Source organism: Nestor notabilis, unplaced genomic scaffold (assembly GCF_000696875.1).
Source record: "Nestor notabilis isolate BGI_N333 unplaced genomic scaffold, ASM69687v1 scaffold6107, whole genome shotgun sequence".
Lineage (NCBI taxonomy): Eukaryota > Metazoa > Chordata > Aves > Psittaciformes > Psittacidae > Nestor > Nestor notabilis.
This window is the reverse complement of record NW_009937693.1, coordinates 1-60,959: the sequence shown is the minus strand read 5'-3', so window position 1 is coordinate 60,959 and position 60,959 is coordinate 1. Positions and strand designations below refer to the sequence as shown.

At 48.6% G+C, this 60,959-nt stretch overlaps 4 protein-coding genes across 4 annotated transcripts; 2 read left to right on the top strand and 2 right to left on the bottom strand.

Annotated features, from left to right (window-relative positions):
- Positions 1-8,754: 8,754 nt before the first annotated feature.
- Positions 8,755-19,533, top strand: IL2RB (interleukin 2 receptor, beta). Its single transcript, XM_010018948.1, has 9 exons — positions 8,755-8,836; positions 9,169-9,295; positions 10,329-10,437; positions 11,384-11,492; positions 12,435-12,583; positions 13,014-13,185; positions 15,382-15,478; positions 17,283-17,367; positions 18,709-19,533. The coding sequence occupies exons 1-9, from the start codon at positions 8,755-8,757 to the stop codon at positions 19,531-19,533; spliced, it is 1,755 nt and encodes a 584-aa protein (XP_010017250.1).
- A 6,036-nt stretch (positions 19,534-25,569) lies between these two features.
- Positions 25,570-42,494, top strand: TMPRSS6 (transmembrane protease, serine 6). The gene is made up of 17 exons (XM_010018947.1): positions 25,570-25,726; positions 25,896-26,038; positions 26,233-26,300; positions 27,482-27,666; positions 30,403-30,444; positions 31,396-31,600; positions 31,943-32,079; positions 32,653-32,765; positions 33,239-33,348; positions 34,388-34,533; positions 35,381-35,479; positions 37,475-37,588; positions 37,871-37,987; positions 38,718-38,886; positions 40,309-40,580; positions 41,700-41,836; positions 42,336-42,494. The coding sequence occupies exons 1-17, from the start codon at positions 25,570-25,572 to the stop codon at positions 42,492-42,494; spliced, it is 2,373 nt and encodes a 790-aa protein (XP_010017249.1).
- A 3,391-nt stretch (positions 42,495-45,885) lies between these two features.
- KCTD17 (potassium channel tetramerization domain containing 17) lies at positions 45,886-50,493 on the bottom strand. The gene is made up of 6 exons (XM_010018951.1): positions 50,287-50,493; positions 49,547-49,655; positions 48,248-48,339; positions 47,203-47,298; positions 46,737-46,862; positions 45,886-46,002 (listed from the first exon to the last, which is right to left on the bottom strand). The coding sequence occupies exons 1-6, from the start codon at positions 50,491-50,493 to the stop codon at positions 45,886-45,888; spliced, it is 747 nt and encodes a 248-aa protein (XP_010017253.1).
- Positions 50,494-58,784: 8,291 nt separating this feature from the next.
- Positions 58,785-60,527, bottom strand: MPST (mercaptopyruvate sulfurtransferase). The gene is made up of 2 exons (XM_010018946.1): positions 59,878-60,527; positions 58,785-59,274 (listed from the first exon to the last, which is right to left on the bottom strand). The coding sequence occupies exons 1-2, from the start codon at positions 60,470-60,472 to the stop codon at positions 58,976-58,978; spliced, it is 894 nt and encodes a 297-aa protein (XP_010017248.1). The 5' UTR covers positions 60,473-60,527; the 3' UTR covers positions 58,785-58,975.
- Between the last annotated feature and the right edge of the window lie 432 nt (positions 60,528-60,959).

Here is a 60,959-nt window from a genome sequence, read left to right as displayed (position 1 = left end):
TTCCCCCCCCCTCGCGGGGGCTGAGGCAGGGGAGGGGGGAAGGAGGGAGAGATGCTGCACCAGGCTGCCAGCATCATTTCCAAGACCGAAATGGGAAAAATAACCCCAAGCAATCCTTTACAGCAGGCACTGGACACTGAGCATCTCTGATGAAGGAACCTGCTGCCTGCAAAATGGGTAGGGAGAGCAGGAAGAAAGAGGGGATCCTTTCTCTTGGGGAAATGTACTGACACTCTCATCCTTAAAACACGAAAACAACAGCACAAGTTTCCCCTTAGAATTAAGGTCTCACCTGGGGAGACCATGGCTGAGGGAAGGGACCCCGGTACCTGCAGACGTGCATTGTCCTTGGGCTGGTTCCAGGGTAAGCATTCAAATGGAGCCAAGTGCTTGGTCCCCTCCGTGTTACCCCACTGCGTACGTGCATGTTTGTGTTTGTGCTCAGGGATGTGTACACAGGTGCAGGCAGAGGCCATGCCCCTTCCACCACAGCCTGCTCCCAACCATGGGGCACAGCACCCTGCCCAAGAGAGCCCTTTTTAGCCCCACACTGGCTGCGAGGGCTGCAATTGCTCCTTTGAGCTGCAAGGAGAGGGAGGATGAAACGATGAACTGCTTCAGTGCTCTGTGCCTTTCCCTGCTTCTTACGTGGGAGGTACTGGAGCAACAGGAAATGGTGATATTCTAAAGGGCATTCCCCTCTTGTCCATGCCTGCCACTCTCAGGAACAGAAGAGGAGGACAGTGATGTGCTGTTCTTGTCTTCCTCTCAAGGAATCAAATCCTATTTCCCCTGAGATCTCCTCATGCCGTGTCCCAAATACAGGCACAGTCAGTGGGTGACAAGATGTGGTGAGATGTGGCTTGGGCTTTGTGCTACAGCAACGAAACTGGAATGTATCACATGGAAAGGGCTCTGTACCACATCTCTCAAGGAGCACCTTTAGGGTCCTCAGAGACCATAAATGGGGAAAACAGTAATTTCCACACTGCTTGTTTTTTCTCCCAGTGGTGGCCTTGCAGTGTTCACCAGGATCTGGATCTCCACTAACAAACACCCTTTCCTGTTCCAGCCCTGCATCCAGAAAACTGGCTTTTCAATTCCATGCAGCCATACCCAAAAGCCTCATCAGGCTGCAGAGCCACTCTGCTACAGGTAGTTCATCTCGGAGAAAGGGTCCTTAGGAAGAAAAGTGCTCAGAGGAGCATGCCCACAGCTGAAACCCTGAGGGATGAGGAGCCCTTTGGGCTGACCTATTTCACAAGGCAGCACATCAGCTTGGGCAATGAAGTGCCCTCAAGCCCTTGTGTCAGGTTGTGGACCTGGACTTCACCATTCTCTTCCATTCCTTCTATACAGGCACACTGATTGTGGCCATTTCTCATCATACCTTCTGCCTCCCAAGGTGGGGAACAGAGAATAAAGGGATCATGAGCAGCAATATCAGAGGGGCAAATGGGAAGCCTAGACCTGGGAAACCACAGAGGAGGGGAAAGAATAGCTTTCCTGACTGAGCCTGAGCACCAAGCTGTGGGGAGACAGGCAGCTACCTCCAAAAAAGTCATTTCTGTTCAGGCATTTTAATGATGTGAAAGGTAATAACTGCCATAGTCACAAATCAGTGACCCCAGAAGGGCTTAAGGAAGAGGAGGGGGCTGGCCTTTGGATAAGCATGACATCATTTTAGACCAAAATCAACCATCTAATTAACTCCCTTTCTAGACACTGCTGAGGTACAGAGATGAAGAAAATGGAGGAGCAAGGAGAGCTCTGAGCAGATGGGCATGATTCTTGTAATGACTTTTTCCTTTAGAGAAGAAAGGGAAATGTGATTAAATTGGGAGCAAGCCTCACTAATCAAAGCACTGGAGGGTTTATTCTCAAGAATCTCCTTGCAGTATCATGCCTTACCTTCAAGCAATTTTCAGTGTACAATAAATCTCTGAATTCTTCTCAATTTATTAGGTCTGGAAGCCATCATTGCTTCATATTAGGCTTGTCAAGCAGTTGCACACAAGCCCCTCTAGCTTTAAACAGAGAAAGATATAACACATTGGCAGGCTGCAAGACAGAGCAGGGCTGTATCTTTCCAAGACCGCCCAGGTACAGGGTAATGATTTCCCTCAAGGACAAGAGCAGTCACTGGTGCTGAACAGCAAATTGGCCAGCATGCAGCTCATTATCTTGCTCAGGCACAGTTTCGGTGTAGGGCTGGTCTCTGAATCAATGCTGCCCTCCTGTAGATCATATATCTTGCACAGGCACTCCATCTTCAATACAGGTCCACGACCTGTAGGCGCTCTGGCCATGCATCTTCAGCATTCAATGCCAGGGAACCCTCAGGGACTTGCATAGTCATGGTTTAATACTAGAAGTCAATAATGATCCCACAGACCTGCACAGTGGACACCCGTATTTGATGAAGGATCTGGTGCCTGGTCTGCAGATCTCAGTTCTTGAAGAAGATGGGAAGATGCTCATTACACCCCTTCCTCTGTGTGGAGATTGAGACACAGAGAGGATGTGAGAGCTCTACAAACACATCAATAGTCCCATGGGTACACCACTTTCCTTCCAGTTCACACTGGTGAGTTTTCCATCGCAGGTGCACCAGGCTAAGACCACCTGCATACACAGATGCCAGGTTAGATTCAGCTGACAGAGATCACTTGCCACACTGCTGTGGCTCAAATGCTTGCTGTGCCCTACACACTATGTGCACAAGATCAAACAAGGGCATAGGTAGTGGCCTTCCTTCATGTTGCTGAGCCCAAGGGTACTGAGGAACACAGAGTGTCAGGGTGACAGCCCAGGTCTCCCGTGAGTATTTCTACGGAGGGACTCCAGGTCTGAGCAGCCCTTCTGGCACCACAAGCACACATTAGGGAGGCAGGCAACTACACTGAGGAGCAATCTTAAACTTTGAATCCACTGCATGGGCTCCAGCCCTTCAGACCAAAGTCCTGGCACTATGTAATTCAACCCAAACATAATGAGGAGCCAGGGCTCAGGTCCTGAGTGGGGGCACCTTGTGACTGTCCTGTGCTCATGCTCATGAGTTCATAGCTGCATGTTCACAGCCAGGCAGGCTAAGAGTGAAACTGCTCGAAAGCAGCATGCTTTCCCTCCCACCTTTGTTTCCCCACTCCTCTGGGCCTGTGACCATCACTGTCAGGGAGTGAAAGTGAACACCTCCTCCATCCCCTCCCACCTGTGGCCCCAGACTTGCTGCGAGTGATGGTGCCTGCAAATGCCTCAGCTTCCTACCACTTCTATCTATCTGTGCTGTTCTGCAGCCTGCAAGGCTAGGAAATCCCTACTTTTGAACATTTTGTGTATTCATGTGTATATTTGATGTCTCCTGCTTTTACCAGGTAGATCTATCAGGACACTCTCTGAGGGACACAAGTTGGAAGGGAAGGAACGGGAATGCTGTGTAGGTGGACTTAACACTTGCTGCCCGGCATGGTTATTCCATTGTGGTACCTGATCCCAGAACTTAAACTCCATTGCTTAATGCCTCTCCACTTTAACATGGTGATGGAGATAAACCCAAGAGCAACATTTAGCCTGTAGCAGGAATATCCCTAGGGATGATCAAGCAGGAAGAAAAAAATCCTCTCTAATGTTGGCCCAAGGTTGCCATTTTGATACAAGGCAAAGCCTCTTTTAGACTGGTAATGTGAACAAATTCAGTGAAGAGCTCACTGATACACTAACCAGTGGTTTCCCGCAGGGCCATTTTTACAGACTTTTTTCGGAGCAGAACCACAATTTAAGGGGAAAATAAGTGCAGATGTAGAGCGATGTAGTTTTGAGAAGCGCAAGTATATGAATGGCAGGAAACTCAATGTAAAGGTTATAGTTAAAACAACATTATTTGGAAAGTACCTCACCTACAGAGCGTCTAGAGGTCTTCACAGTCTATCCTGTCAGGAAGCAAACCTTGGTGGCTATTTGGGCATCTCTGCCCTCATCCCCTCACCTTCTGCTCCCTCTGCACCCTTCCCACTGCTTCACTCCAGAGCGCCATGGGGTCCGGACACTAAGATGGATCTATTGAGTCTCCCACCACACCAAGCTCAACCCTGCTGAGCTGGGTGGTTTGTAAACCACAGGCAAGGCATCCCAGTTAGCCTGGGACTCCAGTCCCAGCTGAGAGCCAGCAAAGGGAAGGGATGTGCCCAGCCTGATGACACCTGATGAGTGGAGGAAGCATGGGGTAGTTTGACACAACGCAACGCTTTTGCACTTCACACTTCTTAGCTCTTTTTGTTCTCCCATTCAACTCTGCAATTCTGCAGAGACTCTCAGTGGACACAACTGGAAATTGAGAAGCTTCAGCAGTGCTGAATGGAAGCAGAATGAAAGGAAAAAGATGAGCCTGTGCATAAACACCTGCCCTAGCCTGAAGGATCTTTAAAACTTACATTGCCTCTGAAACACCAATCTGGCCCAAACAACACCTTTAACCAAACCTCCAACGGCGCACTTTTACCTGCCTGCTTTCACACCAAACAACAGAAGGACACAGAGCTGTTGGAGCAAGTCCAGACGAGGGCCACGAGGACGATAAAGGCGCTGGAGCACCTCCCATATGAAGACAGGCTGAGAAAGTTGGGGCTGTTCAGCCTGGAGAAGAGAAGGCTGCACGGAAACCCCATAGCAGCTTTCCAATATCTGAAGGGGGCCTATAAGAATGCTGGGGAGGGACTCTTCATCAGGGACTGTAGCAATAGGACAAGGGGTAATAGGTTCAAACTGAAACAGGGGGATTTTAGGTTAGATATAATGAAGAAGTTCTTTACAGTGAGGTTGGTGAGGCATTGGAATGGGTTGCCCAAGGAAGTTGTGAATGCTCCAACCCTGGCAGTGTTCAAGGCCAGGTTGGATAGAGTCTTCGGTGACATGATTTAGTGCAAGGTGTCCCTGGCCATGGCAGGGAGGTTGGAACTAGATCATCTTAAAGTCCTTTCCAACCCAAACCATTCTATGATTCTATGCTGACTAGTGAGTTCACCCATCTCAGTCACCATTATGGGGACAGGAAGGTAATGACAAGAACATCTCGCATGTGTTTCTGACAATGTGGTTTTGTTTGGCTTCTCTTGTTACAAATGGCACCATTCCTAACAATGTTGGTGTAAAGGAGATATAAAGTGCCAAATTCTCAGCAGCACAACATCCTGGGTAATCAAGTCCGAAAACTGTGCTGACAGCAAGTGTATATCCCTGTATAAGATGGAGCCTGGACACAGTCGTGGTATAATGCCTGGGTATGAAACCCTTTCCTAAGAGATCCAGATCTAGAAAAAGCAGTCTCCAGGGAATTGGGTGACCAGATAAATCCTTGTTTTCAACTGTAGCGGACACTCATCTTCTCTAGGGACCAACTAACCATTCTATGATTCTATGATTCTTAAATGAACAATAAAAAATGGGTGCTTTATGCTCTTGCTTTCCCAAAGTGATCCGTGGTCCAAAGGAAAGTGCTGATTTCTCAGTCTGAAGGACAAATGGGGAAAATGATGGTTAACATGAATACTCATTCCATTGCAGCTGCAAAGCTGGTGATACCAAGAATTTACTTACAGAACATTTCATTGCTTCAGCTGAGGACTTCTGCACCAGAGCAAGCTGCATCCATTTTAAGTGTTCCTGGGAAAGGTGGTCTGCATCCTGATGATACATGCCATTACAGCTCCACCATAGTGGGAACCTCCAAGGTGCAACCACCAGTCAGCGCTTACCACTGCAGGAGAGCACCAGCCCATCCTCTCCCCTGTGCCTCTTCAACAGAGGCTGGCTGGTCAGATTCCCTGGTTGCCCTCACAAAGAGTGGCCATAACAGGAGTCTTCAGATGACTAGCAAGAGCATCCAAGCGGCACTCTCAGACTCCTGGTCCATGTTACACATGGTAAGGAAAGTGGTGTTGCAGTCCTGACTGCTGACTAAGTGAGTGCTCAGTGCTGGATTAACTGCAGTGCTCTCCCAGAAATGGCCATGAAGATCCACTATTGCAGCCTTCATGTCACTGTTTTGCTCTAACACTATTTCTTTTTGAGGTATAATATCTTCTGAGATCCAGTGTCTGGGTTGGGTTGCCTGTGACTAAAGAGTCATCCACCTCCTATACCCTTTTTCCACTGCCTGAAACCAAGATCCCTTTGTAGTTAAAGGAGGTCCCATCCTCCAGGTTTATAGAGTCTTCAAAAAGGAACTGCCTGGAGACTTGAGATTAACCTCTGGCAACTTTTGGTCAGCAAAACCTGCTTGCTGGACCTTAGCTCAGGCCTTGAGCTGCTCTAAGAGAGAAAGGTGAGGAGTGTGGTTACCACTGTGTGTATAAAAGGACATTCTCATCATCTGGCCCCACACGAGCAGCCATCTTTGTGGAGCCCAGACCAGACAGGAAACGTGATGTGTTGCACTTCAGAGAATTGTATTTGTGTATGGAAAAAGAGAGGTGTGCAGGAACACGTATGCATGTGCATGCCTATCTGTGAACAGGGCAACCATCGGGCTGTGGGTTTGCATTTGTGCATCTGTCTTGGCTTGTGATGTGAAGGCAAAGTGTGCTGAGGAAGATGTCTGCCTGTGGGGAAAGTCTTCTAAAACCAACTTGCAGGGCCTGTGAGAGGTTATCTGTCTGGGAAGGTGGGGGCACACGAGGCTTTGGAAGAAGGTGGACATATTTTGTGCGTCCCTGACTGTCCTGTTGAATGGACAAGCCACTCCAAACAGGCACTGCCGCTACTGTGGGGAGGTGTTGCCTGCCTGGACTAGCTGCAAGGCTCAGGTCAGAGGCGGTAATTCTTCCTTCTGTGGAATGAGCAGGGTGCTCAGCTGGGTAGAGAGGCCGCGGGGTAGGTGTTCCTGTGGTGTCACACCATCTGCAAGAGTGAAGGTTGTGCCTCAAGCTTGTTCACACTCAGCACTGCCCTCATTCCACTCCTGCTCTGACCCATGATGGATCGTCTGAAACTGGGGCACTGATGTGGAGGCTGGTTTCATTATGGTGTTGGTTAGGTCAGTGTCTTGAGTTATTCTTCACAAAGTGGTCCATGGTATTTCTATGACAGACAGACTCCTATCCCCGATTTCAAAGTGATCTGCTTGGGTATATGAAAAAGGAAGCTATGGGTCTCTTGCCAGTGTCCCAAGAGAACAGGTCCTGCTTTCTCTCTCTTTGGCTTCCCAGCAATAGTTACAAATTGGTCCCAGTATATCTGAGCACTGCAAACCAACACCTGATCCCTCCACCCTTGTTTCTGCACCTATTGCTTTAGCAGCAGGAAGTAGGACGTGGTTTGGGGCTTTTTATTCTCGGCCTCACTAGCCTTTTCGATACTTCGGGGCCTCGTCTCATTCTGACAAGGCAAGCAAGTGGCAGCTTCCTGTACAAAGGTGAGAGGGAGAAGACAGATAGAGACCATGCGTGTATGAGAGGAACAGCTCTGCAGAAGAACTGCCAGGCTGGAGGCAACTCTTGTGCCAGCAGCACTGGTTGACGCCTGGACATGCACTGAGCTGTGATATCCACCTCCAACCCTCTCTGCTCCCCTCTCCCCATTCCCCTCACTGTTTGATGTCCAGCGCCTGCATCCACCTAACCGTACGACCTGATCCCTGGGGACGCCCTTCATCAGGACCTCTCGGTGCCCGCAGCTGGAAGGTAAAGGGGGTGATGCCAGCTCTCTCCCACATGGGGGTGGCTGATCTGAAAAGCATCTTGGAAGGAGTTTCAGTCTGACAAACTGAGTATCGCTGTTGGGGAGGGCTGAGCACCTATTTATCTCTCTGTCTCTCCACAGTCCTCTCAAATCATACTCTGCATCTCACAACCTCACCGCCTGCTTTCTTTCACTCTCTCTCCCCTTTGTCTGTTAATGCATTGTCGTCATGTTTTTCTTCCTCTGAACCTAATCTTTTATCATGAGGGGAATCAATATTATGCCTCATGCCAGCCCTTTATAAACCCTCTCTTCCGACTCCCCTGGTAGTCCCAGTAGGGTCCAGCGGGACTCTGTCTTGTTCAGCTCAGCTCTGCCTAGGCTCCAAGCTTAATGAGAGAGGAGCACAGCAAGAAAGCAAAGCTCCTTCCAAGGCAGTGCAGGGTCTGCTTGGCGAGGATGGTGTATGGTTTGTACGTGACTATGTAGTATTTTGTGGTATGGTAAAGCCTTGACGTTCCAGAACCCGGTAAACTCCTTCTCCTAGATTTCCCGCCCTGTCCAAAACAAGCTATTCAGTATCTACCTCATATGCCATGAGCTGCACCACTAACTTTTGTCAGTTGCAGCCAGAGCCCCCACTTACTCAGCAAGCACCTAGTTATTTCAGCTCTGGGGCTTACCAAAAAAAGATCCTCTTCAAAGCACAAGCTATGTGCAACCGAAGCAGGACTCTCTACCTGAGTCAGCAAGCAGCCTGAAACAACACATGCAGACTGCTGTGCACTCACACACACATTTCCAGGAGGCATTACTCCTGCAAACAACCTCTCTGTGCTGCACTGCAAATTGTTTCAGTGCTGAGCAAAGCACCCAAGGCAGGAAAACAATGAAGTGCTGAGAGGAGAGCACAGACTCCGGAGTGGAAGGCGTATGAGTTCCTGAGCCTGGAATATTGCCACTGGCTTTGAGCCCTGCCCTAGGACAGTGGATGCCTCCTGTGAGGTGACAACTTCCTAATTTGCATTGCTGAGCCATGCTGGGGGGCATCTTCTCTCTTTCAGTATGACACCAGTACAGATGAAGCCGTCTTTGCTGCTTCTGTGTCACTTCTGGCTGTTCAGCCTCACACCTTTTTCATGGGCATCAGACTCAGCACAAGGTAAGAAATGATTCTCTTCACCCATGCCAGCTGGGCGAGCAGGGAGGGGGGACAGACAGAGCAGTGTGCGTGTCACAGTGTGTTGCTGTGCAATGGCCCTGTTGTAACATACAGCCAGAGGAGGCTGTAGTAGCTACAGGTCTCCTATAAGCACATCAACCTCCAAGGGCACGGAGGAGCAAGTGGCTCTGCCTTTCTTACCTGGGGACAGTTATCCAGCAGAGGAGTCAGTCTCTAGTTTGGGATGGGGCAGGATTGTCTGGTGTGATGGTTAATGCTAAACATCATTGCTAATTCAGCTGTGTTACTGTCCGTGTCTTCTCTGCTGGCAGGCACCTCCAGCCTCACTTGTTGGTATGATTCACGGGCAGCTCTCTTCTGTGACTGGACCCCAGACAGGGACCTGGCTGAAGCACCATGCCAGCTGGAGATTTTATCCAAGTTAGCATTCTGTGACAGGTGGGTGACTGGAGAGCAAGAGAAAAGCCAATGCTTTGAATGGAAAGTGTCCTGGGAAGTTGAGCACTTAACAACAGTGCAGGCTCTCCCTCCCCAGGCCAGGTGTAGTGGAGTCATAGAGCCAAGGGGCTTTGCCTTGAATTCCGTCTCTAACCTCATGTGGGCTGAGACGCTGGTCACTGCTCAGTGTTCGTCATCTAACAGTCCCACACTGTCCAGCACAGCCCATCTTCTAGCTCCATAACTGTGTCTGTGCTTCATTTCCCAAAAAATCCCTCTTCCTTGGTAGCCACTCTCTGGACTGAAAGGAATTTTCAGTGGAAAATGAGGATGTACAGAGATGGGACTGGAGCAGGGTGGAATTAAAGTTATACAGAGGCCCATCGCCAGGACAAGCTGGGATGTTGCACCCTGAGTAATAATAAATGAAGGAAAACATTTTTCCCCTTATCTGCCCTGGCCCCTTCATCATTCTCAGTTCAGGCTGTTTTCCTCTCCCACACGTCTCCAGCAGAGGGGTAGGTGTGTGACCAGTACCATAGTGGCGGCTGGCTGAGACTCTGTGCTCTCCAAGTATGACATCTCCAGCCAAGAGACTCACCAGTCTACCCCAGGGCTTCCCCGGGTGCCTGCTGTAAGGGAAGGCTCAGTGTGATTCTGGCAGTGGGTGGGTTGCTCGTGACTGTCACAGAGACACCTCCAATTGGGTGAGATGGGCAAATGTATGCCAGGGCCCAGTGCATGCACCTAGAAAGCCAAAACATTTGTGTTGCTCCTTGGGTGTGAATCACAGAGACTGGGGCTGGAGTCTGGAGTGAATTTGGAACTGTGCTATTGCTTGACCCACAGGGCTCTAGGACACCACCTTTCCCCAACATCAGCAAGTCCAGGCTTGATCTGACCTTACAGCTGGAGCAGACAGCTCAGTCCGATACCCCCTCAGCTGTAACCTCACAGATACTTTCCCAACCCGTCACCCCCTATGCCACGCGAAACAGCTTTCCAGTTCACTGGAGTTCTTCTTAAATCCCAGGTTATCATCTCCCTTATCTGAAAATATCAAGGAGCACTGTGAGCTACCCAAGGCAGAACATGCAACAGGACTGAGGAGATGCATCAAGACCTTCAGCAAAAACAGTAATGTGAGTAATTAATTTGGGATGTCCTGGCTAATGACAAGGTGGAAGGGACTTTCATGTGAATTTTGGTGTACAAACAGTGTGACACCCAGGAGCAGTATAAAAAGCCCAAACCTAACCCCTGACTCCAGTTCTGGAAGTGGGTTCAGTGTTGTATGTTAATATATGTCACCCCTGCAGGTTGCCCTGCAGGTTGCCCTGCAGGAGGGATTGGCCTCATTGTGAGCTGGGCCATGCTGAACACACCACATTCAGTGTCCCATCTCTCAATTACTTGAGTTTGGCCCTAATTCTTCTTCTGAGGAGGGATGGACATCACCACCAGCTCTGAAGTTGCCTCTTGACCTCGTTTTCCTTGAAGAGTTTAGTACCATTTTCCAGATAATTAATTGTGATAAACTCACAACCAGGTCTAATGACAGACAATCTTTCTTACATTTGTACATTATATGCAAAGACAAATTGCATGGTCGGTAAGCAGCTCCAAAATCCCTTCTTTCTAATCAAGCCAATTTCCTATTGCTTATTTAATACTGCATGATGTATGTGGGCCTTTAGTATCATTGTTTTTCAAGAGTAATATTTAATACTAATGTCATCTCAGTCTTACCAATGAAGACAAAATGTTTTAGTAAAAATGTTTTTTTCTCAACAAATGTCACTCACAGAACGTAACTTTTCCTGCTTAGTCAGCACATACAGCAACCCTGGCAAACTGGCATATCGCAGTATTTTGTGCTGTTCTAGCCAATGAACAACAAAGTCCAACCACATGAAGTATAAGTCTTTGATTCTTCACTCACCACTGAGGCTTACGCCTTTCAGCCACAGATATTGGCCGTATTTATCATCAAGTGCTTCCTAAACCTCTTACATACAGGCAATGCTTAGAAATATGAATGCTTATTGATGAGCCATCAGTGTCACTAATGCTAAATTTTCCTTGCAGGCTCAATGCTTCACCACTGCGGACCGTCTTACCATGTCAGTCCATTGCCAGATTGGAGAGAACAGGTCTATACCTGTGCGAATAGAAGATTTCAGTCCACTTGCAAATAGTGAGTACTCATCTGTCTTGCAGTTCCTGAAGCTTCCACACGAAATGATAATTTCTCTTCCCCATCTGTCCCTGTGCTGGATGATGGGAAATCACCATAGCTGATTTTCAACATGTGTCTTTTCCTCATCCCTTGCTACAACTAACACAGATGAACCAAGTTGACTCCTGCCACTTGCACCTGTTACATGCAGCATCATGCCACCACTTCCTATCCCGTCCTGTATCTGGGACAGTGTTAAATAAGAGTGTTTTTTGCTAGGAGTTCTGGCTTCAGTGTCAGCTCAGCTGACGTACTGAAAAGGCATGGTGCAGGAAGGAGGGAAGGAAAATCTTCCTGCTCATCCCCTGCCCCTCCTACCGAATATGTGGTTCCACCCTCCTTTAAGCCAGCTTTGGCATGCACCAGTCTTTGCTGAAAGGGTTCGACTCACTAATCCGGCAGAAAAACATCTGCCTGGGTCATTTTTTTGTTGGATGTGTGAGCCTACCTTGCTCAAGGAGACATCCAATAGGGCTGCTGCAAGGTGGGGCATAAGAAAGCATGGCTAGAGTCAGGGATTGGGAAGGATCAGCCTGGACAGTCTGTGTAACTCCATCCCCTGTGGCTGTAGCTCTCTGTCCATACAGTTGCTTTGTGGATCACCCGCACAAGATAGGCTGCATAATGATGTGGAATTGATCACACTGACTGCAGGGGCCACTCTCACAGGCTCACAGGAGGAGCTGCCTTTAGCATAGCCCAGAAACAAAAGGCCTTTTGCTGTCAGTGACAGTGGGGAAGAAGGAGAAACAGAGGGAGAGAACTCACAAACTGTTTCCCATGTCTGGCTGGAGTCTGTGAGCACAGCTGAGACACCATCCCTGCTGCAGTGGGTTTGCGGTGCAGCCCTATTATGGACCGAGTGCGGAGGTATCAGCCCTTCTCCTTTTCTCTTTCCAGTAAAGCTGAGGCCTCCAGGCAATCTTCAGCTGGTTCGCAAAACTGAAAACACCTACAACTTAACATGGAGCCTGAATATTTCCTCTCACTATTTGGATGGGGAGCGGGAATACCAAGTGCGGTACCGAAACACGACTGAGTCCTGGCAGGTGAGTATAGAGAGGGGTACTGGGACCTGTCAGCATACAGAGGACCTGCTCCTGGGCCTCCCCCCGGGATGAAACCAATTTTAGTGAAGCTGACCCTTTCATCTGTGTCACCCGCTGCCAGTGTTTGTTTGTTGATGACATGGAGGCAGAAGGGAATCCTGTTTTACTCAGTGAATCCTGTTTTACTCAGTGCTGTCTGGAGGCAGAAGGGAATCCTGTTTTACTCAGTGCTGTCACAAAGAAATCCAGACAGCTCTAGGACAGACCTGAAAGGGGTGAAAAAAGCAAAGTGAAGAAGAATTTTCCTCCAGGGTGAACAAGCAGTGCATGAGGTGTAGGGATCTGAGACAGGTCCTCTCTCGGAAGAGATGGTTACATGAGACTGTAAGCCAGGGTTGTTGACGATGCTCTGATTTTACCCTACTCCCAGGAGGCCAGGAACTCCACCATTATGCAGGACCAGATGTGGATGGTGTTTGAGAGCCTTTCACCCAACTTGAAATACGAGGCAGCTGTCCGTGCAAGGCCAAGTGCCTCAAGTATCTGCAAAGGCGTGTGGAGCGACTGGAGCGAGACGATACTGTGGAGGACACATGCTGACCGTAAGGATCAGTGTTAGGCAGTCTGACATGGAGGGGAAAACAGGTACTCAGGGAAAACAAGGGAAAAGGACCAAAGCAGGCTGAGAAGCTGGAGGAAGATGGGTAGGGAGGATTGTGTTGACCAATAGAAAGGTTGAAAAACATATGTCCCTCCTAATCTGTTAGGTCGGGCTGGCTCAACAGAGCTCGAGGTCAAAGACTCCCTGACCTAATAGAGCCCCTCTGACTTCAGAAGCCAGGCAGAATCCACGAGATGTGGACTGCTTCCCCAGAAGCAGTAAGGCCAGATGTCTGACCTGCAGAAGCAGTGGCCAGGACTGGCATTTTCCCAGATGCTAACGTGACCTAGCAACAGAAATCCACCTTTCTACAATGGCCCAGTTCATTGGAGTCATTGATGAGTGAAATGCAGTGAAACAGAGCACTCAGTTCCTGAATCAAAGGACACCTGAGCCTGGGAAGCAAAATCTCACAGAGAATGGAAGAGACGTACACATATAGAATCATAGGATCATAGAATAGTTAGGGTTGGAAAGGACCGTAAGATCACCTAGATCCAACCCAAAGACATGGGCAGGGATGCCTCACCCTAGACCATGTCACCCAAGGCTCTGTCCAACCTGGCTTTGAACAATACCAGGGATTTTACCACTTCTTTTGGCAACCTGTGCCAGTGCCTCACCACCCTCACAGTGAAGAACTTCTTCCTTATATCTAACCTGAACTTCCCCTGTTTAAGTCCGAACCCATTACCCCTTGTCAGTCCCTGATGAACAGTCCCTCTCTGGTACCCTTGTAGGCCCCCTTCAGATACTGGAAGGCTGCTCTGAGTTCTCCACGCAGCCTTCTCTTCTCCAGGCTGAACAGGTCTGCTGAGACTTACATCGGTCATTACTGTGAACCACAGCATGGAGGACACCTCCAGTCTTGAAAGACAGTGCTCTGAGCTTCAGTGAGTGACTGGCTGTGGTCTCTGTCATTTCTTTTCCAAAAAATAAGCAGATGAAGGTTATTCCTTCTCGTCACCCCCACTCTGCCCCTGCTCAGCCCCTCCCTGTTGTGCCGCCTGGTGCTGGTATAAACAGAGGAGTTATGTTTAGAAAGGGCACTGTGTTGCTGTGGCGATCAAATTTTGACAGTGTGTGATGTCAGTGAATAGGATACAGCCGCAAACAGTTGTCATAGCAACCAAGACCCAAGGATAACCAGGGTACCAGAGGCAGAGGAGACAAAGTGATCTGAGTAGCATCTCAAGGACAAGCAAAGAAAAAACGTCCTAAAAATGTCTCCTCCTTCTTTTACTTTTCTCTGCTTCCTCACAACTACTCCAGAGATGCTCTGCAGGCCCAGACCAAAGGACAAGAGGGATGGAGGGAGATGAGGGGGCAGGCAGAGGAGGCAAGCACCCGAATAGCAAGACCAAGAAAAGGTGCACTGGGAAGATGTGTGTGAAAGAGACAGATTAAGAAAAGTTTGAGATGATACCACACAAGCCTGAGGAGGGCTGGCAGCACTGTCAATGTCGGAATTCAGTCTCTTTCTCCTAAATTTACAATCCAAGTACTAAAATATGGTGGAAAGCTGTACCCTTCCTAGTCTCCTAAAGCTTTCCTACACATCTCCAAAGAAAGAAGCTAGCCCCTTGACCGTTAACCTTCTCCATCCTTGGTCCTCCTGCCTTCTCAAAGACCCATGAACTTCATGACTCTGTCTCCTCCACTGACTCCTAATTCTGTTTCAAGTCTCCAGTCCCACTTCAGCTGATTTTAGGATTCCCTGCTTTCCTTTGCAAACAGACAGACATGTTGATGGACACTTCAACCAGTAAACTGTGGCACTTCATCTGTGGCAACCCCCAGCTGTGGTGCTGTTATAAACAGAGAGTTCAAGCTGTTTAGCACAAATTATCTATTAAGCAGACTCTGAAACCCATATCAGCTAAAAGGCATCCTATACAACACAGCAGAAATTAGTTCAATTTACCTGACCTGTATATTATAATTGTATACGTTATTATGTAAAATTATAATAAAGGCCATGTATATTATAATTATATGTAACTTTGTACTATTATATAAAATTATGATACAGGCCCATTTTGATCACCTTGAACAGCCACGGAAGGGCTGCAGCTCCTACCTGCAGAATCCTGGCTAAATTTTTACAGCAAACCCCATGTTTAATCTCATCTTGCAGGAACATCCCAGCCAGTCCTGCCAGCTCTTATAGTGAGCACTTGCATCTTTGTGGCCGTTGGAACTGCCTTCCTTATTAACTTACGGACCCTGAAATGGTAAGAGAGAATCATTTTCCTCTCTGTTCCTCTCCTGTATTTTATGTGTCTTAAACCCCAGCCTATTTTTCACTTGGTGTGATTCAGGATAGAGAGTGACTTAAAAATATAGTTCATAGCCCAACCCTTTGAGGGTGACATTTGTCTGGGGAGATATATCACCACCCAAGATGATGTGGTTTCACATCATTGCATTGTGCTGCGCTCCTGCGACCTGGTGCCGTGCCCTCACTGAATTAAAAACAGCTGCCTTAGAACTTCTGTTGTGCAGGGATTAGAGTGGTGGGCAGGGATGCACCAAACTTGCCTCTTAAAGAGCAGGCCACTGGCTTGAGCACTCCCTCAGCAGAGAGGACCAAGCAAGCCTAGGTACCATTACCTTCTCAATTTCAACACTCCAGCAAGGGCTAAGGCAGGACATGGTGACATTTGGTCTGTAGGCAAAGCTCCTGAGTGAGGAGTACAATTCTTCCTCTCCGTTGTCTGTGCAGTCCTGAAGTGTCTCATCACATGCTGGTAAACATCCACCTGATGCTTTAAAGATCTCTTTGCCAGCGTTTCTCCCCAGATGTTCTTTTATTCAGAACTGAAAGTGTCTCGCAAGGTTACCCCATGCAGTAAGACAGAGAGTGACCTGTCAGCATGGTGAGGTTAGAAAAAGGCCACAGATTTCCTCACCTTAGGGCAGGGCCAAAGAAGCAGGGTGCTGATGTTCATGGCAGGGAGCAGGGAGAAATACTCTCAGGGATGAAGCAGCAAAGCCTGGATGACTTCTCTGTAAGGATAGAAGGAGAAGCGTGCTGACGGAAGATGGATTCTGAGAAAGTCACTGGTCACTGTGTTTTACCTTGAGTCATAACACAAAAGTGAGGAAGTGCTAGCTATATGTCACAGAGAGATAAAAAGCCTCCTTTCTTCACGAAGTACAATTAACCTGGGGGAATTGGACGAAGGATAATGCTGAGGTAAGATCCAAGGAAGGATTAGACATGCATGAATAATAATAGCATCTGCAGTGATGTAAGGTAGTTTATATGCAAGAACTAGCGAATTCTGATGCTTCAGAGAGTACACTGATTGCCTCCAGAGGTCAGGAGGGTCTTTCCTTAAAGCATCCCAAAACAAAGCTTCAGAAAGGGGCTGACAAGATCAGCCAACCTCTCTGAGAGACTGAGAAATAGATTAGATCACTTCATGATGCCTTGGGATGACAACGGACTTAGTTTCAGTACAGTAGAGGCCTCTGGACAGCTGAAAGGCATAGTCAGATGGCTTGCATGGCCAGTACGTCCTAGTTCTACCATGCAGCATCCTGCTAACGGGGCAGAGAGTTGTGGCACAGCTTTGCCACTGATGGTCCCACTCAGGCTATGTGGTCTTCAGAGTCACTGTGAGAGAGAGGGAGCAGCTCACAGCAGATGAAGCTTGGAAACAAGGGAGACCTGCCTGGTTTGTCACCAGGACAAGGGGCTTAAAGGAGAAGTTGGAGAAGTTAAGGTGATCAGCCAAGTTAGGGAAGAAAACAGTGCACTGTTGGTTGTGCTTCCCCAGGTAAAAGGCTGAGAGCAGTGTATTTCCCAGTGCCAGGTTTAACTACCCCATCTCTGTACATCTCATCCCTCACCTACTGCTTTTCAGTCCACTCAAGAGCAAAGAGAGCCCTCAGCCTTGCTCTTTTTTTACCTCTTTGCCACACCAGGGTAGCAGCCATGAGCTGCAATGCTTTCTCCTATCCCTACCACAGTGCAAGATTGGTCAGGATCAGGACCCACTTCATTCCTCCTTCTCATTCTCTTTTCTCAAGGTTTAAGAAGATCCTGAAGATTCACATCCCAGACCCTGAGAAGTTTTTTCCCCCACTTGTTTCAGTTCATGGAGGTGACATTCAGGTATGGGACTGGGGAGGGAGCCATGTGGATATGAGGGAGTAATGAGGGATAGGAGGGTCCAGCTACACATGCCCAGGGGCAGACAGGCAGTTTTGAGACCTACATATGCATACCCAGCACATGTGCCTGTAGCACCCAGCTGCCGAGTCCTCCGCTCAAGAGAAACCTTCTGACCCTCCAAAACCTAACACTTGGCTGAGGCATTTCTAATTACAGAACCGAGAAATGGCAAACCACACAAACCTCAGCACACTGCTCCCCGAACAGCGAGCCCGAGAGAAAACAAGGGACTTGCAGCAGGGAGCTTGGCCTCTCAGATCCCCTTCAACCCCTCTTCAGTCCCTCCCTTCCTGTGCTAGGCTGCCCAGCTCTTCCCCAGATTTCCTGCTGTCATCTTGTCCTCCTGGCTGTGAGCCTTTCCTCTGCCCCTGATGTGAATTGCCCTCACTCTGGGTGGCGCTTCACTGTTTTCTGCATTCTTCTTGTCTTTTTCTCTTCTTTCTCCACCTCCACTTTCTCCCTTCCCCTAATCTCATTGTGAGCACAGGCAGCTGCAAGTAGACGATTACTATTCTGTGCAGCATTGAAGGGAGTGTCAGATGCAAGGCATGGGAGGTGATCCCAAGGGGCATCTCTCTTTAAGAAGGATGGAAACAAACTGCAGAAGGTCCAGAGAACAGCAACGCTATGGAAAAGCCTAAGTCCAAAAAGCCTTAGAAAGCTTGAACTAAGGGGAAGAGTGCAGAGTAGGGGACCAGGGGTGTGCAGCAGACTCTGAAGACATTTTCCCATTCTTTCGAACTAGAAAAATTGGCTTTACTGGGCACAAAGGCAATGAAGTTGGATGTAACCAAAACTAGATTGTTTTTAAGGATAACGATGCACTGGGGGATGCCACTCATAATGCGTGTGGAAATCTAGGCACAAGGGGCCTGGAAGAGCACTTGAGACAAGAAATCTGCGTAGTGCCATGTAGTGTATCAGAAGCTGGTTCAGCACCTAGGAACAGATTGCATGAGAAGTATCTCAGTACTGCTTTCCACGTTTCCACCTTCATCTTACAGCCTTGTACAGGTTTTTTTCTTCCTTTCACTTTAATCCTCCATTTTCCATTCCCCCTCCAGAAATCTCAAAACATAGGCTTGCAAGATCTGCTTTTGATTTCAAAGTGACAAGAAGACATAATTTCTCTGAAAATCCTGCAGATAAGATATCATGAATGCGAATTTCCCTCCCCATCAGCTCCAGCAACTCTTGCTCAGACAGAGAAAAGGTCACTTGATTGCTGTGGGTGCTCAGGAGAAGCACTGGGTCTTATACTTTGTGTTTCTTTCCCATCAGAAATGGCTCTCCTCCCCATTCTCCACATCTTCCTACTGCGTGAACAGCACAAGCCCAGAGATCTCCATGCTTGAGGTGATGCAGAAGAATGACCAGGAATCACAGTTTCTACTTTCCAAGGGAACCTTAACTCCTGATCCACCCTTAGAAACCAGTGGCCACTCAGTATCCAGCTGCTTCACCAACCAAGGCTACTTCTTCTTCCACCTTTCCAACTCCTTTGAGATTGAGCCCTGTCAGGTCTACTTTACCTACGAGCCTTTCATCCAGGAGGGCAATGGCAGTGAGAATGGCGAGTCTTACCATGCTCTTCCCTCTCCAGACCTCTGCACACTGGCAGAGGACATGCCCGTGTTGTCCCACAACTTCTTGCACTGCATCAAGGCAAGCCAGGGCTTACAAAACAGCTCCTTCATGGAAAAGACAGAAGGTGAAACCCAGCAGGCCATGGCTATTTCTGGGGCTCTCCAGTCAAGTGAAGGCACCTCACCAACACCAGTTCTGAAACAGGATGGGAAGATGATGGACAAAGAAGCTTTACAACCTCCTGGGGCCCCGTGCCAGCTGGACACTGACTTTCCTGACCCACCGGACCTCCATGACAGCAATTCTGTTGATGTAACAGAGAGTGGGAAGGCAGGCCCTCCGACTGACCCCTGTACACCAGCAGCACACAATACCTCTTCTTCCTCTCAACCTGCACCTCTAAGGCAAAGCCAGAATGAGGATTCATGCAGAACAGCCTTCTCCAGCCAGGTCCCAAACACTGGTGCCTACCTTTCCCTTAGGGACCTCCAGTGCCAGTACAACCATTGCTCTGTCTAGGATGTGCCTGGAGGAAACCCACAGGTGGGTAAGGCCTTCTCTGCAGGAAGGGCTAGAGAGACAGTTTTTCTATTCAGGTCATGAATGTGACCAGACCCATTGGGACTGTTCTTCAATGAGGCTGGAGAGCAGAGTTATTCTAGTGGGCTGCAAAACCGGAAAAGGGACAGGATGGACAAGGTGTAAATTCATGGGTGGCTAAATGGGTAACACTAGTTGCCCAGGTAAAGTGTTAGTGAAACAGACCACTGGAAATGAGAGAACATTTTGTATAGAGAACTGGGCTAGTGGACAGTAAAGAAACACATGGAAAATTATAAAGGCACATTAAAGCTGTTCAGTGGCTACACAGCTAATGAAGACATATAAGCCTGATTCTTAGGCATACAGGCTAACAGGGACTCACCTTCATAACCGAACCTGTTTCTCTGCTATTTCTGGATCTGATGGCATAGAAACCTCTTCCTGTACTGCTCAAGTGCCATCCCAAGTTGCAGCAGCAGCTTGTTTTTTCCTTCCCAGCTCCTTAGTAGGAGGCTGTGCCAGCACTTCCATGCTCTGCATCTTGGTGTAAAATAGCACTCAGCTTTGATGCTGAGCAGCCACATGGTCCATTTGCCTCATCCCAGCCTAAAAACCTCTAACAAGAGGGACAAATGCCTGTAAAGGTAGATAGGAGATTTTGTACAAGGACAGTAGCACTGCTTGTCAGTGCTGTGGCCAGTGATGAAATGGATGAAGGCATCTGACCAAGGGTGTAACTTTTCCTGCGATGTCCCCACTTAAGGTTTTAATCAGAGATTACATTCTAAGCTACTTGGTCCTGCTTTAGACTTCAGTCTCTAAGGTCAGGTCCGAGCCCCAGCTGTGTCAGCTGTCTAAGGCAGTGCAGTGTAAAAAGAAATCCCCATTATTGGGTTAAAAACACTGGGGAAATCCCCATCCCCACCCCACTCCCTTCTTTCCCCCAGGTCTGATGATGGCAGTAAAGAGAATGCACACAATTTCCCATTCTTGCTGCAATATTTTTCATGAAATCGAAAGCCTCTGTGCCCTGCTGGCAAAATACATTTATTTGACTACGATAAGCTGATTGCAGAATAGTTCATCCCACATCCTGTATTAGTGGAAAACATCACAACGGTGCTGCCCATTCCTTCCATTGCTCAAGGGAAACCATTGCCTAATTAGTAGTAAAGATGTGGTGAATAAGCCCAGAAAACTAACCCACAAATCAGCACTTTTGCTGAAAAGAAAACCCCAATCCACTCACAAAGAATGGGGATAGCAGAGACTACATCACATTTTTTTCTTTTTCCTCTGCATTTGCTGATCTCACTTCAGAAAAATCAGCTCAACACAGAAGAAAAGTGGCAAGGCAAACGAAGACAAGCAGTTCTGGTTACACTCATCCCTGCATTTAACATCTGTACTGTCTATCCACTTTCTTGCATATTTCCGGACTACTCAGCAGTGGGAAAATATCAGGCCTCTTCTTCTAAGAGTTTTTGTATCAAAAAGGTCAAGGATATCAAACTCGTTACTTCCGTCACCCCTGTGAGTATCACCCAGAACTAATTCTTCCTTACCCCTGTCTGTACAAGCATTGAGCTTCCCCTTTGTCATGATTCCACACTGTTACCTGACCTTGCCTTATGCAGCCTGAATGTCATTATGAGTCCCAGCTATGGAGTACCCACTGGCTTGGATTTCACCTCAAAAGTGCTGCTCAGAGGAGCTGAGCCTGAATGTAACTGAGAGTGACAGGGGAGCTAAACCTCTCCTCTCATCGACTTCTTCACCACCTGCATCAAGATGTGGACTGCTCCACTGTCTGCAGGAGACAATAGATGAAGAAGACCCTACAGCTTCCCAGATAAGGAAGCACAAGGCTTGCCCAGCTGCTTATTGTACTTTGAGAATCTTCACAAATGGACTTCAAAAAGAGATGCCGAATCCCATGCCCCTGATGGGCAATTTGCTGTTTTACATGGGCCAAGTATCCTAGTTGTACTGGTGGTTATCCTGACCCAGTGTAGATCTTCATAAGCTTTTCAATTATCCTTGCTGCTGAGTACAAAAGAAAAACTTTGCCTTTTTGCAAATAAAAGAAGTATTTAGGAATCTACAGTGGTTTTCTGTCCTTTAGGGTGGGGAGAAAGGGTTAACAGCTTTTCCAAATACGGGACTATGCAAAGCTTTGCTCAATATACCTTTAGCCTGCCTTCCTTCTTCCTCCCCTCAGGGAGTCAGCCACCTTAAACAGAAAGCAGTGTTGGAGGTGATCCTGCCACAAGGCCCTGAGGACCATCCTGCTGGCTCAGTAGTTTTCCCCCTCCTTGTGAAAATGCTGACAGGTTTCATGCTGGCAATGTGTTAGCACTGCATTCGCAGCCATGCTGGGTGTGAATGTGTGACACACTGCGGCAGGAAGTGCTCAACATCAGATATGACGATAACTGGACCTTTCTTCCAGGAAGACAAGATCATGTGGTCTCATATGTGAGTAACCCAGGTCGAGAATACTGAAGGCATAACACTCTCAGTGATATGGGGCTCTTTCTCTTCTGGGTCCCCAAGAGCTCCCTGGAAATGTCACAGAGGGAGCGGTTGCCTCTCAAGCTGATGTGAAGGCACGGTGTGCGGTTCACAAAACCACAGAGATGTTATGATGGTGTCCATTGGTACCACAGGCAAACCAAAGGGGAATGCCAGCACTGTATAGAAAATATTGAGCTAACAGTCACAAAAATGAGTTTGTTCCCCATCTTAAGCCTGGGGACAGTAATGATAGCAGTCACATATCTCATCAACCTCTTCCCAAAATACCTTGTTCATAAATAAACATCAACTCTCAGCCCACTCCTACATCCCATTTTTTTGGTTTTTTTTGTTTTTGTTTTTTTTTTACAGTGGAGAAGCAGAAAGCAAAGGGTACTTGCAGCAAAAGAATTCCTCTGAAGTCAGATCTGATCAAGGTTTTGGGTCCTTGGTTGATTCAAAAGCCTGCGGTGATAGATGTGGTATGCTTGCTTAGATAGATCAGATTGAGATTCTACAGTTTTTGTTCTGCTGAAAAGAACAGAGAAGGAGGATGCTTCTTTCCAGGAAAGCTGGACACAAAAAAGTAAAGCCTCTGGCATTGGGAAATACCCTTGGCTGGGTTCTGACCCACTGTGGCAAGCCCTCATACTATAAACTTGGGAAAGCTATACACAAATACATATATGCCTACAGATGCAGCTAGTCCCCAGTTATCTGGGGAAATTTTGGCTCAAAGTAACTTCTAAGGAGAAGTCTGGTCTCTTAAATCTCTTGGGCAGTTCTGAAAGTGGTTCTGATTGCCTTGGCATGCCTCAGTTTCCGGTATGTACAGCAATGAGTCAGGATAAACACACTGACATATTCCCAGACAAACCCTGCAGATTTTCATCCACGTTTAACATTTATTTACTGGAATTCACCATGAGGCAATGACAACAGTGGCTTTTTGGTCTTCTCGTAGTCCTGGACTAAACCTGAAACAGTGTCAGAGCTGAAAACAGCGATCGCTCTCCAGCTGCCAAATGAGCCCAAATGAGCTCTGGCACAAAAGAGCTCAGCCTCAGGTCAATGCCACTGGCTGGAGCTCAGTCCCAGGTCAAGAGGTGCCCATGTCCACATTCCCTCCACCCATTTATTGACAGAATAACTCTATTTATTCTGCTCTAGCTGGAGCGTGGTTCCTTTTTTTGGAAAACAAAAGAGCACGTACAGAGCTGTGGGGCTGTAAGCAGAAGGTGGTGCACACAAGGTAGGTGAGGAGGACCTGGGGCTAGAAGAAAAGCAGATGCTACAGGGAGGATTGAGTGACAGCGCAACAGAGTGCAGGGAGCCCAGTGTCTGAAAAGTGGCCAGCAAGAAGGCAAGAGGGAGTCTTGCAGGTCAGGACTGAGAGACACCGTGCTTTGCTTTCATCTGCATGACTACTTTGGTAACTGGACCCACTGCCTGCTGTCATCTTCCCTCCTTCAAGCAATCTACACCTGCCAGCCAGCATCTGCTCCATCCCTGTGCTGGGGACCACACACCTTGTGCTTTGCCTCTCCCTCCAATGGGACCAAGGAGGGTAGCTAAGAAATACAGCAGTTGCTCAGCAACTCCCTGCCCCCCGAGGAAGACAACGTAAGCTATCTGCACCAGCCTCCTGGGTTGTTCTCTGTGCAGCTGGAGGTGCTCCTACCCCGACTTTTTCCAGGCTCCCCCTGCAGATCTTCTCCCTGCACAAGCCTCTGGAACCTCCATTTCAGAGAAGAAAAAGGCCATTGTATGAGGTGTACTGACCCATCGCAGCAGGACGGTGCAGGACAAAGGTCGAACTGAAGGGCTATGGCACCACATTATTGATTGCTGAGACAACCTTGAGCTTGGGTAAATAGATGTCCTCCCCTCTCCCCTCCATGCATGTGTGAGCTGGCTTGCATAGGGGGTGTGGGCCAGGCTTCACAGGTGGCAACAGACTTCAAAGGTAGGTCTGCAGCTCTGGGGGAAACACCGGTGCCTACCATCAAACCTTCTAACAAAGAGACTCTGCTGCTGCTGCTGCTTCCTGCCTTCCTGCCCCCGCCCCTCCGTCTGCGGTTCTTTGCTTGTGCCTGCTGTTTCTGAAGGGATGCTGTGATAGCGGAGAAGTGCCTTTGCTCTCCTGGCCTGCCCAACTTGGTTCACTGGCGAAGAGATCCTCCCCAGGGGCTGCACGGAAGGGTGACCCATGAGAAGCAAGGGAGGGCAATCTGTGCTGGGACTGTCTGTACCATGTGCCTCTCTGGAAGGGTGTGTTAGAGCAGTAGATGTGCAGCTGATTGTCCAAGTGCTGATGTTCACCAAGCTGGGTTTAATGTTGTGGAGTGAGTTACCTGGTGCTTGCATTCTGCAAGCGTGTTTTCATGTTGCAAGGCAACCTGGACGCTTGCAGCTCAGTAACTGGGGAAAAGCAAGGAGACTGAGAAGCCCATTCATCCCTATATTCTGAATGTGCCATGACATCCATGCAGGCTAAAATGTGCCTGAGGCCAACCGTCTTTTCCCACATCTGCAGCAAGTCCCTCCCATTCACTCGTGCCCCACACTCATACGCACCATTGGGCACAAAGAGGACTCACAGACATGTACAGGGCACAGGCAATTCCCCAAAACCTCTGTGCCCTCCTGCATGGATGCATTCATACCCCTTTCGTCTCCAGACACAGAGACACAGAAAGCCTTTGGGGGCAGCCATGCACTCGATGGCAGAGGGAAGGAGAAGGACATTGGGTCAGATAACCAAGATTAATGTGGCTCTCTTCATCAGTGGCATTGCCTACGCTCAGTCTGATGTAGACAGAAGGGGAATGGTGAGGAGGAAGCAAAAGAAGCAGCCTGGGGGAGACAAGGGGCAAAGGAAGACATAAAGTGTGCCCTGGCACAAGCAGAGGGTGGTAGACGGCTGAATGTTACTCTGGTGATCTCTCCTCACTAGCTAAGCCATCACGGGCTTGGCCCTGGGACACACGGTCTGGTGGGAATGGCAAGGCTTGCTTACTTTTAGAGACTGAGAGCAAAATGGCACAGCAGGCAAAGGGCAACTTCAGGCTCCCAGGCTCTGGCTGCTTTGTGCAACTTCTGTGCGCATCTGAGGTCACAGATTTTCTATTGCATTGATTTCTATGTCAATAAAACACCAGTTTTAAAACTATTCCCAGCCTGGGAGGACAATGCTTGTACCTCTGGAGAAATTCATTATTGTATTCATTTGTGGGTTTGGCAGAAGCAATCCCCAGGGAATACCTTTGAAAATTAAGAGATTACGAGGAGGCATAGACAGGACAGCATCTTAGAAGCCTGTCTCCCACTGAATTAGGAGTTTTACTCGCATTTGCACTGAGCAAAGTCTTTGATGGCTAGCACGCAGATGTCTTGGGGCTATAGAAAGGAGCACAGAAATGGCAGAGCATCTCTAGAGACAGATGTGAAATGAAGTAGAAAACTCATCCTGACCATGGTGTGCTGTGTCACTAGATGTCCCTGATGGAAGCTGAGGAACAGGAGGAAGATGCTAACTCCTTCTCCAAGGACAAATGTGCGACTAACTCACGTGACTGCCTCTGCTACGTTCCCATAGGGATAACTTTTCTTCTGCTGGCTGGAGCTGCTGCAGCAACCTGGTATTTCCTAGGTAAAAATCCAACATGTTTTGTCCCCACACAGGAGGTGGATGGGGCATAGTCAATGCAATGCCCAGTCCAAAGTGTGACTCTGGGTAATCTTTACAGATTTATACACATGGGCAAACGCCTCTCTCTTACCTATCAGCAGGGTAATCCAGTAGTGTCTTCTGTTGGCAGACTACAGACCATGGCACCTGGAACCAGCCATCCTGCAGTATTACTGTGGCAGCCTCCAGGTCCTCAATCGCCAGTACTCCCCGGATCTTGGGCAGGTGGAGTCCAGAGCCTTCTGGTTGGAGTCAGCTAAGCTCCAGAAGATGGTGAGGCCAATTTCATGACCAGAGCTGGCCCTGAGGCAGTTCAGTGAGTAGAAGAAGGAAGGGGTCAGGTACCCTCATTCAAGTGACAGACTTGGTGGGTCTCTACAGCAAGAGGGATGAAACATGGGGTTGGCCATAGGTCCTTTGCCACTATAACACTGCACAATAGTTATCAGACGACATTCTCGTTACAGCTGAAGGAACTGATTGGTGCCACAGAGCTGGGTCGATATTACAACTCGAGCACAGTGTATGCCTTTGGGTGAGTAGCACCCACAGCGTATTTGCTTGTTCGTGCATGAAAGCTTCCAGTCAATTCTACTCTGGTTTCACCAAAATCTGGCTGTGACAAACTGCTGCAGTCCCTGCCATGAGCTCTATGTTAGGCTGGGCGGTCCGGATCCAGAATGGTTCCATCATGACAGAGCTGGGGATGTTTTGATATTTATGTTCATTTGAGGTCATGATGAAAAGCCAAAACTGAGGAATTTTTCAGAGAAGCAAAAGGTCAAGAGAGGGGAAAAAAAAAAAAGAAGGGCTTGGCATTCTCAGTAGAACCTAAGCAGATGGAAATTAACTAGTGTAATTCAAGAAAATAATTTTATGGCCTGATTCTAGGCACCAGAAGGGAGAGGCCAGAGTGCACCATCAAAAAGCTATTCCAGCCAAGAAGCATGGTCCACATGGGAGTAGAGTAGCAGTGGAATTGGACAGATGTGGGACTACAGCTTTGTAGATCAAGAAAGCAGGAATAACTTCCAAACTGAAATATATATTGCTTTTGATTTTTTTTTTCATGGAAAACTACTTCCCTGAATTTGTCCTTCAGCTAAGGAAAATTGCAATTGTAATGACACTCCATTTTCATCTGAGGAAAGAAAAGTTTCGCTTTCAATTCTTCCTCTAGCCTTTTACTGAACAAAGGTTTGTTCAATTTTCTCTGCCAGCTGGTTGAACAGAGCTTTCCCAGTCACAGTTTCCTGCAGCTTGAGCCTGCCCAGCATTAATAGCTTGTGGTAAGGTACTGAGTCATAAATTATCCACTTGTCACCACTGGGACGTGACACAATGAAGTCTTGAGTGCTTCTTTTTCAGCCCCTGGTCAGCAGTAACCAAAGGTCATTTCTGCCTGAAATGAGACTACTCATTAGAAGAGTCTTGATTAATTATCACATTAATTTGACCACCTATGGTCATTACTAAAGCCAGATGGCACAAAATGGCTTCCTCCCTGAAGGGACTGAGCATTAACCAGCACCATGGACATAAGCAGCTCTCCCATCCCACAGAGTGGTTCCTCTGGATCACAGCAGAGAGCTGGAAGGTCCACACAGATATGTCTGATTTGTGGAAAAACAGTGTGGGGTTAATCTCTGGGGTTTTCCTCTCCAGTGATTCTGGAGAGGAAGAGAGAGGATATTTAACATGCTATTTCTCTGTTAGGGAGGGGGCTCTGACCTTCTTCTTCTGGTTTGCCCTCCAAATCCCTGAGAGTCAGCAGAAGGATATGACTGCCAAGAGGGTAAACACAATGCTCCACCAAGAGCTCTCCACCAGCTTCAACAGCTCAGGCAGCCTGTCCTACCAGACAGAGTACGCTGTCAACCCAGACTCACTGGTTCTGCTGGGTAAGTAGCTGGGTAAGTACCAGCTGCTCAGCTGTGGCCTGAGCAGTCAGAAATGCTCCAAGATTTATTTACAAGGTGCTGAAAGGAGGTTAGGAGAACAGGCCAGAGGCCACTATTGAAGGGGATAGGGGAAATGCAAAGGGAATAGGGAAAAGTGAGGATCAGGAGATAGAATTACACATGTTTCTTCCTGATAGAGAACTGAAGTTTGATTTAAAAAAGCCCAAAACCCTAAAACATTCATCCTTTGAAGGACTAAAGATTATTAGAGATACAGCTGACCATGACCAGCTAGGTAACTTTCTTTTTCCTCCCATCACCTTTGGCTTCTGTGGCGTAAGATCTTACACAGATCACGACTTTGATCAGCTCACCTCAAAAATAGCAAGCAATTAGATTTCCTGCTTTCCTCTGGGAGATTATTCCAGGCTACTTGATTGAGAGAAGAACAAAGGCAACACACCTGAGTCACCACTCTTTTTCCTCTGAGACAAAACATTGTCACCATTTCATTTCTTGACATATAATATTAACAATTGTTTATTTTTGCCCACAGTGAAGATCACAGTTGGTTTATAAAGCTACCCTTAGCGAAGTTCTCTAAAACAGGTGTTAAATAAAGGACTAGGGATGTGTCTATATTCAATGCATCCAAGCCCAATGGAATTTGTATATGGTCTTTCTAATGAGACTTAACTTCTCAGCCTTATCTGATTCCTCTTAGAAATCCTGAAACCTCACAGGTTTTAAAATACATTGGTTTTCTTTTCTCCTGTTAGGAGTCTCATTTCCGAGTTTCTTCTTCCCATGTCACATTTCCAAAGCTTTTTTCCCTAAACATTTTATCTTGTGTTTTTCTAAGGTAAATCTTATTTTAAATATCCCACTCATATTTTCTGTAACTTTTCTTGCACATCTCAATTGTTTTATCTTAGAGGTACATTTTTTTGTGTGCCCAAAGAAAATTTGGTTTCCTCAAAATGATTTTAACTCCGCCATCCAGAGCATCGTGTTAAGATCTTATTCTGGAGATGCATTAGCATCTCCTCCTGCAGTTACCGCAAGTCACTTACTTCTACTTAGGATTTGTTTCCAGCATACCAGACCTTATGCTCAACCAATTTAACTTTCTTAAGAAAGGTATTATAATATGCTAAATGCTTCCAAGTCAGCCCATCTAGCATTTTCGCTTTATTTACTCACTTCATAATGTGATGCATAAACAAATAAAAATGATGGTGCCATTCTTTTAGCTGTTCCCACTTCCCTCTTATTCCCTTTGCATCTATTGCATAGGTTTATTCATTTCAGCAGACCACACTTCTTTCTGTTTTAGCATTTACATACCAGTTGTAGCTTCTCTAGCTCCTTCTGCTTTCCCTAGTCCTTTCCACTACCCTCTCAGAAGCACAGGATAGCAAATAAGGCAAAAGCCAGAAACCTCTTATACTGCTGGGCCAGGGTGACTTCAAGCCAGTGACTGAACCTCTGACTTCATTTGCTCTGAAAAATTGGAGTGAAAAAATTGCTAGCTAATAGCAAATCATTAGCATTTCATTGCTTTCTGACAGACTCATTTGCTGACCTGCTTAAATGTTAAGACACAAAGCTGCAAACCATTGACTAGTGCAGGAACCTCTCCAATGCTTCATTTTTACTAACAGGTCTACTCGCCCCAGGACACTAGTTTCGCTTTTCCCCCAGAGAATTTCAGGACTTCCTTCTCCTTACAGGAACTCAGTCTTATTACCTTCAAATGAAAGAGTACTTAATACCAATTCAGTATACGTCCTTTCCTACGGCACATGAATTTCTCTAGGAGCCTGCCTTATGCTGGAAGGATCATCTTTTCCAACACATCTGTTTTTGCTATGACAAATTGGCTTAGCTCTCCCCACAGAATTGCAAGCTTTTCTTAGGAACTACAAAAGACCAAAGGCCTGACCTAGGCAAGCCCCCAACAACAATTCTCACACCCAAATGACCTCATGGTGCCTTTTATTTTGGCAATTATTCCCAGTAGCACCTGATCTCTGGCTGCTTCCAGTTCAGCTGGGAGGCTGGAGCAAAGCCCAGCTCTCCTGAAAATGTTGTCCACCCTGCCACTCTGTTTTGCACAGATTTGTAGTCCTTGCTGGTGGCTTTCTCTGCATCTCCCTTCTCCAGAGGCGGATTCTGTAAGGATGTTGAGTAGCTCATCAACCAGTGGTCATCAAATGAGACCTCCTTCCCCAACCTCAGTAACTCCCATACTTTTTAGTGAGGGTTATTTAAACTGGGAGAGCAGGGGAGGGGAGAGAAGATGGTGAAGTGGGGTTGTGCCCTGTGGGGTGGCTGGCAGAGGAGTGGGTTGGCTCCCTGAAGCAATGCCCAGGGCATGCTTCCCCATGCTCCTGGGCTGGGGAAGAGGTCCTGAAACAGCTCACAAAAATGGGCAAGGAAAAAAGGTAAAGAAGCCCATGGTAGGCTGGAAACTACGGATTGGGACTGTTGGGTTTGGGGCAGATGCCAGAGAGAGTTCTCAGAGAGATGGGCTGGGAAGAGCATGACTGAAACAGGTTCCTGAGTGCAGATGGAGAAGTAGCTGCAGGATGCCCCATACTGAAGTTGTGAGCAAGCCATTTACACAGGAAGGAAGGGAGTCATCACCTGCCATGCTAGTATTCAGATACTACCAGATTAATCTTTTTGTTTTTCTTCTTGTTTATCTTCCTTTATATATTTTCTTTCTAACAGAATCCAGTGTGAAAGACATAGTAGTGCTGAAATCCACGCTGGGTAGGCTATCTTTTCCTTTCCTTTTGAGTTTTTGACTTTATGGGAAGGATTTTTGCAGGGCACAGAGAGCTTCTTGGCTTTCTGGAGTTGTAAATCCCAGGAAGGGGAGATGAGAACAGTAGCAAGGGAACACCAATGCTGCTGGTTGGTCAGATCCAAACTACATGAAGCAGCTACATGCTGGGTGGCTTTGAGCATCCTGACACGTCTGCCCCAGCAGCACAGCACTGTGCAGAGATAGATACCAACTCCCAGGTGCAGTGCAGCCACCTTAGTCTTGTCTTAAAGAACCCTGTCAAATTGCTTGGTGTACTGGTACAACAGTGCTAATCCCAGACCCCATGAAATTCTGCTGAGTGGGGATTCTCCTGTGTGGCTCTGCACTGGTTGTGTTGTCAGTCATGTAGGGATCTGTTGCCTTAGCAATGTTTGAAGATGCTTTCAGTAGTTTCAGGCCGTGTTGTAAGTGCTGTGGCTGGCAGCTTGCATCAGATATACTGTTAGAAACTCATCTTTAAGCTGACTTTTAATGAAGAATCCTGGTACAGAAGCCTGCTGAAGCCTGGAAATAGATGAGGAGATTGTAAAGCAGGGGATAATATGGGGGTGAGAGGAGAAAGAGATGAAGAAGAAAATAGAGCTAGTAGAAAATAACTGTACAGTGGTGATATTTAAAGCCTGAGGTAGTCCTATCTTAACCAAGGAAGAGGGGTCAGTTTTTATAGAGAGAAACTGGGGCAACAGTAAAAAGGTACCGTTGCCACCACGACATATGTAAAAGTAAACTGAGATCACTGGGATGAGTCAGCCTTACCCTGAAATAGGGCTCACATTGATCTCCCAAGTGACAATACCGTATCTTCATTTCCCTTACAACCACCACCAAGCCCACTTTGACTCCACTTGCATCACTGCGAGGTTTCAATCCCTCTGTCTTTCCTCTGGACCCAGGTTGCTACAGGTACAGCTATGTCCAGGAGGGTGATGTCCTAAGGCTGGAGGGCCCTGACTACCTGGCCTCCAGTTGTCTTTGGCACCTCCACGGCCTCAAGGGCTACATGATCAAGCTGCGCCTGGAGTGGACTCTGACGGACTGCAGGGACCGCCTGGCTATGTACAACGCAGCCGGGCCCCTGGAGAAACACCTCATCACCTCGTAGGTATCTCCTGAGCAGGGCAAGCACGGTGAGGAAGCCGGGCAGGATGGCGCAACGCACCACAGCAGGGGAAGGTGTTAGACTGCATCAGAGGAAATTCTCTTTGATGCAGAACCTGCCTCTTGCTGTTGAGCTGAAGTCACTGATGTGGGATATCACAGAGCCAGCCATGCAGTCTGAGTGACTGCAGCAGCACAAGCTGTATCTCTGCTGGCCTGTTGTTTGACTCAGTGCCTCACAGCAGGCATGTGCTGTGGATAACACAGACATCCATTGTCTCTTTCTTGCTCTTCTTGTTTGCTGCTTGCTTCACTCCCATCCTTTTATCTCTTTCCCCTGAGGATCTATGGCTGCAGCCGGCAGGAACCTGTTGTGGAAGTCCTTTCATCTGGCCCTGTCATGTCCATCGTGTGGAAGAAAGCCATGTACAGCTACTATGACCCTTTCATCCTCTCAGCTCAAGCGGTGCCTCTCAAAGGTGAGGAAGGCTGGAGGAGAGTGACCACAGAGATAGGAAGGTGTCATGGTTTAAGGTTATTTCCTACAATATCACAGCTCCTAGATGTGCTCCATCCTCACTAGGGGCAAAATTCTCTCTATATTGCAAGGGCAAAGGTGGTCAGTAAAAAGAGGCTTAGATATTGCTCCCTCACCTGGACTATAGCATCTGGCTTCAGTCTTTACAGCCCAGGGTCTGGCAAGCAGAGCCCAAGTGATTGTGATACTTTATAGGAAGGCCAAGCTCTCACGCATGGACAGACCGGATGTGGCCTGGACATCACATCCAGACACACTTGCAGATAAATGTCAATTCAATATGAGTCTAAAGCAGCAATTTACATTACCATTACCCTCTCTGGACAGGAGAAGGAAGCTAAAAGTCTTGCCAGGTAGAAATGGCCTCTTGAAGGGGGATTGAAGGGAAAGACCCCAGTCACCTTCAGCATCCAGCCTTAGAGCTATTTTTCTCCTACAGTGGGATGAGTATATGGCATCCCCAGGCTGAGACTGAGCTGACAGGTAGCAGAGCTTTGAATGTTTGTATTTACAGCCTGTGAAGTGAACATAACCCTGCGGGAGGGCCTGGAGCTGCAGGGGAAGATCGGCACCCCACACTACCCCAGTTACTACTCACCCAACACACAGTGTACCTGGCACATGACGGTAAGAGCCAGCTCCTACAAAAGCATCCAACCCTGTTCCTGAAATCCGTGAGGCACTCCCCACTCCCAGGGGGATGAGGGGTACAGCCAGTGCTCTCAGTCAGATCACCATGAGAAGCAAGCAGAGGGTGGCACCCTGTCTTGCCCGCACATAATGTGTGTTTCTGAAGGGAAAGGAGTCTATTATTCCATGCCATAGCTGAGGAGGAATCTGAAATCTGGTCTCCAGAGGAGTTCTTGAAGGCAGAACCAGATTGCTAGAAACTGCTAGGAATTACCATGCTTTGACACCACCAGCAGAGCTACCTTGGGCTGCAGCACAGCCCCAGTTTAGAGGGTGCTTCCTTCTGGCTTGCGATGTGTGAATTGGCAGCTCTCCCCTTCACATCTACACTGCTCGTTTCTGAACTGCGGAATGAGCTGCAGCACTCACAGAAGCCATCGACACTCTGCTCTGGACCCCCTTGCCTGCAGGTCCCATCCCTTGACTATGGGGTCACCCTGTGGTTCGATGCCTACGCGCTCAGCAGACAGAAGCACGACCTGCCCTGTACCCAAGGCCAGTGGATAATTCAGAACAGAAGGTGTGTCCTGGGGTCCTTGTTTCTGACACTCACTTCCCACCTGGGATTAAACTGGGATTAAACCTCTGCAGGTTCCCTGCTCACCTCAGCCACCAGGTCTGAGGAAGGACAGGCTGTCACCACATTCAGTGGCCACTGTTTGCGCTGGTGCCTCTTGCTTATCTAGTTCTTTTTCAGCCTTTCTCATTCACAGGCTCCCCAGTGAGCACATTTCTTGCAGAATTGCTTCAAGTTACCAGCCTGTCTTCTCTGACTTGCTGTTTGCATCAGGCTTCCTAGTTTTCTCCCATGTATAAGCTTGGTGTCCTCCCACATCTCCTGTGTTTGCAAATCTGCCTCTCACCACCTCTGCAATACTATCTCTGTGTGCCATTGCCTTGCATCCACCTCCGTACAGATCTTCTGCCTAGCTCCATATCCTCCTGCTTTGACTGCAGCTGCTTTCCCCTGCAGAACTTCCCACAGTTAGCACCCATACATACCTAGGGCTGCTGCCACCACCAAAAGCTGCTGTACTCCCATCTCCTCATATCAGGCTCAGAGATGGATGGACCCATGGCTTTTGTTTTTCCTCCTCTGTACTGCAAAATTGCCTCTTTTTCCCTCCAAAACTTCCCCCAGCCCATCTCATTAACTTCCTCTCCCCTCTGTCTGTGGGGATAACTTCTTTTCTTCTGAAGTGTCTTATCCAGAAGCTGTGTTCACCTGCTTTAGGATTTTCACTTTTTCTCTCCCTGCCTTCCTCTCTTAAACTGTCAGCACCACAGTTTCTACAGCATGGCTTCTTCAGGAAGATAAATGTAAGGACTGAATTGTTTTGTGTGGCCTGAGTTCAGCACTTGCCCAGGAAGTGGGAAATGTCCAAAGACAGGGTTTCTCCGGAGTCTGGATCTCATGCCATAATTGAAGGCATTTTGCCTTCCTGGCTTTCCCTCCACACCCAGTCTGTGTGGCTCCCTTCCCACCCCAGCCCCACTGACCCCACACTGTTGTCTTCTTTCTCTCTGCCCGAGGCATCCTGTTTGTGATTGCTCCCCAGGTTGTGTGGTCTGCGGACACTGCAAGCCTATGCTGAGCGGATCTCAGTCATGTCCTCTGCTGATATCAGCATCACCTTCACCTCACAGATCTCCTTAACTGGCCCCGGCGTACAGGCAGCTTACAGCCTGTACAACCAATCTGACCGTAAGTTGAGGCTCCTGCCTGCTCCTCAGTGGGGTGGTGGGCACAGCTGCCCCTGTGCACTTGGCTTGCGCTAGGACAAACACAGGGCACATCCCATGAGATCTACATCACGAATGTGCACACCACTCATCTCCCAGAGAGAAGAGGTATTTATGTGCAAAGCTGTTTCTGCACATGTGGCCCTGCCTCATGCTGCAGAACATCCACATGCCAAAACCCAAGGTCAGAGAGTTGACTACAATCTCACCCCAGTGCCCACATCATCTACTGGCCTTGGGAATTCAATGAGAGACCAGCTTGAAGAGACTTTTATTTCAGTTATAAGAGCTCTTGCAGAGAGCTGTTTCCTGCTTACCTTGGACTCCGTGCAAACGAGAGACAAAATAAAACCACACACAAACACACGTACACACATATGCAAATGCACACCCACAGTCTGTCTTTCCAAGGTTTCTCCATCTCCCTCCTCAACGGTGCCTGTAACACATACCAGCCCTGAATATGCACACCTGCAACACGTCTAACACAAACCGAGTTTTAGTAGCAGCTCCAAAGGACCTGTTTCAGCTCTCCTGCAGCATTCAGGCACCAGAGGTACAGCACGCCAGGCGGGTGGTTGTCCCGGCTCTGTCCATTGGGACACCAGGAAGCAGGGTCATGGCCCTCCTTCCCCTGCCGTATAGCCGAGCTCTGTTAGCCCTTGTTCAGAGCCGACGCCGTGGTGGATTCAGGGGAGCTGCAGCACACGTGTGGTCAGGGGGGTGCAGCCCCACTTTCAAGCCACGGTGCTCTGTTGTGAGGAGGTTTCCAGGCACTGGGGACTAACTACTCTCTGGTGGTTTCACAGCTTGTCCTGGGGAGTTTCTGTGTTCTGTGAACGGTTTGTGTGTCCCAGCCTGTGACGGGATCAAAGACTGCCCCAACGGGCTGGATGAGAGAAACTGTGGTGAGTGATTTCTTCTCCCCTGTGGTCCCTGCTCTCAGCAGGACAAAGCTCCTTGTTCCTCTAAAGGCAGGGAGAGATGGAGAGGATTCGTTTGGCCTAATTACAGCCTTGTACCTCCCCTTCAGGAGCTTAAACCTCTGCATCCTTAAAAGCCTCAGCCCACTGCTGTATGGATCCAGCCTGCTCAGGAAGGAGCAGCCATGCTCTCACTCCTACGTACAGCACAGTTTTCCTGGGACAACTCCCTAGTGTCCGTGCACCAAGAGTTTCAGGCAGCCCGAAAGACGCCGAGGCTGTGCCCCACCTTGTCCTGCTCCCCACCTCTTTCCCAGCCCCGACAATCAACCTCAGTCCTGGCCTACAGCCCCCTCTGCTGTCACACCACTCAGCATCCCCCTTCCAGCCCTCCCATCCTGACCACATCTCCCCAAGCCCACTCTCTGCCCTGCTCTCTCCCCTTTCCCCCCCCAGCCACTTGATCTGTACAGATCCTCTCCCATATATTGTGCCCCAGGCTGAGAGCACCTAAGTCCTCAACCACCCATCAGTTCTTCATGCCAACAGCAATTAGCAGTGATGCAGACTTCATCCCCAGCATCCCAGGACTCCTGCAAAGCCCCATTTTCATAGGAACAGCTATTCAGGCTCATGCATGGCACCTAATTCATCTATTCTCCCATCCTTGATGTAAGCTGGGGGTTCACCAGTTGTCCTCTGTAGCTGGGGTTTTTAGAGATAGAGAGATCCCTGAACCACTGGAGACAGTGGCCAATTATGGAAGATTCAGGGGAAGGTATAGAAATGTCTAAAGTGAAAAGAAGGAGAAATCTTTCTCACAGAAGTTTTCATTCAGTGCTGGAAATGTGAGAGCTCTCACAGGATCACTGAGGTTGGGTCTTATACTGTCTGTGGTCTTGCTGACAGTGCACTCTGTCCCATCATCCAGCTGTGTAATATCAGGGCTTTCTTGCTTCCCTCATGCAGACACGAATACATATACATCCTTATGAATATCTAACCCTTTCTTGAATCTTGGCCCCAGGCATCTCTTGTGTCATTCAGTTCCAAATTCAGACCAAGACTGAACAAAAACTGCATTTGTTTCTTGGTATTTTCAAACATCCTTTCATATTTGAAAAAGAAAAGGGAAACATCATGATTTCTTTCCTTTCTTATACTCTTGCCACTGTTGCATCTCTGCTTATTCACTCTATGTCTGCTTGGAAAAGTCCCTGTCTTTAAAATCAGTCTTCACATTGCCTCAGACCTTCACGTGCCTTTCATCATCGGGAAGCCTCATGCTAATTACTGACGAACTTGTAGTCATTGTAGTAAAAAAATGCCCAGAAGGAACTGGCCCGTCATGTTTGGTGTTGAACAGAGATGCACACGAACACTGGGCAAGTTCCTGCTATGAAAATCTATAACCAGAAGTCAGACTCTGTGATGGGTGGGCACCTTAACCCCATCTCCATCCTGAGCAGTTGTCGAAGCTCATGGACATTGAGGAATCCATTGCTGTTCCAGACTCACCTATCAGAGAGCGAGGGGAGCAGCTGGTCTGTAGGGCAAGGTGACCCATGAGCTGAGGGTGACAGCAAGGCAGGAGGAATAGTTAGCTCACTACACAGGATGCAGTCATACAGAACCTCAACAAGGCAAGTAGACCAGGTCTGGTGATGGTCACCTGGGAACAGCCAAGAGTCCAGTGACCTCCAGGCAAGTCCATAGTGACGAGGCAGGTCTGAGGACAAGCCAAGAACTCAAGGAAAGTCAGCACCAGCAAAGTGTAAGGCAGGGTACAGACATACCCACAACATATATCAGGCAAAGACCACATGGCTGCACTATACCAGAGATGGTCTTAATCACACCTATGTATGGGGTGGGGAATGAGGTTGCAGAACCTACTGGTGCATGCAGGACCCTGACCTCACACATGACGCCTTGTCTTGCATGGTTAATTCCTGGGTGCTTCCCTCCCTTCCCTTGCAGTGTGCCCTGCAAAGTTCCAGTGCCGTGAAGACAGCACTTGCATCAACTTCAGCAGGGTCTGCAATCAGCAGCTGGACTGTGCCAACGGGAGCGACGAGGAGCAGTGCAGTGAAGGTAGGGAGGGGACAAATGCCTCCCCCTATGCTCGAGTCAAGGCTGTCGGTAGTGTACTTCCCTCTTGTAAGGTAAAGGCTCCAGCTGGGGGTTAATGTGCCCAACCTGCTCATGATGTTTGCTCTGTTTATAGCTGACCAAGCTTGCTCAGAAAATTCCCTGTCATTATTTCTGTAGTTCCGCCAAGCTCTCTGTTGCCTTTTTCCCCCCACGTAAAGGACTGCGGGCTGTGCCTACAACCAGCTTCCCTCCCTCAGCCTCGGCTCCCCCTCCTCTTTGCAGGGGTCCCCTGCGGTCCTTTCACCTACCGCTGTGAGGATGGGACCTGTGTGAAGAAACCCAACCCCCTGTGTGACACCACTGCAGACTGCAGGGACCTGTCTGACGAGAAGAGCTGTGGTGAGGAAATGCTCATTTATACATGCACCAGGCAGGTTTGGGATGCCACAGAGCCCCCTTTTCCCCACCACCGTCAGCACCTACCCTCCCTTGCCCCACCACCTTCTCCCTACCCTAACCCCGTGGCAACAGTGCCAGTGCTCCCTCCTACAGTGGAAGCAGCAAGGATGAAGATCTGTGCTGAGCTGTGAGCAGGCATTTTTCTCTTTGGATGGCTGCTCCCCATCTCCTTCAGGCAGAGGCATCAGGCCAGATAGACATGTCTCACACACCAGGTCCTACCCACAGGCTGCCTGCCGGACCACGATGCTGGCTTATGTGAAGTAATGCCATCCTACAAGGCTCCAGCCAGGGAAATTACCCGTGACTGCATGGTCACTGGCAGGAAGGGAGCTTATGTTTTCATTTCCCTGCTTGTTTTATCCAGAGCTCTGGTGGGAGGTGAAGAGGAATGACTGTGAGGGTTCCCCAGCAGCACAGCAGGTAGCACAGACAGGATGCTGCCCCAAAGACATCCCCAGGCTAAGGCTGTGCAGGCATCCATGATGGCACATGCTGGGCACAGTGCTCCCTAGACCTGTCCTGCACAGTACATAAAGCATCTGCTTGCTGGGCAAGGCAAGGGATTAGAGGTCAAACAAGCAGGATTTAAGTAGGAAAGGAAGGGCAGGCACAATATACCATGTTCCCTTCCTCCCCTGAAGTACCTGCTGCATCTCCTCTTCCTCAGACTGTGGGCTGCAGGCCCCTCTCAGCAGGATCGTGGGGGGTGAGAATTCCGTGGAAGGGGAATGGCCATGGCAGGCCAGCCTGCAAGTTCGGGGGCGCCACATCTGCGGGGGAACACTCATTGCTGATCGCTGGGTGGTCTCAGCCGCGCATTGCTTCCAGGATGAGAGGTAAATAGAGAGGGGAGGGTGCTGAGCGGGAGAAGGGGTTGCATTCCTTTCCATGTCATACATGATGGGAGGATCTTCATGGCTTGGAGCTGGAGAAAGAGGTATGGATACACACACTCATGGTTGGGTGTGCATGCAGGGAAAAAGGGGCAATGCTGGATTCACAGAGCATCTTTGGGAGGGCAATTGGTAGTGGAAGATACTTCACAGCTGACCTTTGCTTTGGCTCTGGCTATCACAGCCACGGAGGCATCAGCATGTGCTAGGATAGAGCTGGAATGGCATTACCTGTGGAGGATGTTGTTTGGGTTCTGTGCTGCCAGCCGCCAGGTGCTGACCTTTCAGGAGTCTCTCCCCCAGTTCCTTCCACCCAGTGTACGTGCCACAGCAGCAGCAGTAACATACAGATCAGGAGGGTTTATTCCTTCTTCCAAACTGTGAAGAAGTGAGGAGGAAGAAGGTCAACGGCTGTGTTGGGCAACAGGGGTGGGGGGGGAGAAGGAGTGTGCACCCTCAGACCCAGTCTCCACCTCCTCCAAACTCCCCTTTTCCTCTATCCTCACCTCCCCAGCTACTACAGCTGGGCTTCCCTGTCTGTCCTTTCTTCCTGCTGCTATGTGAGCTTGGGGAAGAAGAGCTGTTGGTCATCCTCGGTATGGTGACACCAGCCTTGGTAGGCCTGGGGCTGCACTGCAATTGCACTTCTCACCTCACCCCCGCTCCTGTCATGCTCCTACCTGTGTCCTACGACTCGGCAAGAAAACACGCCAGCACTGGGAGTAGGACTTTCAAGTGGCCCACGAAGGCTGAATTGGGCATTTTGGAGTGTCCCAATGCAGGATGGGTGGGAGCCAGCATAGCCCTGTTAGATGGATGTTCTGTTCTCTGAGTTATCACTTTGTTAGGCTAATCCTGGCTTTAGCCCCTGTTTCTGTGAAGGGCTGTCATGTCTTTTAATGCCCTCCCCCCTGAGCTGCTTTTCTCACTTCACTCCCTCTTAGAAATCTCTGAGAGCTTGCTCCCCTCCTCCACGTCTCCTTCTCCTTGCAGCTTTGCTTCACCCACTCAGTTCTTGATCTCTGCACTACCATAGTCACTTGCACACGACCAGCCCCACTTGCTCACCTAACCTATATACACATTTTAGCCTGCTTTGCTAAGGAAAATAAGCAAATATCAGCAAGTTTTCCTGTGTGTATGAGCATCTTCCCGAAGTTGGTCCCACTGCACAGGCATGTCGAGGAATCAAAAAGATGTCCCACCTATTTTCTTCATACCAGCAGCCAAATAAGTAAGAGGCCCCTCTGAGGGAGACAATCATCCCTATCAAATACCCCTCAAAAGACTGCAATAGAAGACACCAGGCTCTGCCCATCCTTCTATGTCCCTGTGATGAGTTATCTTCTCTGCTGCATCCTACAGGCTGGCCTCCGCCTCCATCTGGACCGTTTACTTGGGGAAATACTTGCAGAATGCCACCAGCCACACCGAGGTGTCTTTCAAGGTGATCCGCCTCTTCCTCCACCCTTACTACGAGGAGGACAGCCATGATTATGATGTGGCCCTGCTCCAGTTGGACCATCCTGTGATTATCTCACCCTTAATCCAGCCCATCTGCTTGCCTGCTCCTTCTCACCTCTTTGAGCCTGGCCTTCATTGCTGGATCACTGGCTGGGGAGCCCTCAAGGAAGGCGGTAGGTGCAAGGTCTTATCTGGTGCCTGCTACAGCAGAGCAAATACAGAAACATAGGTTCAGATGGGGGTAGGCAGAATAGGCTTCTGTTTACCCCAAAGCATTATGCCTCCTTCATCCCCTTTGATTTTGGGTCACAGGTTGGCTAAAGTTACCTGCTGAGTGCCTTGAAACCTCATTCATGGGAGAGTGGTAATCTGTATGAGGACAGCATGTCTTCCTTCATCCAAAGACTAGAACAGCCCTTCAGGAGCTAGGGGTCTGTGTAGTGGCTATTCAGCCATGGTCACAGCATGGAGCAGCTCCAGTCCCTAAGCTCAACCCCATGCTTACACAGACATCTGCTTATAGCAACACTTTTCCCATGTCAAAGACCCTAGAACCTGGATCCCCCCAGACACACGTGTAGTATTAAATTCAATGGGAGCAGTGCAGTGTCCCCTGAGGACCGCACTGCGTGATTGTTAGCATGTGCCCATTTTGACCACATAGTGGTCACATACTTCTGGGGTTCAGCATGGGCCAAGACCTGTTCCCATGGGGTGGTATGGATCAGTCCATTCTGTTCTGTGAGGAAGAGTTTAGCTGCATGGGTATGAACCTTTCATGTTCCCTCCCCACAGGGCCAGCAAAACAGGTCCAAGGTGTTCTCTAGTAGTGCATGGCACAAAAATATAGATGCCGTCACCCAGGTCAGCTTAGTGCCTTCACTCACTCACACACTTGCTCCAGCTGCTTCTTGAATGAAACATTTGGGTGTCTATCCAGAACTGGACCTTCCTGGTTTGTATATTTAGCAGTAAGAGCTCAACATCGATTTCAGTGAGAAGCAAACCCAAAACTTTGGCATCCCAAAGGTTTCCCCAAACCAGAATCCCCTTGTCCCATAAGCTGAAGTGCCCACAACATATCCCTGTAAAAGGGGGGCTGAACGGGAATGTAATTCCTTGTATGTAGGTGTAGTGCCCTGCTGAAAGTTAGATTGTGATGCCAGTGAAAAGCAGAATAGAAATGGCAGCTTTCGGCATGCAGTGGGATGGGCATGGGCTGGGGATCACAGTAAACAGTGGGAAGCTCCACCATTGCTCACCTGCACTACTTTTGGTGCTATACCCCTCAGGGCACATCAGCAATGTTCTGCAGAAGGTAGACGTGCAGCTCATCCAGCAGGACATCTGCAGCGAGGCCTATCACTACATGATTTCTCCCAGGATGCTGTGTGCTGGGTACCACAAGGGCAACAAAGATGCCTGCCAGGTGACAGAGGAACTGTGGGATGAGGGTTGACTACCAGAGGTGGGGTGTGTTCCAAGTCTCCCAAATGCACTCCATAGCCTGAAGTAAGGGTGAAAAGACTACAAAATACCTGACTCTCCCAACACTTCCTCTGATCTAAGTGTCCAGCAATAGTTCTCAGGACCACTTTTCCCAGCATCTTTGCCTTAGACATGATCCAATTACACTTAAACTTCTCCTTTTCTTATTTCAGCCCATTCTTCACTCTTTACCTCAAACTTCCAAGTCTTGTGTCTACATGAGTCTTTTACCCCCTCAGCCTCTTTAGCACTTGTCACACACATTAGCCTGTCTGTTCCTTAATTACTATCAATCTCAAGGAACTATTATGTCTTCCATCCCCCTGGGTAGCCAGTTAAATTCCACCAGCTTCCTTCCTCTCCGTGTATTTGGAAATGCCACACGGAGCAGTAGGAAACAATGGATCACCATCACCCCATTTTCCTTTCCATTTCTCTAGGGTGATTCTGGAGGTCCGCTGGCCTGCAAGGAACCCAGTGGCAGGTGGTTTCTGGCTGGTTTGGTCAGCTGGGGAATGGGATGCGCACGTCCGAATCACTATGGAGTCTACACCAGGATCACTCAAGTGCTGGGCTGGATGAACCAAACCATGAGCTGAGAAAAGTGCATCTCTGCCTTCTCCCCATCAGACCTACGCCCACATGGCACTCATTCCTGATCTTGCTCACTTGCCTCTCAGAGAAGGAGAGTTTCTATGTAGGATGTTGTCAGACCCAGGATGGTGCTGTGGGAGTTGTGGAGAAAAGCAGGCAGACCCTCTTCCCCCTCAGTGCTTCCCAGGGAGCACCCCAAGGTGTTTTTAGGCCATGTATCCAAAAGAGTTGGGGGGGGGGGCAATGACACAACACACAGCAACGGTCCCAAGTTGATGGAATAAGGGGAGCTGCACTTTCCATGAACCATGTGATTCAGCTGCAATCTTATGCTGGAACATTTGCTGAAAGAAAAATGTGACTGATGTAGTTAGAGATTCCAGTAACTGTGAAATCAATCTGCCTCCCTCTTCCTTCCTGCTGCTCATCTTTCTTCCCCCTTCCCCTCCCATCACTCCTCCTCTTCCATCTCCCTAATTGCTTCTTTTCTTAGCCGGCGCGTGCTGCTCAGTGTGCTGCTCAGCTCAGCCAGGCAGCTCTTCACATCTCGCTGACTCCCAGGCATGAGTCCAGCATCACACCCCCAGGCACGTGTCCTGCCTCCCTGCTGGAGCAGCACCCAGCCTCTGCTGCTGTGCTTTCCCCAGGGAAAGGCCCATCAGAGCAGTCTCCCATCCCCTTCCCTCTGTCCTTCTAAATACCTTTAACATGAGGGCACCTCAACTGCTTCCATCTCCTAACTCAGATAATCCAGGAGGTGAAGGAGAAGGCTTCAGTGCTTAAAGAGTAACTGCTATGGGTTTGGGTTTTTTACTAAAGGTATACATATATATGTGTGTGTGTGTGTGTATATACAATGGGCCACCCTCTGAAATTAAAAATAAAACTCATTTGAGGGTTTTTTTGGCTCTAGTTTGCATTACTCTGTTAAAAATTACCTTGGGGGTTGTATCTTTTTGACTAAACTCCAACCCCGGCACTGAGAACTGGCAAAAATTTCCACACCCCTATGGTCTCTCTCAGCTGTCCCGCAGGCACAGTGGGGTCTAGCTACATGGAGGGTCCTCATTTAATGTTATGATTTAGGGTTGCAGATACCAATAATACCCAGTTGACTGCAGTGGAGATGCAGCACCATTGCAGTGGGCAGTACCTCCAGCCCCCACAAGATGGGTGCAGCACAAGCAGCTTCTGGTGGCTCCAGGTGATGAATCCTCTTCTCCAGCTCCCACCCTCTGCTACAGCACTAAGTTTCTGCCACTTGAAATGAGAGGCAGCAAGAAGGAACAGAGCGTGAATTTTATTCAGGAGTTACAACCTGGTGTCCTCAGGCACAGCAGTGAAGCCAACATCCCGCTCCACAAGACAGGGATCACCACATCAGGTGCCAGCGTGTTCTGGGTACACGTCTGTCTCCTTGTCGCCCTGCCGACACAGGACTGCTCTGGGGGACAGGGAGAGAGGCACCAAGGATGTGGTACCCAGCACAGGGACACCCCGTGAGCAGTACGGGTGGCAACAGAAAAGGGCAGTGTCTCTGCACTTGCCCTCTGCCCACAAGCCCTGGCCAAGCTGCCTGCAACAGCGAAAGGACAAGGGGTAGTCCTTCTGGTGCTGCCACCATCTCGGGGCCCCAGTCGCACCCAGGGTGTTGAGGAAGGGACCGCAAGCTGCAGTGGCTTATCACTGATGTCCCCAGCAGGGGCCACTGTGACATTAAGGAAAGCCAGCTTGCTAAGCATGGGGGGGCCCTGGGATCCAAGCCACTACAGTAGCCATGGGGGCTCCATGCAGCATCTGCCTTCCTCCAGGGATGGAGGCTGAGGCCTAAGAGGTCAGTTTGTAAAATAGAGTGAAGGGGACTGGGGCGGGGGGGTGTGGGTGTCACCGTAAGGCAAAAGGCCGCCGTATGCTGCAGTACAAAAATAAAGATATAAACAAGAAATGAAAAGGCTGGAGTGCAGTGTCGGGATCACATCCTCAGACCTCTGGCTTGTAACAGCTAGAGAATGAGAGAGAGAGAGAAAAATCAATGGCAGGGAAATAAAGCAATCGAGCATAGAGAGGAGAGTGAGAAACAGGGAAAGGGAAATGACAGGAAGTAAGAACAGAATCAAAATAAAAGAGATGAGGAGTGAGGGTGGGAGAACAGAAAAAAGTAAGGACAAGTACATGTGATTAACATACACTGACTTTTAAGAGAGTAACACTCAGGTCCCACAGCCATGGACAAGGAGGCTCTTGAACAGAGGGAGAGAGAAATGTCAACCAGCTAACAAGTGACCTCCGCCGGGATGGAGAGTGGCACTGAGCACCTCTGGTTTAACAAGAGCCCCAACAAGTTTCCAGTATGAGAGAGGAATCCTCCTTCTAAAGCTTTCTGTACTCAATCCCATGCACACCAGCCAGCCAGCCCCCTGAGCAGGAGGCAGAGCAGAGGCTTATTTTGCACACAGCTGTAAGAGCATCTGGAGAGGGGACCATCTGCTTCTGCTCTGCCTTCGCCACCCTCTCCCACTGCACTCTCACCCTGCCAAAGGCCATGGGGGAAAAGCCCAGGGAAACGAGAGCAGGGACAGAAAAATAACAGGCTGCCTCTGCAAACTGCTTTTGGGCTGGCAGGCAAAGGAGCTGCGGACGGCAGCCTGGAGAAGAGATCTGGCATGTGTGTCAGGCAGACACGTGGCAGACTTCCCCCCCTGCCCCAGTTTGCATTCATTCCCACCAGCTCTGCTCTCCTTTCTGCTGTCAGAGCCTCTGGTCCGGAGCTGTAGGGCCTGCTTGGCAGGTAAATGCACATGTAGGATGAGAATTGGGAAAGCCGCCTTAGAGGTGAGTCAACCTCCCCTCCCTCCTTCCCCTCCCCAAGCTCTACAAACCAGGGCCATACCCACAGGAGGGAAGTGAGTCACTCATGCAGAGCTCAGGCTGGCAGGAGCTGAGAGTGCAGACAGGTAACATACCTGCAGAGGAGGAAAAGTGAGGAGCAGAAACAGGGTCCAGAGCAGGGAACACTTTGAGCCCTTGTAGGCAAAGAGAGCAGAGGGAAGGATGCTGGAGAGTTGGGCAGGGTGGGAGGGAGGTGACAGTGCTGGGTTGGACACGGAGGGGAGCAGGAAGGAGGGTCTGAAGGAAGAAGGCGTTCAAAGCAGTCCCGAATAGGTGTACAGTCTGCAAATAAAAGTATAACCATAGATAAACCAAGCCATTTAAAATACAAAGCAGCAGCCACAGTAACAGCTGTCCTTGGTCAGCTTTGTCTCCAGAGAACTCCTGCTCCTGGAGAGGACTGTCCCCATGCCCCACACCTGCCCTAGTCCTTCCCTGCCGCTGGCTGTGAGCTCTCACCAGAAAGGTGGACGGGTCTATGCTTGGGGGTTATTTTTATCATTTTCCTCAAGGATTTGCTGCACTTTTCTCCTCTGCTTCTGCTTCTGCCTCTGCCTCCTCCTCCACCTCCTGCTCTTCCTCCTCCACCTCCTGCTCTTCCTCCTCCAGGTCCTCCTCTGTGCTCTGTGGCCCAGCATGCAGGACAAAGGGAAGAAAGAGTGGATACTTGCAAGATGAGCCATGGCAGTTCTTTCTGACACACAAGGGAAGAAAGCAATGGTCATGACGCTGGAATATAAAGGGACCTTTCCCCATGGCCAAGACAGCTCTGGGTCAGGGAGCAGAGACTTTGTCTTCCTCCGGAGTATCACGTCAGGGCTATCTAACCCACTTACAAGTGTTGTGATCCCACTGCCAAACAACCAGTCCCTAGTGGTCCTAGGACCACCAGTCATTAGTGGTCCTTCCTGTATCCTAGATGTCTACAGGATGTCATGCACTGCCACATGTTTCTGTCCTTCCCTCAAAAGGGGAACAGATGACCTCCTGCCTCTTAGGCTGGGGCTCAGCAAAAGGAAAGAGAACACTGCAAAACCTCTAGGGAAATCGCACTCCACAGGCAGAGTGACACACACAGCATATCATGAGGAGGCATGAGGGGGATGTTAGAGTAGCATCAGAGTGCTAGAGTCACTTGCTAAAGCCATTTGCCACACAGCCAGACACCACCACTCTCAACTCACACTCCTTCGGGGCAATGGGTATAATGCCACAGTGCTGAACACCAGGACAAGCCCTTCTATTCCACCACTGAAGTGCTCCACAGTCACACTGGAGAGAGGAAAAAAAGAGGGAGCAAACAAGAGCAAAGGGTCTCATAGGCAGTTGGAGCAGGGCCATAGAGATGTTGGTCTCACCTTGGCTTTGTGGCTGGGCTCAGAGCTCAGGCCATTGGGGGAGTTGCACAGCTCTTTGGAGACCACGCACAGGAACTCTGTCTGGTCCTCATTCCCATAGGTATAGGATGAACCAATGTTCACAAGCTAAAAAAGACAAGAGGAAGAATCACAAGCACATGTGACTGCAAACATCCGTTTCACCTGTAGAGCAAGGCAGAAAGCCCACGATGCAGCATGGAGTCCAGTCCATACCCCCAGTAGAAAGACCAGGAGAGGAGTCAGCCAGAATGCAAAACAGCTTAACCTCATGCAGTATCCTCCAAACCTTTAGAGAAGGGGCAAGACAGAACCACTGTTGATGGCACCATCAATGACTGACCCAATATTCTCAGAGAAGAAAGGTGCCTTGCCTGGTACTGTATGGTACCCATGATCTTTTCCCCTAAAGACAACTGTTTCCCACCCTCCTTTACCTTCTCCATACCTGCTCAAAGCGCCATCCATCTGACATAGTGGAAACCATCTGAGTGAGCTCCTCTTCCTGGCACTGGAGCACACGGTAGACATGCTTAGGAGGTACCTGAGAGCAAAACTGCAGAACATGTTGACAACAGTCAGATGCTAAAGGCTGTTGCCCTCCTCCAGAGTGAAGTGGCAGTACCCCTCCTCAACAGACCTTTCCTCTTCCCCATGTCCCAGCTTAAAGAGGAGTGAAACCACAACCCAACTTTCTCCTACGCTGTCATGGGGAGCAAGAACAACAGTATCTCTTCTGGAGAGGAGGGATTGAGTTGAATGCTTCCTGCATTGTCCCCAGAAGATTCTGGGCTCTTGTGATGAGGAGTTTGCATTTGTCATTACAAAGTCATTTATGCAAATGACACAAATGCTGGTGGGGTTCAGAGAGCACGAAGTGACTGTGAGGCTGGAGGCTTGCAACCTGAGGCAGACATGATGAAAAGTGAGGTATCAGCCAACATTGCCAGAAGACAGATTTTAAAAGCTTATTGGGCAAGACAAGGTGTGATTGTGCCACAGGTTTGATTCCTTGTGCCTCACTGTCTGCATTTAACTCCTCCGCAGATATGTCTTCACCTGTTCCCTCCAGGTTTCTCTACAGGTATTCCCATGCTTTTCACTGTGATTACACTCCCAAGACTCCTCACACCAGAGCCTTCCTCGCCATGACATCTTCACTCTTCTCACTAACATTATTCCATATCCCACAGCAACTAGCTGCCTTCTTCCAAAAGCTAAAGGAGCTGATTCGCTTTCAGGAGCTACATCCAGCATTACTTCTGGGGATGCAAAACAAGCCTGTAACTTGTTTATTGCAATTAAAATGGTGGGAGCCTGTTCCCTGAAAGATTTTGCTACGTAGACTTTAGCACATAAACTCAAATTAGTTGCTTTTTACCATTCCTTGCTGCTTCTCCCAGGTCTGCTCTCCCTCTAGACCCACATCTCCCTTTCCGCATGCCTTTCTTTGCTCACCTCACACTATCTTTCCTTGCCATTTCTCTCCATACCTGAGTTACTGTGTAGTCCTTCTCCTCCAGCCGATCCTTGATTATTCGGATTAAAGGACCAATGTTATAGAACTCGGCTTCTTCTAGGACACCTGAGAAAGAAAGACAGAAGGACCACAAAAAAGCCCATCTTTGGTTTTCAGCTTGCAGAAGATCAATTTTGAGCTTCCCAAGGTCCATAGAGAGAAATGATGCTGCAGCCTCACTTTTCAACAGGTTTCTGTTGCTTGAAACTCTTGTTGCAGAGAACAGAACCCTGTCTTCATTGCATCTCTAATGCTCACCCTAATTCCCACTGAAAGGCTTGTCCAGAGAACTACTAACACTTTTCCCAGATAACTGACCCAAAAACGTAGGTTCCAGCATCTCTCAATGACCATGAGTTATCATCTTGTTCAGGCCCTCATCTAAAGGCAGAGAATTACAACTTGTTCTGACCTTGTCACTAAAAGACAACCTCAGAACTGCATTTATTACAATTCTGTACATTTCCTAGATACATTTTTGCACTTACAGCTCATAAAACAGTTCTGAAGAAAATTTTCCTTGCATTAGGTAAAAATACATAAGAGAGAGAGGCAAGAAGACTAATCGACATGCAGAAACTGTGCTTGGCAAGGGCTAAACAGCACAGCCTGTGTTTGGGCTTGGCTCCTTATTAGACTCTAGCATCCAAGAAAATAACGAGGCATCAGGGACTGCTGGTAACAGCATGATGTTACTGAGTTAACTGTTGGACACCCTGTAAACCTAAATGTTTTAGGTTTACAGGGGGTTTTTTGTCTGGCTTGGTCCACTGGAACTGCTGCAGTCCACAACTCATCAGAGCACTAGTAGCATACATTGCATATCATTGATTAACGATGGTCTTTATTACAGTCAGTAGAGGAGAGAGGCTTGGCTTTGTTTGGTCTTCTGGGGTTTTATTCCTAATTAGAAATGCTCAATCATTAACAGAAAACTCAGTCACAGAGCCTCGTTAAAAGTGGATGAGGAATAAGAGAAAAATGGCTTATTGAGGCTGAGAGATCCTGCCTACTTCTGTCCTGGTGGCATATCTGCTGAATGAACAGTCGTGAAGCCACAATACCTGTAGGATGCCTTCCTCACCTACTCCAAACCCCTTTAGTAAAGAAGACATTGCTATGCTTTCCAAGAGCTGCAGGGATAGCCCTCTCAAATCCCCCCATGCCAACCTCCAGAAGAAGAACAAGAAGCAACAAGGTCAACAACAACTCCCATTGCATCCTGCCTGCAGCAGCAATATTAGGTGGGAAGTTTCTGAGCTCCAAGATTCACCTTCTTCAGCCATATCTTTATCCAGAACCAGCTTCCCATGACGGAGGAAATTCAGGATAGGTCCAAAGTAAGTGGGGTCCCGGTCTATTAGGTATGCACCAGTCTCATCCTAGCAACAGAGATAGACCACAAGGAGAAAAAAAAAAACATGGGAAACTTGTAACCAACCCTCAAATGCTGCAAACTATAAGAAAAATTACAAACCTAAGCAAAAAAGTCCACTATTTCTAAGACTCTTTGGAGACCACGTGCCCCTGAGAGTCCCTACCTAAGTCAACCCAGCTTGGATTGTAACTCCTGCATTTATATGCTTAGCATGCCCACCCCAGCATGGACCAACGCAGCTGAGAAAGCCAAAAAAACAGCCCTCAGTCTCCTTCTGCAACTGTGCAAACAGGCCTGGTGTGGGGGAGTAGAGAGCTCCCTTACAGGGAACAAGGCCGAGTCAGGCAGATACAGCTGGGAGCTAGATCCAGGGGATGTGGGGTGATAGGCAGGAAAGCAGGGATGGAGGGGACATGTCTTCTCTTTTCCCAGCTCCGGAAGACAGGTACCAGGCTACAACACAGCAAGGTGGGATCTGGGAAGGGAAAATCCTTCCGGGGAGAGGGGGAAGAAAGAGCAGGCATTTTTCACTCGGTTAATCCTGCAGCTTTTGGGGACTGGCTCCACCCCTGCATCCCTCCAGCCCTCCCCATGCTCGGTGGGGCACGGTACGGGAGGCAACCCAGCTGCCTTACCCGGTCCGACTGCAGCTCCTCGCCCTGGCACAAACGACACAGGAAAGATTTCTGCTCCCGACACAGAGTCTGCCTGGTGGTGAGGAAGACTGTGCCCCCCACATTGAGCCTCACCCACTTGGCATGGGTGCCAGTGGGTGGTGGGATGTCCCAGGTGCAGCTTAGCCCCACGGCATCCTGCATGTTCTCCCTGCCCTCCATCCTCATCCTCACCCCCCACCACCAGCATGCAGGGACTGCCCCAGGTGCTTTCTGCCAGGGAATGCCGGGATCTGTAGTTTATCCACCTCTCCCTCTGCAGCAGCCGTGTTTCCTGGTGGCCAGGGTCCTCCCTGTGACCGTCAAGGGAGTACCGAGGGGAGAAAAGATGCTCTGTGCTGGAGGATATGATATCACTGCAGCTATAAGGGGTGGGCAAAACCAGAGCTCCACATTGCTGGCTCTCCCTGGCTTTTCTCCCGTTCCCATTTCCACTAATCAAGGGCTGCCAGCACTTCGGCAGTACAGGGTGTCATGCAAAAATCGTCGGCATTTATTTCCATAGGCATCCTCTCTGGCTCATTAAACGGTTCTGGGAACTGTAGTTTGCATGGACATGCACAAAAGGGTGCTGGGAACTGTAGTTTTCCCAGCCTTCCATCCCTGCAAATTAGGATGTTGTAATGAAGGGGGCTGCACTGTTGTACATGACCCCAACTCTGCCCCTAGCAGTCTGCCTGCTTCCAGTCCTGGATCTTGCCTGCGAGCTTCCTCGGAGTCAGGCAGAACCACCTGCTCCCTGGCAGTCAGCAAGATTAAGCCCGTCAGCGCTGTACTGCACAGATTTCCCTTCAGGAGATGTATTAGCCCAGGCTCCCAGCTTAGGGCTGCATCGGTTGCCATGCTGTTCTTGCTGCAAAATGTGCAGACAGTTGCCTTCTTGCTAACATATGTAGAGACATTTCTGGGAGCTGTATCCTGGATCTGCATGAAGTGCTGGCAGGGGCAGGAATAATTTGTCTTCCAGCTTGGAAGAGTCGCTGACTCAGCAAACTCCTCCCCTCATCACAAACCATGCCAGACAGAGACCCCCTGCATCCTTCCCCTGTGCTCCTGATATCCCTGTTTGTGTCTGAGCAACAGAACGAGCTCAGATTCTAACTTAGCTCTGTGTGTTTTACCTCTGCCCCAGGCACATGTCACCCACTGAGGCTGATGTGGCAATCCTGCCGTACCAAACCTAGCCCTGCCTCTGCCACTTGCTCCTGCCTGGAGCTCAGCAACTCATGCCCCATGGGACTCTGTTCTCTCCTTGGCGCAACATAACCTGAACGAGCTCTCTCTCCAGCAGCTCTGCTTTTCCCACTCCCACCTAAGAGCAGCCGTGCTTGCCAGCAGCTCAAGCATATGAGGAACGGAAGGAAAAGGCTGATGTTTCACATGAATGCGGCCCAAAACCTTCCCTCTCCTAAGCAACTTTCTGGCTCTTCCTTGCCAGAGCAATGCAGAGACACCATGGTGCCTTGCAGACACCTTATCTTGCATCTAGATCTTTGTGTCTTTTGAGTTGGAGTCTTATTGATGAAAGAGGGTGGGTAAAGAAACATTATGTTTTACTCTCATATTCTTATCTTGTCCTTCCCCCTTCTTTTACTTACAAATCACTCTGCTTTATCATTACAGGACCTGAAGGCAGCATCACCCTTCCCCCAAATCATCCAGGACTTCCTACACAAAGACAGTCTGTGTGTGTACTTTTCTCCTGCTGTGGAGGAGGGCAAAGGGGAGGAGAGGAAGAGAGGGTAACACAGAAAAGGCTTCAAGACTGCCGACCTCCAGCTAATTTAAGCACAGGAACAATTCAGCTGCTGCAGGGTGTAAATTCAAATAACTCTGGATCTCCTTCAATTTTTATCAGGAGCAGGCCAGCATTAGAGTGACCGAAAACATGGAGAGGATGAAAAATTATTTTTGCCTACTTATATGGAGCAGACTTTGCGCCAGATTAGTGTCCAGATCTTGGACCAGTTTCCTCTGAGCAGTGGTGTGTATCAAAGATGCTCAGACTAACAATGACCTGAGCTGAAGTACCACACAGTGCAACAAGAACTCTGGGCTGTGAGACTGTTGCCTTCCTACTACTGGCTTTGAGTCAAACCATGGCAAATCTGAAAGCTCTCCCTGCATTCTGGTGTGCAAGAGTTGCAGGACCCTATCTCAGCTGCAGCTCCAGCAGAGAACTAGGGTGGGGACTGTGGCTCTCTGATACAAATGCAGTAGTTGGGTGGCAGCCTATAGCTCCTTATGTCCCCCTCCAAAAAACCTGCCCTCCTTTAGTTTTCTTCCTTCTTCTATCAAGGGTTCACCCTGTCTCACTTTCCTTCTCCCACAGCCCCTCAGCCTCTTGCTCCCTTTTAGGTCCATTTCTTGTTCTCGACACCTTCTTCCCCAATCTCTCCCATGCCAGTGCTGCTCATGGGTCAGGGATGGTCTGTATGTAGAGCACATTTTCTTCCACCACCACCTGCCTCCATCTGCAGCTAGCACTTAAGTCTTGCTCACCCCAGGACCATAGTGTGAAAGGTTAGTTGGTAAATCTAAAGGTATACAAGAAGTAAGGAAAGAGGTCACGGTACACCACTCCTACTTACAGAGCTTTCTTTTCTGCAACATGTAGCACAAGATTTATCGCAAACCCCCTAGGCCAGGGTGCTCACCACAGTACATGAAAATCCTCTTTAGGAAGGAGTCAGCCTGCAAAGAGGTACCAAACGAAATGCTATGAGGAAATGGTGGTATGGGGTAAATACAGGTCTGACTTGCACACCATCACCAAATAAAGCTGAGACGCAATCAGCATGCCCTTGTTAAGGTCCATTAAAACCAAGCAGTAAAACAGAGAATAAATAAATGTAAATAATCTAATGGCTGTTCTTCCAGCTTTGATGATACACACAAAACACATGCACAGAACAGAGACAAGAGCAGGCCAGAGCTTATATGGGTCACTGCGATTGTGTAATGCTGTACAGCTTTGCCGAGTACCCAGTTAAACCACAGGGACAATTGCACAGACAGACTGGGGGCAGGAAAAACTGGACAGCCACTGGGTAGTCAGGTGATGGGGCTGAACAAGAAAGAGTGGAGGAAAACCGAACAGGCAGCAAACAGAGAGTTTCTTGGTCCAGCAGCCAGCAGGTCTGCAGTGCAAACCTGCAGAGATACACACACTGCAGCACTCCATGCATACATCACAGCCTGACAAGTCAGCTGCATGCATGGCACACATGGTGTATCACTGATGTTGCAAATCTGCTCTGGTTGATGTACTAGTGGAGACCAATGATGAGTGGTGTTCCTAGGGGTTGGGAATGATCCTGTTCAACATCTTTGCTGGTCACATGGACAGTAGTATCGAGTGTATCCTTTGGCACTTTTGCTGATGACACCAAACTCTGTGGTGTGGTCAACATGCTGGAGGGAAGGGATGCCATCCAGAGGGATGAAAGAGAGTAAATTTATATTAGATGTTAGGAAAAAGTTCTTCACTGTGTGGGTGGTGAGACACTGGCACAGGTTGCCCAGAGAAGCTGTGGATGCTCCAACTCTGGCAGTGTCCAAGGCCAGGTTGGACAGGGCTTGGAGAAACCTGGTCTAGTGGAAAGTGTCCCTGCCCATGGCAGAGGGTTGGAACTGGATGAGCTTTAAAGAATCCAAACCATTCTGATTCTTAGGGAATTGTTGCATTGTGCAATGGCAGTGGGAGCAGGCATCACCCTCTGTTTGCCCGAACAGTGTCACCAGTCTGGCAGGCTGGGAACACACGTCTGGGATTAAACCTGTGCAACCATTTAGTTAATGAATATACTGTGGCATGAGGCACTGGAGAAGAAACCATCTCTTCTTTCTTCTCTATAGGAAGTGGGTAAGGGAGAACAAGTAATGCTCTGATATTTTGCCATTAAGCCAAGAGCGAATTGGGCAAAGAAAATTTCTTACACTGGCATTGGGCGTGGGAGGAAGACAGTTCACTTGTAACCAACAGAGGCCAGCTTGACTGCCAGCTGAGCCAGGCACACTGCAGCAGGAAGAGAAAGACCCCAAGGCATACAGGCATGCTAATCTTTCTCTAGTCCCTCATGCTTTGTGTGATCTGCGACCATAGTCTGTGTGTTTATGTGCATCACTCAGCACTTCTGCTGGAAGAGGGCTGGGAGGACGAGAGAGAACAGAACATAGCACCTGGTTGTGTGCTGGGACCAGGAGAGATGAGAGGAACAAGAAAAGTGCCTGCAGGTAATCGCAATTACCATTGCTCAAGCAGTGGTCATCAGTGCAAAGGGACAGCTGTGCTGGCAGAAGAAGGGCTACTTTAGGATTTGGGAAAGTTTGTAGGGCAACGAAATGTTCATCAGGAAGCGGAGCGTGAAATACTGCGACCTGACTGCTAGGCAGCAGCAGGGAAGGAAGAGGAAGGCAGGGGACAAAGACTTGTGAGGAACAAAGGACTGTGGGATTACTTTTGGAGAACCACTGACCAGACTGTTTTTACAAAGTCCAAAAGTGCTTCACAAGACTACTGCAGATGGTAAAATATAGCAATAAACCATTGACGAGTTTACATGCTGGCCTGGGATTCTCAAATTTATATAGAGCTGTAAAATCTCCAATCTCAAGTTAGCCACAGGACAATGTGACCCTCTTCCTACATGAGGGCTGGGGTTTAGGCTATTTTTTGGCCATTAAGAGCCTTGTCCCACCAAAGATATGCTACTCACCTTTCCCTGTGGCAAATTTTCCGCAGGAGAGTCATGTACGTTACTGATTTGCATTTATATCCACTTCTCCTCTTTCTGGTTTCCAGTTCTCATAGGAAATCCACCCACTGAGTCAGGGACATAAAGATCTGCAGAACATTTACAGTCCTGATGCAAGTCCCCTCAGCTGTTCCATATGTCCAGTAGCATCTGTTATGGCTCAAAATAGGTTTTGCAGTCTCCAGGCTTTGAAAACATTGTCTTAGTCTCCACAATGTTCCCGGTGTTTTGCCTGCAGCGCAAGAACAGCTCTCAACGAAAAGAAGGGAGAATATGTGAAGACACACTTGGACAGACTTTTGCTATGTGATGTAACAGGGTATACCCTAGAAAGACAAAGTATCTTGTGTGGAGGAAGTTCTCAATTTCTCCTCTGCGGAAGAATCAAGGCAGAGCTAAGCATCTGGTAAAGTATTTGCCAAAAGCTGGGAAACTGAAGAACCACTGGGATTTTGTGGTTCAAAACCCAGCCAGAAAGGCAGTTGAGTATTGCCAACCTTGGCACACATATCAGAGGAGGAAAGGCCCTGTTGGATGTCATCAAACCACACAGTCAAAATGTAGAGCAAGGGGAGAGGGAAATTTTTAGTTCTCCAGGCGGATGGTTGAGCTGCACCAGATACCTCCCTGTGACACACAGAGAAAAGCAGCTATCTTGAGGGGAAGCAGAGAGATTCCCACTGACACCAGGGACCACTGCTGTCAGTGGGAAAAAAGAAATACATGGTTTAAACTGAAGTGCCAAATGTTCTGGAAGGACAGGAGCAAAAGCCAGCCCCCTGCACCCACTGGAAATGATTAACAAAGTCTGAAAGAATATGCCGATTTTTTCTAATAATGATTTTTTTCTGGAGAATGAGCACTACTCTTTGTCTGTTTGTACATAGGAGCCTGGACACATATTCACAAAGTCAGCCTCACCTCCCAAGCAACACCCCAGGGCATTAAACCTTAATGACCAACTACGTGAAAGACTCTTAGTTAATGCTGATGTGGCTGATGGTGGGAGAAACTAGAAATCCTGAACTGAAAAGATGTCACAAGCCAGACCCTGCTGTAAGGTCCCATACTAGACAACACTGTCTGTACAAATGTCTTCTTAAAGGATCTTAAAAAGCAGCACCTGCATTGCTCAGACTGGGAGGTCCCTCCACAGTTTAGCACCACTTGCTGTTCCCAGCCAGTGCTTATTCTTTTGTTTTCATGTCAACACCACACTTCAGCTTTAAAAGTTTATTTTTAAGTGCTCTCACTTACAGACTGCAATCAGATGTCCTACATGACATGCTGACTAGTTCTTCTCTTTCCCCTGCAGGAAACAGTTGCTAGAGAATTACCCCACTTGGGATAAAGCAAGGTGTTGCTACCAGCCTTTAAGAACGCAGAGATTGCCTGGATGGGGAAATTCATAAAGCATGGGAATGAAAACCTTTCCTTACCAGGAAAGAGAAGAAAATTAATTAAACCGTAAATCAGAAAGTCTTAATAATTTGCAGGGCATGCTGTAACCTGCAAAGGAAGCCCTTTTGGGAAATCTAAGCCTGAAGAACTAAATTGAAGCTGGCAAATACAAAGGTTTATTATTTTATCCAGATCTATGTCTGGCACTGTGTACTAAAGGGTCACTCATTTCAGACCCCTGCACACTTATACTGAACACTTGCTGTAATGCCAGCCCCAAGTCCCTGAAGAGCTAGGTTGTTAGACTGGATCTAAGTAAGGAAATTGAATGCTTTCAAGTCACTGTAAGTGGATAGAAAGAAGGGTCAGGCTCGATTCATGAGTGAGAAGGACAGAAGAAGTCGTGTGGATGGTGAAACTCTAGCTCCACAGGAGGTGAGTAGAAATGGAGCTTGCATGCAAGCCAAGCCCAGTAAGCCAGGACTCTGACCAACACAGGCCAAAGGAAATGTGAATAAACACTCTCCAAGAGGGAAGGATCCACCGGCTAGGAGGGGACAAAGCAAATCTGCAACCGTAAGCATTCACAGCATCCCCTAGAAGGGATGACCCCATCATCCTCAGATGTCCACAGGTACCTGTTGCAATAGGTGCAGGGTTTCTTCCCCCCCCTCCCGCCCCCTGTTTTTTTAGACAAGAAAAACCTAGACAGAATAACTTCTTGAACATTGCCAGGGATACCCAGGGGGATTTCAACTCTCTAATTGTCTCAAATAAGATAATGACTTTGGGGGAAAAAATAAAATGCCATTGTGGGCTATTCTTCTGTAGGTCTTGGTTTCCCCAAGACTTCAAGGTTACATGGTAAGTCTCACGGAAGAAACAGAAACACCGGTGCAGTCCAATTTTCACCATGTGAGCTGGCAACCAGTCTGAAACACAGAGCTGCAAGTGACTAACATGGAGTTTTAGGCCAAAAAGCAAATGAACAACAACTGAAAGGAGGAAAATGGTGAGAAGACACGTCTTTGTCTTTTCTGGGCCAAAGAGTTTGTTGAGGGCAAGAGACGCAGTTCTACTCAGGGAGACAAGGCAACATTTCATTTAAATCATCAAGACAAAGTGATCCCATAAAAACAGAATTCCAGAAAAGGAATCACCCAAGCAACACTAATGTAAGTTCCATTCAGCCGAAAGACCTTGAAACACATGTTTATTTACCCTTTTTAAATCCCAAATGTTTTTTCTCGAGGGGGATTTTGGCCCACGAGGGTACAAAACTGGCTAAGTACACACTGCAGTTACAAGTCCAAGTGCCATAAAACATCCAAACCAAGTTTCTAACCTAAGTGCCAACCTGAAAGCCGTATCTGCTCCGTTAACAGCTGTATTTCCCCAAAGTTTTGCATTCAAAGTGGCCATAAAGTGCATGGACGGCTTCTACGACAATGGCAGAGAGCCGGATAATGAGGCACAGTTACAAAAGTATGACTATTCTATGAGCGAACATGGTGCAATGTCATGAGCTTGGCTTGATTCCGTTACTTCTCCATGCTATCACCAGCACTCTCTCCTTTCGATCTGATATGGTGAAAAGGTCTGAGGGTCACAGAATGGCTAATGTTGGAAGTGACCTTGGTAGAATGTCAGGTTCACTCTACTTGGTCGAGCAGGGTCACCTAGAGCTGTGTGCTGGGTTCAGCTGTAACAGTTATTTTTCTCCCTCCTAGTAGCTGGCTGCAGTCTTGTGTTTTGGCTTTAGTCTGACAATGCTGGTAACAGACCAATGTTTTTAGGTGTTGTCGAGTAGTGCTTACCCTGATCAAGGACTTTTCAATCTCTCATGCTCTGCCAGTAAGAAGGGGCACAAGAAGCCAGGAGGCAGCACAACCATAACGCCTGACCCAGACCAGCTAAAGGGGTATTCCATACCACAGCACATCATGCCCAGTATATAAATGGGGGGGAGTCACCCAGAAGGAACTGACTGCTGCTCAGGTCAGACTGGGTATTGGTCAGTGGGTGGTGAGCACTTGTACTGTGCATCACTTTTGTTTATTATTTCTTTTCATTTTCCTTTTTAGTTTTATATTGTCTCCCCTTGTTATTTCCCTTATCGTTATTATTATTAGTAGTAGTTTTATATTATACTTTAGTTATTGGACTGTTCTCATCTCAACCCATGGAGTTTACATTGTTTCGATTCTTCTCCCTATCCCACCCAGAGCCAGGGGGGACAGAGGGGAGGGTGAGTGAACGGCTGGTTCTGAGTTACTGGCTGGGCTTGAACCACCAGAAACTGGCTGCCCAGGTTATCTTTATGCTCCTAAGCAGCAGCAGTAGGGTAAGGAGAAAGTGCCAAAACACTGTGTGCCCATAACTGTAACTCAAAACCTTCACCTCAAGATACTTAACCAGGAATGCTAAACCCTCCTTTTCCAAATCCTGTTTCAAGGCAAATTATCTGCATAGCTGGGAGACAGAGCAGCTTATTACACCGTCTTCCCTTTTCCCTCAGAAATAATATTTTCAGGCTGTGCCCGCATGTACCATTCCACCCAAGCCCCATCGTACACAGCAACATCTGGTTTGCCACAGAGGTATGCCCCCAGAGCCACATGGCAGGCAGTGACCCCAGAGCCACATGTGGCTACCAGTGGCTTCAAGAGGTCCACCTTCTTCTCCTGGAACAGACTGCGGATCTGCTCAGGGGTCTTCTCTAAGCCAGACTCTGTGAGGAAATCGGTGAATGGAATGCTTGTCGACCCAGGGACATGACCAGACTCAATTCCTGGAGGAAAAGCAATACAGGTAAGAATTAACCTCTACTGTGTGGGACAAATCTATTGCAAACCCCATTCTCTCTTTTACTGGGAGGAATATTTATTGTTTAGTGTATTCTGTTAAAACAAATACTTTTTTTTTTTTTGTTAAACTTTGCTTTACTAGATTACTGGTTACTCAGGAAGGATAGCTCTAACCTTCAGGTTACCGCATGGACACAATCCTGTCAAGTTCTGTTCTTCCTCCACATCTTCCTGGCATCAGAGCAACCCACTCCGATGAGACACTGACTAAAGCACCTCCACAGGCCCTTCTGAGGGGAGAAGTAACACCGGTACATGATGAGACCAATGAATATATCTGAGGTGTATGAAAGATACGTTCCTCACCCTAGCCCCTCATGAGAAAAAAATAAACTGCTTCTCCACTCCTGAATTTTCACAGAGCAGCACTTGCTATTAAAAGGAGAAGACAGGCAGATACACTGCCTCAAGCCCCATCCCATAAAGGACAACCATATTTCCCTTCATTACTTCTGCAGGATTCAAACTGATGGGCACCTTAAATGAAGCCCCTTTTTATTATGCCAATATCTCAGAAGGCACATTACCATCTCGGGGCTCTGGCTCTACTCCCCGGAACCGTCCTGCAGCACGCGCATCCACTAGTTGGAAGCGGTGGGAATCCAAGTTATCCAAGACATCCTCGTACGTTTTCACCAGGGACTTGTCCAAGGAGGCATGGAACTCAGAGGGAGCTACCTGGCTTTTCCCAGAGCTCAGCGCATTCCCCTCTCGCTGCCAGTTCTTCAGGCCGCCATCCAGAAGTGAGACGGCTTCATGTCCAAAGGCCCTGAACATCCACCACACCCGGGGTGCTGAGAAGAGGCCTTGGTCGCTGCCATCATACACCACAACATGGGAATCGTTCCCCACACCCAGCTTCCCCACATACTCAGCAAAGTCATCAGCTTTGGGCAGCATGTGGTCGTAAGGTGACGTACGGTCGCTGCACTGATCAATGTCAAAGAAAACTGCACCAGGGATATGGCGCTCCTCAAATTCCCGCTTCGGGTCACGCTTCATCTTTGGCAAATACCAGGATGCATCCAAGATTCTCAAGGCCAGACCAGCTTGTTGGGACTTGATGGCTTCTGCAAGCCATTTTGCAGACACCAGAGCACGGTAGAGGAGTTGTTGCGACATTGCTCCTGAATCCTGGCCAATATTACCTGATTCCTGGGGTCTGCTTGAATCCACCAGACTGCAAAAGGAGGAAAGCCACAAATGAGAAACCAGCCTTACAAAAGCAACTGAACCAAGACGTGTTTTGGTAACAAGGAGCTGTGTCTGCACTGAGGCGCTGGCTAAGCCTACTGCAAGTGGTTTGAAATGCTCCAGCCCTGAAAAGATGTTTCACAGAGCTCAGCCCAAACCCTGCCCTGAGCATGACACCCATGGCACAGTCCTGCCCTGCACCCAGCTAACACTGACAGCACCAAGAGGGAATCAGTGCAGCACCAGGGACCCTGATCGGAGGGAACCAAACGCCCCGGGGTGAGGAACAGCCTCACAACGAAGGGGGCTGTGCCCCACCGTTGTTACCGCAGAATCACAGACTCACAGAAGGGGTTGAAGTGGAAAGGACCATCTAGTTCTCAACCCCCGCCATGGGTAGGGACACCTCACACTA

Bases quoted from the DNA above. Each gene is read 5' to 3' on its own strand.
- MPST (XM_010018946.1), bottom strand. From the start codon at position 60,472: ATGTCGCAACAACTCCTCTACCGTGCTCTGGTGTCTGCAAAATGGCTT. The intron at 59,275-59,877 runs GTAATGTGCCTT...CTTTTCCTCCAG, and splicing joins AGAGCCAGAGCCCCGAGATG to GAATTGAGTCTGGTCATGTC.
- KCTD17 (XM_010018951.1), bottom strand. From the start codon at position 50,493: ATGAGGATGGAGGGCAGGGAGAACATGCAGGATGCCGTGGGGCTAAGC. The intron at 47,299-48,247 runs GTATGGAGAGAA...TTTTGCTCTCAG, and splicing joins AGGACTACACAGTAACTCAG to GTACCTCCTAAGCATGTCTA. The intron at 46,863-47,202 runs GTATGGAGAAGG...TGTCTTTTTTAG, and splicing joins ATGGATGGCGCTTTGAGCAG to CTTGTGAACATTGGTTCATC.
- IL2RB (XM_010018948.1), top strand. From the start codon at position 8,755: ATGAAGCCGTCTTTGCTGCTTCTGTGTCACTTCTGGCTGTTCAGCCTC. The intron at 13,186-15,381 runs GTAAGGATCAGT...CTCATCTTGCAG, and splicing joins GTGGAGGACACATGCTGACC to GAACATCCCAGCCAGTCCTG. The intron at 15,479-17,282 runs GTAAGAGAGAAT...TCTTTTCTCAAG, and splicing joins AACTTACGGACCCTGAAATG to GTTTAAGAAGATCCTGAAGA.
- TMPRSS6 (XM_010018947.1), top strand. From the start codon at position 25,570: ATGTCCCTGATGGAAGCTGAGGAACAGGAGGAAGATGCTAACTCCTTC. The intron at 26,039-26,232 runs GTGAGGCCAATT...TTCTCGTTACAG, and splicing joins CAGCTAAGCTCCAGAAGATG to CTGAAGGAACTGATTGGTGC. The intron at 35,480-37,474 runs GTGAGTGATTTC...CTTCCCTTGCAG, and splicing joins GCTGGATGAGAGAAACTGTG to TGTGCCCTGCAAAGTTCCAG.